Below are 72,089 nucleotides of genomic sequence, written 5' to 3' on the forward strand. Positions count from 1 at the left end.
TGTTTGAATTGATACAACTATTTATACTATCAGAACCCATACATCTTTCAGATGCCATACGTATGTATTAACAGCCATGTTATACGTAAGGACTTCATATCATAATGCTTGCTATATTTTGATTTTTCAAGCCAGTACACTTATATGCCACACCATTCAAGGTTTGCATATCACAACAAATGGAATGATTCTACATCTGTTCTTCAGTGTTAACAGTAGTAAACTTTCACAGTACAGAACCATAAACTTTTATGTCCCATTTTTGTAGTTGGCCAACTACAGAACATTTCACACTGATTTGCAGGCCCAAGGTTACTTTCCTCTATAATACATAGTTCCAGTGTGATACCAATGCATAAAAATCTTAATTTGCTATTCATAATTTTAAAGTGGTTACTGCTGTTGTGATTGACATACTTTTTAGTTTTATTGTATCATCACCACCTCAAGCACAATAATTGCTCAACACTTCAACTTGATAAAGGATCATGAAGTTTGATTGGTGGAATCAGAGTTCTAAAAGCAGAAGTTGTATATACATGCAACTCAGATAGTTTTTTGTTGTGCAATGTAGTATATTTTATCCTGAGAAGACAATTCTAGGCACAGCAAATTTAGAGTTCAAATCATATATAAAACAACACTGGATACATAATTTGAACACATTTATAAGCTGTGGATAAGTTTATAACCTATTAATTGCAGTTCAGCAGGTAGTCCAAACTAATATTCAACATGATTGAAGATAGACAGGATGATTCCTTAATTGAAAGTTGATAAATTAACCCTTACTATACTATTGCAATCTGCAGGGAAATATAAGAGGAAATTTATTAACATTACAATAGTCCATAAATTTCTTAATAATTTTGTTACACCAGGAACACATCAAATCTTCTATTCAAGAATTGTCTACAGGATTCAATGTACTCCTAGTTAAATGTATCACTTGTCGAAAAAGATTTATGAAGTAACTGAATGCGACAGAACAAAAATATTTCTGACACGAGTAGCTGAGTTGTGAGGCTTTTGAAATATCCCATACAATTAGAATAGGCAAATTTGGGTGGGAATGTATGGAACATGAGGATAAGTGGTTGTTTCAATACAAACCATTGGACAGAAACACATGAATGCTCACCTCATTCTTTAATAGTCCTGATCATGACTTTTGTGGGAGTTGACTATAATACACTGTAGACTATTGAGTAAAGTGTATATGGACTACAACACACCATATGTATACTGCTAACACAATATTTATGGGTGTTCACATCCTCTGAACTAAACAAGGATGTTGATGTATGTTTGTTAGTAGTAAACAGTTAGTTAATGTTGCATCAGTCACCACACCATTTTTCCTGCTTTCCATGCAGTTAACTTAGAGACAACCAATAATTATGGCTGTTGTAATCTTTATAGAGGTTAAGGTTACAGTCTTGAGAACTTTATATATTTTTTGTAAATGTCTCTTGGTCTGTCCATCCCAGCTACACACACACATATATATATATATATATCCAGTTGTCTTCACTTCCTATACGTATAATCATTTATAAACTCTATCTAGACATCCACCTAATGTACTGGCATATATACATGCCAGTCTATTATGCTTTTTGTGTCTAGGATTTTTTATTAGCATCTATGTGAGACTCTGTTAATTAAATTTTATTGGCCTACAGGGTTCAATGAAAAGTACAGAGTGAATTAAAAAATAATGCTGCAAAGCACAGTGACAAAAAAGCAGGAATTAATTGAATCTTATCCTTGCAGCTTGTATATAATGATCATGTTTCAATCATCAACACAATCATGATCAGTAGAACCAAGAGTTCATGATATAAAAAGTTGTAATTATTTTGGTCGAATTGTCTCACTTATAAAGGCACGCACGTATGGCATATGTGTTTATCACAACCTATGATGAGTGCTTCATAAAGCCTGCTTCAGTACATGCATTGGTTGGTGAGACTCTAAAGGAGTGTAGATGAACAGACAGGTTTCTTTTCAGCTTTTTAACTGTTATGATTTTAAAGTGTATAATTGTGACCAGATTTTCAAAAATCTGTCTTAATGTCACACATGAAATACATAGAAATTTCTATACTTATGTGTCACCACGTACACTTAAGCACTTATGCACCTGTTAAAATATTTCACAGAATTTCTTGCAATTCAGGGTACTGACTACTAATCTTGTAAAGGTGAGCAGAAGTTTGTAATTCCTTATTTTAATTATAAATATTCTACTCGTAAAATGTGACAAAATCCGGTCAATATAGCTACATACATATTATACAAGTTTAAGGAAAAATTAGAAATTTTATATTTGATTAGGGATCATAGAAAAAAATGTAGGGAAACAAGGGAGGTCGCCTACACCTGCAGATATACTAGTAAACATTTAATCTCTATACCCAAGACCAAGACTGAATTAGGGATTAAATGTTCACTAGTATATCTGCAGGTGTAGGTGACCTTCCTTGTTTCCCTACTTTTTTTATGATCCCTAATCAAACTTAAAATTTCTAGAATTTTTCCTTGAACTTGTTTGTTTACTTTTTTGTGACTGGTGAACCCACACATACTGCATCAAAAGAAAGGATGGCGCCAGAATTAATGTTTTCATCTGAACGTGCGCCCCAGCTATCAAAAACTACTTTGAAAGTGCAGTGGTCATTACGCTTCGCTTTCAGCTATGCTCAGCCCGTTACATAGCGCTACAGACAAAAAACAGTAGAAGTGCCTCTACAATCCAGTCACCACAAAAATACGACGATTCTCGCGCCCTCAACTAGCTATCAATTACTGCCTAAAATTATTCTTTACGCAATACGCGATCGCAGTACGGAATTTCTCAAACGGACATGAAATCCTCAGTAGTATATATTACGTACCCATACGTAGTATATAATATCTATGCGTTTACAAATGCACTGTAGGGAAGCCATGCATCGCACTACCGCGAATTGGCTGTCAGCAAAAAGAAATGGGACACAAATGAGGACAAAGGTGAGTCCATGATGCATGCATTGTACGTACCAAAAGACACGTCTCGGGACGAAGCTACGTTAAACAGTGAAAAATTTGAGCCCATAACCTTAGCCGTTATCAAGTTACGCTTGCCTGCAGGCAGGCAGGCAGGCAGGCAGGCAGGCAGGCAGGCAGGCAGGCAGGCAGGCAGGCAGGCAGGCAGGCAGGCAGGCAGGCAGGTAGGCAGGCAGGCAGGCAGGCAGGCAGGCAGGCAGTAGAAAATTGCATGGAACAAGGAAAACCCAAATCTCCATGATCCCTAATATACAGTACTACCATACTGTGTGATACTTATATACAATTAACTGTGTAGAGCAAGCGATGAACCAACAAAGGTGAGGTACCAAAAACAATCTTTTGTCTTTTTTTCTTTGCACTACTTGTAATTGTTTGTATGCCAATGATGAAGAAGTGATATCTGCCATTAGTTTGAAATTGATGAGCAGCTGTGCAATTTGTAATGGTGTTATATCAGGTACTCTTTGATCAGCTTCAGCTTCAGCTTCAAGGAATTGTTGTATGCTCCATTCACTCTACATGGATACTCTTTACAAGGTGTAATTATGTGACCAGACCTGCGATAACAGGACATGTGCATGGGCACAAACTGCATCCTATCACATGACAGATCATATCTCAGTGCCAGAATGGATTATTTGCATTCTATTAAAAAGCGAATTGCACTTTAATGGCTAATGTAGACTAAAAATTGCATGGCCACACTGAATGCCATAAAAAGTTGAGAATCATGATAATTTTGAAAATGTAGCTATATATAGGTGCCCACATGCCCTATTTTTCAGGCATAGCTGCATCCATGTATGACTACACACACACACCAGCATTTGCAGGTTGATTCTCTGGTTGGATGGAAGAAACTGTTTTAGAAGACTCTGAGCATTTTTCTACATGCCATTTTCATAAGTAGCTTCCAGCTTAGTTAATGCTACAGTATACCAAGCTTCAATTATTAGACTAGTTTAATTGTATTCAACCCCAAAAAAATTGACTTACTCTGGCCAGAGAGAAACTATCATGAATGATGAAAATATGTACAACAAACAACAGTATAAGCATGTGAGTCCTCGGGTAACATGTGACCACAAATAGGACCACGAATGGAACCAATGTGGGCATGGCAAGGAAAAAATACAAATAAACTACAATCTTTACCTAATTAGTGTTCCACTCTTTACCAGACAAATTCTTTTAGAGGAGATATTTTGAGTGGTCAAGCCATCCATGGACTGCAACAGAGGTCATAGTCATGCACACTATACTTTTTATTGATCTGATGTGATATGTAAGTCCCTCTTTCATGAAATACTCAACTTCATGTGCTAAGTATGTCAAGCTAGGGAGTCTGGGGGCATGCTCCCTCAAGAAAAGTTTCAAAAATATATGCTTTGAAATGGCATGTGGAGGCTATTCCATGATATACATGATCAATCGGCTCAATGCAATGCCATGTAGTTGATTCATTGGAACACTTTTGAAAAGTAATTTAAAGACAATTAAATGATTTAGACCAAGCGGAGCAATTGCACAGCACTATAATTTACAGTGAATGCTTAATTAGAGTATATTACGATGACTGCTCTATTGGAGTATCTCAATCTTTTTCAGCATATAGCTGAAAAGTGGTCCAGGGCTGTATCACCATGGGCCCCGGCTTGCTTAGTACTACAGCCATAGATTCTATTATGTGTGGTACAGCAATGCTGCATAGTAATGTTTGAGTAGAAACTTTGGGGTGCCAAAACTCAGGCCTACTCAACATGAATTGTTGAGCATTTTTAGCTGCCTCGGTTGCCTCAATGGTAGCTACGCCACTGGAATATATGTTAGCCTTATTTCTTCAGCAAGTTAGTCTCCCCAGCATTAACAAATGCTGAGTGAACTCTATTCCATGTAATACCTCTGTTCTTACAGAAGGGCGTAAAGAGAGGGGGTTTCTGGAATCAGGAAACCCCTTTGACAGCGAAACAGTTTATAAAATAGCCTGCCTCAGTAAGTGTGCAATTATTAAAACTATCTAACTAGAGAGTACAAATACAATAAATATTATACTACCTTTCAGAATTTAATAGTCTTTCATTGTGAGTCTCACTATCACTCACAGCAGCAATACATGTCAATTGCACTTTAATGAGAGTATTGTTATAATCGATTGTGGGTTTTTAAGTATAGCATGGAAACGACTTCTAACAAGTGACAGGTGACAAGATGGTTTTTTCAAAGGTGCATATATTATAGTAACGTATTACAAGTAGCTAGCTACACAGAAAAATGGAATATTCAACTAGAGTAGGGACCATCGATAAAAAGTACTGAAACAAGCTGGAGTAGTGCACGATATATATTTATATAATAAATCACAGTAAATAGTTTTGAGTTTGGCCGCCTTTTCTTTGTTCATAGCATTGCCATATACAGGAAAGGCGGCCAAACTCAAACTATTTATTGCTATCAGAGAATCTATACACTTTGCTTTCTTGAGAATCAAATTTGAGTGGCATTTATGAAGATGCGCACAGACTTAAAGCATCACATAATTCTCATTAATACTTTAAACAATAATATTGTAATATCTGATTAATATTTACAACTTGCATATCTCACACATGGCCGCACTATGACATCATCACTTTTTGTCACAGTTAACTCTGGATGCGCACTTTTTTTACAGCTATAAGCTGTTTTGGATGGGATAATATTTACAAAAAAAAGTTAACAAACAAGTACACAGAAAAATTTGGAATTTTCAACTAGAGTAGGGACCATAGCACATCGATAAAAGTACTGAAACAAGCTGGAGTAGTGCACGATATTAAATCACAGTAAAACAATGAGAAGTGTTATATCCCTACTGTGCTCAAGATACCATAATAAAAATGCACAGTAGAGATATAACATTTCTTATTGTTTTACTGTGATTTAATATCGTGCACTACTCCAGCTTGTTTCAGTACTTTTTATTGATGTGCTATGGTCCCTACTCTAGTTGAAAATTCCAATTTTTTTTTGTGTACTAATGTCTTGTAATTTTGAAGTCTGATTGACATACTTCAAGTTTTAGTTTTATTGCATCATCACCACCTCAAGCACAATAACTGCTCAACTCTTTAACTTGATAAAGGATCGTGAAGTTTTATTGGTGGAATCAGAGTTCTAAAAGCAGAAGTTGTATACATGTACTGTCACACAATTCAGATATGTAGCTTTTATTGTGGAATGTAGTGTTTTATCAAAATACTTAAGAAGACTATTCTAGGCACAACAAATTTAGAGTTTAAAATATATAAAAACAACACTGGATACATAATGTGAGTACATTTATAAGTTGTGGATAAGTTTACAACCTGTTAATTGCAGTTCAGCAAGTAACTCAAAACTATAATATTGATAATAAAGTAATGAAATTAATATTATTGAAAATAGACAGGACGGTAAATGATTATATAGAAAGGTAAGATAACTGGATATATATGTATATAGCTGAGATGAATGGACCAGAAGATATTTACAAAAAGTTCGCAAGGCTATAAACTCAAGCCTCTATAAAGACTACATATGCACATAATAATTAACAGCCAATCTCTAAGTAAATTGGAAAACAATAATTTGCAGCACAAACAATGTGGTGACTGATGTAACATTAACTAACTGTGTGCTGCTAACAAACATACATCAACATCCTTGTTTAGTTGAAAGGATGTGAACATTCATAATATTGTGTTAGTATAGTATACATAGTGGGTTGTAGTCCATATATACCTTACTCAATGGTCTACAGTGTATATAGTCAACACCTACAAAAGTCATGATCAGTATATATACTATCAAAGAAAGAGATGAGCTTTCATGTAACCCTATCCAATTGTGTGTATTGAAACAACCACTTATTCATGTTAACATCATGTTTGCCACACATTCCTGATTGTATGGGGATATTCCAAAGCCTCACAACTTACTTGTTCTGGCTACTCATATCAGTACCATTTTTGAAAACAGTTCTGCCATTTAAATTGCTTCATAAATCTTTTGGCAGGTAATATGTGTAACTAGGAGCACATTGAATCCTATGGACAATTTTTGACTAGAGGATTTGATGTGTTCCTGGTGTAATGGAAGTTATTAAGGAATTTACAGAAAATTGCAATGTTAGTGAATTCTTCTTTTTATTTCCCAGCAGATTGCAATAGTATACTGGCCTAAAAGTAGATGGACACTGTTTATTTGTGAAGCTATCCACTATAGGGATGTGCAATGTATTGTGGGGAAAGTGTTACATACGTAGATGATAGTGAATTACTAACTTCACCTAAAAAAATAGTGAAAGCTGCTTGAAGTATCCTATAGGCCCACCTGAGCTTGCCCAAAACAACTATACATGTGTACAGTATTCATCACCCTAGCCCATGAATGAACATCCTATCAGCACCACAGGGTGGCTTCTTTAAGAATTCAATCATAAAAGACCTTTCCTATAGAGCCAAACCATGCCTGCCTGTGCTTCAATTGGCTGAAGTGTTGAGAAAAATTCTACTTGCTGTATTTTGTGTATACGTATTAGTTCAACATGAGGTGAACACACTAATAGTTACCTTAATGCATATAGTAAGTAAGTTATCATTGCTGCTGTAATGTACAACACTATCAAAGTGCAAAACAGTAGGATGGTGTGTGACAGTGACAACCATATGATTAGAGTTATGTGCTGTGCTAGCTATCATCCTAACTTTCAGAGTTTTAGTTATCAGCTCAGGGTAAATGACTAAATGTACTATAGTAACTTTCACCCACAATTTACTGTACTGTACAGCTAACTTCGTAATACATTCAATTTTGAACAATTGAAATAGAATTAATATTTATTTATGTAATAGTTATGTAAAACTGCATAATTTAGTAGCTTAAAAGCTCTGTGGTATAGTGCTGCCTGAGTAAAGTGAAGGCATTACTACAGGGTCTGAGAGCCGTCCATCTGTATGCATTCCATTTGAGTTCATGCATTCTTCTCGCCAGTTGCTGCACATATCAAAGCGGTTTTGGCAATAAATTGGCACCAAACAAAGCACTCACCATCTAGGTGATCTACAATCAACTGTTGTGGAGGCTACTACTCTTCCTATTTCAAAAAAAATTATTTTATTATTTCTTTGTATTGGCTTTGTGTGTGCGCATGTTTATTTTTGGTGTTGTATCTGTAGTTGTATTTGTCTTTTGTACTCTTCTTCTTTACTCACAGGGCTCCACTGAGAATCAGTATTTGGTTATTGAGTGGACCCCCTGTTTAAAAATTACAATTACAGGAATAAGCTAGCATTTAAATGAAGCTTCTAATTGCCATCGTTCTTCATTTACAGCACATTTAGTGCAAGGAAAAACTCACTTGAATTCTTTGTAAACCACAAATAAACACTTGTGCTAGTCAATGTATGCATTCCTTTTATAAAATGGATATTAAGTACTTATGTTAGACATTTGGCTTAGACGCACTTCATAAACCCACGGTCCCAAGTTCAAATCCAAGTTAGGATCATTTTCTTTTTCTTCATTTTTTCTTTTTTCAGTCTGGCAACCTTTTAGTGATCTTTTTTTTCTGTTACAGGAAACATTAATTTTCATATCATATGTTCTCTGATTCTAAACCTCATCGGTGCAACATTCTTTCTTAACTCTCAGTACTGAAACACTTTGACATCAAATTATAATGCTTTTGTATAGAAATAAGGATAATAATTATTGTAATGAGTTATTGCTGGAAATACATGAAACTATCAGGGGCGGATCTAGAAATTTTCAGAGGGGTTTCAGGTTCTCTGGAATTGCAACTTCAGCCTAGCTGTAAGTTGAAGACCAAAAAAAAAAAAAAAGAAAAGAAAAAAAAAAAAAAAAAAAAAAAAAAAAAAGAGGTCACTACGTAGTTTTGAATGCTGTGAAGGTGATTTCAAAGGTAAAAGTATCTAATCCAAAACAGCCAAGCTGTAAAAAAAGTGTGCGGCCCTCAGAAAGGCTATGGTGAAAAAAGATGTGAAATCCAAGGTGGCGGCCAAGAAATGGCTGTGATGGTAGGTTAATGGTAAAAATTTTAATAATGACAATTCAGGTAAATTTTGTGAAGCGGCACAAAAATTCACCTGAATTGTCGTTATTAAAATTTTTACCATTAACCTACCATCACAGCCATTTCTTGGCCGCTACCTTGGATTTCACATCTTTTTTCACCATAGCCTTTTTTGAGGGCTGCACACTTTTTTTACAGCTTGGCTGTTTTGGATTAGATTTCATTTCTTTTTGTATTTGTATACCCTAAAGCCAGCCTATGGCCAGCTTTGGGACTTTTTAACCTATGTTTTTTTTCTTTACTACAGGAAGACGAAAAGATGAAGTAGATGTACTTTAAATATTTTATCAGTAAATGTACAAATTATATATATAATACATATGTGATCGGATTTGCGAAAAGGGGTCTTCCACACACATCCAATTTGCCAACTTTGACAATTGATAACTTCAGATTGGAAAGAGCTATTGCCTTGAAATTTGGACAGTGGTGATTTCTTTGCAGCTGAACTCTCTACATGATAGTTTCTTTGTAGCTGAACTCTCTACAAGGTAATTTCTTCTAGCTGATCTCTCTACAGGGAGATTTTTTGTAGCTGAACTATCTACAAGGTAACTTCTTCTAGCTGATCTCTCTACAGGGTGATTTGTTTGTAGCTGAATTCTTTACAGGTGATTTGTTTGCAGCTGAGCTCTTTACAGAATGGTTTCTTTGTAGCTGAACTCTCTACAAAGTAACTTCTTCTAACTGATCTTTCTACAGGGTGATTTGTTTGTAGCTGAACTATCTACAAAGTAACTTCTTCTAGCTGATCTCTCTACAGGGTGATTTGTTTGTAGCTGAACTCTCTACAGGTGATTTGTATGTAGCTGAATTCTGTACAGGTGATTTCTTTGTAGCTGAACTCTCTAAAAGGTAACTTCTTCTAACTGATCTTTCTACAGGGCAATTTGTTTCTGGCAGAATTTTCTACAGGGTGATTTCTTTGCAGCTGAACTCTCTACATGATGGTTTCTTTGTAGCTGAACACTCTACAAGGTAATTTCTTCTAACTGATCTCTATACTGGGTGATTTGTTTGTAGCTGAACTATCTACAAGGTAACTTCTTCTAGCTGATCTCTCTACAGGATGATTTGTTCGTAGCTGAATTCTGTACAGGTGATTTGTTTGCAGCTGAGCTCTTTACAGAATGGTTTCTTTGTAGCTGAACTCTCTACAAGGTAACTTTTCTAGCTGATGTCTCTACAAGGTAGCTAGTTTGTAGCTGAACTCTCTACATGGTGGTTTCTTTGTAACAGAACTTTCTACAAGGTGACTTATTCTAGCTGATCTTTCAATAGGGTGATTTGTTTGTAGCTTCACTCTCTACAAGGTAACTTCTTCTAGCTGATCTCTCTACAGGGAGATTTGTTTGTAACTGAACTTTCTAAATGATGGTTTCTTTGTAGCTGAACTCTCTACAAGTTAACTTCTTCTAGCTGATCTCTCTGCAGGGTGATTTGTTTGTAGCTGAATTCTGTACAGGTGATTTGTTTGCAGCTGAGCTCTTTACAGAATGGTTTCTTTGTAGCTTCACTCTCTACAAGGTAACTTCTTCTAGCTGATCTCTCTACAGGGAGATTTGTTTGTAACTGAACTTTCTAAATGATGGTTTCTTTGTAGCTGAACTCTCTACAAGTTAACTTCTTCTAGCTGATCTCTCTGCAGGGTGATTTGTTTGTAGCTGAATTCTGTACAGGTGATTTGTTTGCAGCTGAGCTCTTTACAGAATGGTTTCTTTGTAGCTGAACTCTCTACAAGGTAACTTCTTCTAACTGATCTTTCTACGGGGCAATTTGTTTCTGGCAGAATTTTCTACAGGGTGATTTCTTTGCAGCTGAACTCTCTACATGGTGTTTTCTTTGTAGCTGAACTCTCTACAAGGTAACTTCTTCTAGCTGATCTCTCTACAGGGTGACTTGTTCGTAGCTGAACGATCTACAAGGTAACTTCTTCTAGCTGATCTCTCTACAGCGAGATTTGTTTGTAGCTGAACTCTCTACAGGTGATTTGTTTGAAGCTGAACTCTCTAAATGATGGTTTCTTTGTAGCTGAACTCTCTACAAGTGAACTTCTTCTAGCTGATCTCTCTACATGGTGATTTGTTTGTAGCTGAATTCTGTATAGGTGATTTGTTTGCAGCTGAGCTCTTTAAATAATGGTTTCTTTGTAGCTGAACTCTCTCAAGGTAACTTCTTCTAGCTGATGTCTTTACAGGGTCACTAGTTTGTAGCTGAATTCTCTACATGGTGGTTTCTTTGTAACTGAACTCTCTACAAAGTAACTTTTTCTAGCTCATCTTTCTACAGGGTGATTTATTTGTAGCTGAATTCTGTACAGGTGGTTTGTTTGCAGCTGAGCTCTTTAAAGAATGGTTTCTTTGTAGCTGAACTCTCTACAAGGTAACTTCTTCTAGCTGATGTCTCTACAATGTCACTAGTTTGTAGTTGAGCTCTCTACATGGTGGTTTTTTTGTAACTGAACTCTCTACAACGTGACCTCTTCTAGCTGATCTTTCTACAGGGTGATTTGTTTGAAGCTGAACTCTCTACAAGGTAACTTCTTCTAGCTGATCTCTCTATAGGTAGATTCGTTTGTAGCTGAACTCTCTACATGATGGTTTCTTTGTAGTTGAACTCTCTCAAGGTAACTTCTTCTAGCTGATGTCTTTACAGGGTCACTAGTTTGTAGCTGAATTCTCTACATGGTGGTTTCTTTGTAACTGAACTCTCTACAAAGTAACTTTTTCTAGCTCATCTTTCTACAGGGTGATTTATTTGTAGCTGAATTCTGTACAGGTGGTTTGTTTGCAGCTGAGCTCTTTAAAGAATGGTTTCTTTGTAGCTGAACTCTCTACAAGGTAACTTCTTCTAGCCGATGTCTCTACAAGGTAACTAGTTTGTAGCTGAGCTCTCTACATGGTGGTTTTTTTGTAACTGAACTCTCTACAAGGTGACCTCTTCTAGCTGATCTTTCTACAGGGTGATTTGTTTGAAGCTGAACTCTCTACAAGGTAACTTCTTCTAGCTGATCTCTCTACAGGGAGATTTGTTTGTAGCTGAACTCTCTATAAGGTGATTTGTTTGTAGTTGATCTCTCTGCAGGTTGATTTGTTTTAGCTGAACTCTCTACAGGCTGATTTGTTTGTAGCCGATCTCTCTACAGGGTAATTTGTTTGTAGCTGAACTCTCTACAAGTTGATTTGTGTGTAGCTGATCTCTCTGCAGGTTGATTTGTTTGTAGCCGATCTCTCTACAGGGCAATTTGTTTGTAGCTGATCTCTCTACAGGGTGATTTTTTTTGTAGCTGACCTCTCTTCAGGGTGATATGTTTCTAGCTGATCTCTCTACAGGGTGATTTTTTGTAGCTGACCTCTCTTCAGGGTGATTTGTTTCTAGCTGATTGCTCTACAGGTTGATTTGTTTGTAGATGAACTCTCTACAGGGTAATTTGCTTGTAGCTGAACTCCTTACTTTGTGTCTAGTTTGTAGCTGATCTCTCTACAGGGTGATTTGTTTGTAGCTGAACTCCTTACATTGTGTGTAGTTTCTAGCTGATCTCTCTACAGGGTGATTTGTTTGTAGCTGATCTCTCTACAAGTTGATTTGTGTGTATATAGATGATCTCTCTGCAGGTTGATTTGTTTGTAGCCGATCTCTCTACAGGTAATCTGTTTGTAGCTGAACTCTCTATAAGGTGATTTGTTTGTAGCTGATCTCTCTGCAGGTTGATTTGTTTTAGCTGAACTCTCTACAGGGTGATTGCTTGTAGCTGAACTCCTTACATTGTGTCTAGTTTCTAGCTGATGTCTCTACAGGGTGATTTTTTGTAGCTGAACTCTCTTCAGGGTGATTTGTTTCTAGCTGATCTCTCTACAGGTAGATTTGTGTTGATTTGTTCATTGCTGATCGCTCTAAAGTTAATTGATTTGTTGCAGTTGAACACCCTGCAAAGTGTTTTGTTTGTAGCTGATCACTCTAAAGGGTAATTTGTTTGTAGCTGAACTCTCTCCACAGTGACTTGTGTGTAGCAGAATTCTGTGTAACTGAATTCTCTAGAGAGTGACTTAATTGTAGCTGAATTCTCTACACAGTGCATGACTTGTTTATAGCTGAACTTTCTTCAGTGTGACTTGTAATGTTCTGAATCTCTATAGTGGTATATTTGCTTAACTCTCCACATGGTGACTGTCTTCTTGCTGAACTGTCTATAAGATTAACTGTTTGCAGCTGAACTCCCTACAGAATAACTTGTGATGTAATAAAATTCTATAATGGAGTAAATAAATTAGCCGAATGCTCTATTAGGGTGACTGTTCTATTAGAGTATCTCGATCTCGCATTTGCTACACGGAGTTGGCTTTCGAATCATAACTCATTGGTTTGTAATCCGATTCTTCTGTACTACTGCAAAGACTTTCTATGAAGATTATTCCAGCTATACACCGATTTTCAGCTCATTGCTCTAAGCGGTTTGCCTAGTAGGCGTGAAAACTAATACTTTTTTATTCATAAAAATCTATCGCGTAATTGTGACACAGGTTGGGTTTTGTGTCATATCTTCGTGGTCTTTATCTCGATTCCTTTCAAACCACCAAAAGGCACTCCTACGAGGGTTATTCCATCTACATAGCAATTTTCAACTCATTCCATGAAGCGGTTTACCCTGTAGGCGTGACAACAAATCGATCTTGTTTTACGCGAATAATCGGTCATAACTCCTGAACCATTCATCGGATTTGTACCAAAGTTGATGCTAGGATTCGCCTTTGGACTCCCTTTCTGTGTGCCAAATTTGAAGGCGATCGGAGTACGCGTTTGCTTGTTATAGCAATTTTTGCAAGTGTGCGAAAAGACGAAGAAGAAGAAAAAAAAACGAAGAAAAAAAACGAAACTTTGGCAGCTCGTATCTCGGAAATGGCTGGAGCGGTTTCCTTCAAATTTGGAATGTAGACTCCGTTGGCTGGCGGGCAACTGTGTAGCAAATTTGGTTCCAATCAGATAAGTGATCACCGAGATGCAAAGGTGTGAAAATGACTTTTTCGTTCTTCCTGTCAATATACTCACGGTGTGGCGCGCCGGCTTCTTGGGCCGCACGACATACTACCGTGTGTCTTGATGAAGTTTTGCCAATAGAAAAAGCCATAATATAATACAGTATGTAAAGCAGCGTTGAAACCGGGTCGGGTCATCCGGGTCAACCGGGTCACATTTTCTCCGGGTCATCCGGGTCTGACCCGGTTTACAAATTATCCGGGTCTGACCCGGATTGGATCACGTGAGAAACGAAATTGATCGTTTAACGACGTGGAACCTATAAACGCTAGTTGCGTAGCTCTTTCGTGAGTCACGCCCACTTATCGCGTTACAAACATACGCTCAGCCACGCCCATTTATTAGTAAGTGCAGTCTGTAGCATGAAACTGTCCGTTTCTGTCTGCAAGCTTACGTGGAGCCACGCCCACTAATCGATTAATGTATGAGCTGTATATAGTCTAGGTCTAGTCTTGCAGCAGGATAAGTGCTTTTGTGAGCCACACCCATTTTAATATATTGGGAAATTGCAATACTAAGTATGTATGAAGCCATGTTCTATACCATATGCGTATTTTGTACCGTACGCGTATGGCATGTACCATACGCGTATGGTACATACCATACGCGTACGGTACGATTTTCCGTACCATACGCGTACGGTATAGACATACGCGTATGGTACGTACCATATGCGTATTATGCTTTTTCTCAGTATCTTCTAGCCTTGCCATCACCTAGCTACAATGGGCTGTCTTTACAAGTATTTCTAGTTGAGCAAACTTAGAACACAACACAATAATCTGCTTACTACTGAGCTGTAACTATAAATTTATTCATCAGCACACACATGCATTTTATCCTAGCTTGCCATGCCCATGCATGCAATACCCACTATAGTCCTATACTAATGTACCTAAATCTTATGTACATGATCTCACTCTGTCTGCAGAAATTTACATAAATGGTACTGTGCATGTATACTACTTTATACATTAGCTATCAGAAGCATGCAGATGGTCTTATATAATATACTCAATTATAAGTGTGTATAACTGACAATTTACAACAGAATTGGGTAAATAAGCAAGGAGAGCAATTACAACATGCATGGTAGGTAGCTAGTAAGTTCTAACTGAATTATACATAATTATACTGCTTGTGCAAAGCTAATAACTGGAAAAATGAACTTTGTAAGTGTCATCAGTTGTGCAACATGGCTCCTCACTGTATTTGCATTTTTATATACTATATGTACACTCTTCTTCTTTTGAGGATCCAATTTCTTGTTTACTTACTTTTCTTGTTTATACATACTGTAAATAGTATATTCATCACACTGGACCTACAGCACAAATTAATGTGGATGCTGTTAACTTTAAAGAGTACATTCAGATAAGAGTAGCTAAACACATTGTCTTAATTCCCATCCACAAGCATGACATGCAGTAAGTAGCGAGTAGCTATATAATGCACTTAACAATAATAAAACAACGCTATATACTTAATATACATTCATTACTGAACTATACATTAGAACTCACAAACTCACCATAAAATCTCTGCCATGTTATGTTTTATCTCAGCAGGCAATTATTATGCACATGCCTCATTCAATAGCAAAGATTCAACGAACAGGACTACAGTTTAAAAAAATTTATTGCACAAGTAATTACTATGCATGCACATCAGTCTTAGAGAATAGTATGTCTAATATTACTATAAGCTACAGCCATGCAGATTTGCAAACTAAAAACATTACTTTCTCTACAGTTATATCTCTTTGCTACCTCCCTCAATGTTATTGTATCAGCATTCTCCAGGTCTTCCTCTGTTTGAGCAATCATTATACATTGTACTTCTCGAGCTCATCTGATTAAAATTGTCTGCTCAACTGTGACACACCTTTAGTGCCACCAGGCATAAATATCCATTTTTAAGTGGAAGCTAGTGTACTAACAAATTAAAGGTAAACAATAGATTATATGTAGCAACAATATAGAATAAAATATTTAATAAAATAATATATATATGCCTGAAAAAATTGGCTCCATTTGCCCTGGATGCAAATTATTTAATATGGTTGCTATGTTGTAACCAATCAGAATGTATATAGTATATGGATAATTATATCAAAATCTTATGTTTATATTTAGCTACAATGCTACCTCTACTGGCTTAGCGTTTATATCACTATGCATTCCAGTTATATTCATTGAAAAATCGTGAATATCAATATACTGGCACAATTCTACAGCCTAAAAGAAATCAATGTCTTTTGCCCTAAATAATGCTTTAGAAGATCAAACTTCAATTTCAGTTTCTGAGTAAGACAAGGAGCATACTGCTCTTGTTTTATGTTGAAGGGATAATTGGGCACCTTTAAACCAAACACATTTTTACAAAGTTCATATATACAAGTATAGAGAAACCCCTATAGAGTTTTGGGTAATATCGCTCTATATAGCTTTCAATTATTGTACTAATCTTTGACTATCTTCAGGAGTATTTGTAAACACATAAATATTATGTGTGGGTATTGTTCTAATAGGGAAGTGTAGGCAGACCATTTATAGGCAAAACAGACTACTGTATATAATATTATTAATCAATAACTGAAAGTACACAATAACAACTAACTCTTACAACTACAGTACACAATATTAATGTTACAGGTATGCATAAATTACATTATATTACATCATGTCACATCATTACATTACATCATTAACTCTATTATAGATATGAAGGAGGATTAGCATTTGTAATAATGGCCTAGTTTTTGAATTTTCATTTTATCAACAATGGATCATGAATCCAATAAGAGGATCCATCCATGATCCATTGCAGCTAGGTGTTATCATGTTTTTCGTAAAGCTTCCAACCCAGATGATTGACCTTTATTAGTTTTGACAATGTAGAATTTCATCAGATCCCACCAGATCAGCAGGACTTAACACAATTCAAGACTGGATCTGCCAACAGTGTGATTGTTTTTATCATATATTGTCCTAAATCAAGATGTCAGTTTCATCACTTATATATAGTCATGCGAGATATCATGTTATTCTTTTATTTTAAGGAATGCTTTATTTTAAATAGGTTTGCATCATGCAGTAAAGTAAATTATATCATAATCGCAGTAAAGCTAAATTGATCTTAGCTCTAGAGAATAGAATAGTTATAATCAGATCAACTTACCCTGCCATTCACTAGAATTGACACATATAAATTCAGCTTTTTTCCTTCCACTGCTATATGGAACAACTTGCAACCAGAGACTTTTGAAGCTTCATCTATCACCGTGTTTAACAACCTTATAAATGAACTGTAAAATTGTAATTAGTTAGCTGTAGCTACATATTTTGATTTGTATATTACATTTATACTCGCTGTACGAGGTCTTGCAATTATATAATAATAATAAAATATATGATTGCTCTATTAGAGTAACTCGATCTTCACTGAACAGAAAGACTAGGTCCTCCCCCCTCCCTCTTCCCCGAACAGAAATGATAGCAGAGTGCCATCAGGAGTAGTCAATAGGTACGGCAGTGCAAAAACCTTCTGCTTGATATTGTACGCATACCAGGTTAGCTATACTCAGATGGTACGATTTTCCGTACCATACGCGTATGGTTGTACCGTACGCGTATACGCATATGGTATGTACCATACGCGTATGGTACAAAATACGCATATGGTATAGAACAGCCACACCCAATTGCTGTCTGTAAACTCACAGTAGCTACGTGGAACCAAACCCACTGACCGATTTTAAATTATAAACTTACCGGCTTAGTTATCACATAACTACTCGTTTACTCAACACGAATCGAACGCTCAAAACGTAGTCTCGCTCGCTCGAGAATACCCGAAAGATAGCTCTTACTTAGTATCGCGCGCCTCGGCTTAATTTAATCCGGGTCAGTGGGTCATCCGGGTCAGCAGTAGTGACCCGGTTTCAACGCTGATGTAAAGCTCTTTGTAATCTTCTATCACCCAGACGAATCATAGGGGCACGCACTATTTCAGAGGGGGTTTCTGGAAACCACAGAAACCCCGCCCCTGACTATATAAATAGTCTTTGTTCCAATATTGAACAAGTATCCTTACCATTCTTGCTAACTGAATATGTATATATATAGGGCAACGAAATCCTGCACATATAGGGCAGCTAATAGATAGTACTGCTGGAGTGTGATATTGCTTTAAAATTAACAAACGTTTAGTTTTTTTCCAGCACTAACTTAGTAGTTACACTGTATGTATATAGGTGTACTGAAATATAGTGCTTCCATGCAAGGAAATAAAGTCCTTCACCTATATGGCAGGGCTATAGACTTTGTTTCAGCATTATACTTATATCCTTACCATTGTCACTAATTGAAGTAGTGTAACTATGGGGTAAGGAAGTCCTGCACACAGGGCAATGAAATCCAGCACATACAGGGCAGGATTAATAAATTAATTAATTGTTGTGGTACTGCAGGAGCGTAGATGTGTTTTCAGTAATTTACACAACTTTGGGTTGGATGTGCTTGCATTGGATATCATATTATATACACTGTGTCCAAATAGCCAGCACAACAAACATTGCTAATTATATTGTGATAAACTGTTGAAATCACTCTCAGATTCAATTTCTAATTTTCTGGGGGAGAGTATACTCCCAGACCCCCTAGGTTGGCATGCTTCACATGCTAGTGTGCTAGGTACGTATGCCTTTCCTATAATATTTTATTGATTGATTTTTTGTTAAATCTCATGGTAGTCAGCAAAAGCCATTCTTTCCTGCCAAAACACACACAACAATAAACGCAGTACAAAACATAACCACTAAACAACCATGTTACACATGCAATAATAGAAAATAACTATACTACACAACCTTATAACTAAAAGTCCTTAACAGAGGATATAAATTCATCATAATTACAAGTAACACATATGGCATCAGTGGTGAGAGAATGAAGAAGTGGCAGATGAATGGGAATAGCTTTTGGTGGAGGAGAGATGACAAGTTTGCAGGTTAGCAAAGCTGTCCTTGCAACGTGTATGATGTGCATGTTGTGGTCCAAATACAGCTGTAAGATTGGTGAATCGAGAACCAAACATGGCCTACTGTTATTATGATAGTAACGCAATAGTCATAGTCAATAGTCAAGGCATAGTCAATCCTAGAAGTTCAACTTCTTAAGAACATCAAATGATAAAGATTTCTGGTAGAGGTCATGTAGTACTACACACACTACTTAACGGAGGACCCTAATTGACTTGCTATACTTATATAGCTAGATCTGACAGTTTTGCAAGTGTTCCACTTTGTCATCTTTTGTGCAACACTTCATTCACTGTGAATGCCTCCAATGAGGCTTTGTCAATTGAGAGATAAAATCAATCAATAAACCAATCAATCCATATTCAGTTTTGGAACTCGGTGTCATTGGAAACAAGGAAATTATAGCTGCAGCATCATGTACAGTGACTTTATTTCTTCCATTCAAATATATTTTTTGATTTATTGTGTTTCTGCAGTTTTTGCTGTTGGCCACTGTGTGTAGAGTTGTACCGATTCCCACTTTTTAGGGAAAACCGATATCCGATATATTTTTACTCTGTTTTACCGATAATTAACCGATACCCAATTGTAGGTCTCCACAAGTTATACTTGCGCATATTGTGCATACTCTACTAAAAGTACAACTAGTAAAGCCAATGCTGTGAAATTGTACACTTACCTCAACTCAAAGTTGCTAGTCAGACAAGTGGGCTAGGGCCTGAACCATCACTGTTTATATTAGTGGTTACCACAAAACATAAAGAAATTATTTAAGTACATACCAGAGCCTTTGACATCAGCCCTCCAGTGGTGCTGCAGCTGCTGAAGCTGAATAAACTAATAATCTGCTGGCCACAGCCCATTACAACTGATTTCTGATTATAGTAAAAACAGCTAATTATCGGCTTCTACCGATTACTGATCCAATTATCGGTACAACTCTAATTGTGTGAGCCTTCTTTTTGTTGTTCTGAACTGCATGGTGATTATAAATGTATGCATGCATTATAGGGGCAGATTTAGGGGGAGGGCTAAGAGGGCTGTAGCCCCCTTCTAATTATTAACCAATACTTGGCCATCATAATGGGTGGTTCTATGTGTAACTTTCCCTTACATTACATCATTATGATATCATTGTAATATAGCAATTAGTATTTAGTGGTAATAGTGATAATATGGGTAGTGGTGGTAATGTAGGTAATATAGGTAATAGTGGTAATATGGGTAATAGTGGTAATGTAAGTAATAGTGGTAATATGGGTAATAGTAAGCTGATCAAGTCTTTCTAAGCTTGATATGAAAGAGCATCTCTTGTACTCCAAATATATGCAGATATTTGGCTTAGTCTTCATTGGCTGTGAATTACAAAGCTCCAAAGTCACCTCTGTCATGCAATCTTAAATTCGGCCACATGTGAAGCTCGTGCTAATCAAATGGTTACCTATATCGAATTCAAAGCTATTTTTATGAACATTGAGAGCATCAGCTACCGTTCAGTAATAAATAGATACATGCACGTTGATCGCACCTTGATTTTTGCCCGAATAGCTACATTGCATTTATGCTTCTTTGGCAGTAGCAGCCTAGCTATAGCACACATATACACAATCCAAATCCACTTAAATGGTATTTTGACTAACCCTGTCTTAAAAATATCAAAAGTTTCTCTCTAAAATGTCTAGGACATTGTCCAGATCGAAACACTCTAATAGAACAGAAACCTATTTTACAATTGGAGCAGTCAGAAAATCTGAGGGCCACGCCCAGTCATAATCACTTCAATAAGACTATTATATGTGAATTTCGTGCTTAAAACCTGATTACATGTAAATGCTAAAATACTTCAAGAAGACTTGAGAAAACTGGTAATATGGGAAGAGACCTGGGGGATGAATTTCAATATAGAGAAATGCATGATATTAACAATCTAATCCAAAACAGCCAAGCTGTAAAAGAAGTGTGCGGCCCTCAAAAAGGTTATGGTGAAAAAGGATGTGAAATCCAAGGTGGCGGCCAAGAAATGGCTGTGATGGTAGGTTAATGGTAAAAGTTTTAATAACAACAATTCAGCTGGATTTTTGTGCCGCTTGGTCTTGGCAAAAAAATTCACCTAAATTGCCGTTATTAAAATTTTTACCATTAACCTACCATCACAGCCATTTCTTGGCCGCCACCTTGGATTTCACATCTTTTTTCACCATAACCTTTTTGAGGGCCGCACACTTTTTTTACAGCTTGGCTGTTTTGGATTACATTTCACTTCTTTATGTATTTGTATACCTCAAAGCCGGCTTTGGGATTTTTTTAACCTGACTTTTTTTCTTTTCCACAGTAAGAAGAAAAGAGGAAGCAGATGTACTTTAATAAATATTTCTGATTTTATCAGTAAATGTACAAATTATATATATATAATACATATATTTATTACAGAACTCTCCATGGTGGTTTCTTTGTAACTGAACACTCTACAAAGTGACTTCCTCTTGCTGCTCTCTCTACAGGGTGCATTGTTTGTAGCTGAACAATCTACAAGTAACTTCTTCTAGCTGATCTCTCTACAGGGTGATTTGTTTGTAGCTGAACTCTGTACAGTTTGATTTGTTTGCAGTTGAACTTTCTACATGGTTGTTTCTTTGTAGCTGAACTCTCTACAAGGTAACTTCTTCTAGTTGATCTCTCTAAAGGATGACTTGTTTCTAGCTGAACCCTCAACAGGATGATCTGTTCATAGCTGAATTCTCTACATGGTAGTTTCTTTGTAGCTAAACTCTTTACAAGGTGACTTCTTCTAGCTGATCTCTCTATAGGGTGATTTGTTTGTAGCTGAACTATCTGCAGGGTGATTTGAACTCTCTACAAGGTGATGTTTTCTAGTTGATCTCTCTACTCAGTCTGGATGACTTGTTTCTAGCTGAACTCTCTACAGTGTGATCTGTTAAGTTTCTACCTGATCTCTCTATAAAGTTATATCTTGTTTGTATAGCTGAACTCTTTTGCAGGGTGGTTTTTTGATTGGTTGCTGAACTCTCTCTCCACGGTGACTTGTTTGTACTACAGAGTGACTTGTTTGTAGCTGAACTCTCTACAGAGTGACTTACTTGTAGCTGAACATTGCATAAAGTAACTTGTTTGTAGCTGATCTAGATGAACTCTCTACTAGGTAGCTTTTTTGTAGCTGAACGCTTTACGCAGTGACTTGTTTGTAGCTGAATTCTCTACAGAGTGACTTGTTGTAGCTGAACTCTCTACAAGGTGACTTGTTTGTAGCTGAATTCTCTACAGGGTGACTTGCTTGTAGCTGAATTGTCTATAAGATTAACTGTATGTAGCTGAACTCCCTACAGAATAACTTGCAATGTAATATAATTCTATAATGGAGTAAGTTATAAACGTAGCTGAATGCTTTATTAGGGTGACTGTTCTATTAGAGTATCTCGATCTCGCATATGCTACACGTAGTTGGCTTTGGAATCATAACTCAGTGGTTTGTAATCCGATTCTTCTGACTTGTTTCTAGCTGATCTCTCTACAGGATGACTTGTTTCTAGCTGATCTCTCTACAGGATGACTTGTTTCTAGCTGATCTCTCTACAGGATGACTTGTTTCTAGCTGATCTCTCTACACGGTGACTTGATTCTAGCTGAACTCTCTATAGGGTTTTCTGTTTGCAATTGAACTCTCTACAGGATGGTTTCTTTGTAACTAATCTCTCTACAGGGTGACTTGTTTCTAGCTAATCTCTCTACAGGGTGACTTGTTTCTAGCTGATCTCTGGATGACTTGTTTCTAGCTGATCTCTCTACACGGTGACTTGTTTCTAGCTGAACTCTCTGTAGAGTTATCTGTTTGTAATTGAACTCTCTACAGGATGGTTTCTTTGTAGCTGCTCTCTCTACAGGGTGACTTGTTTCTAGCTGATCTCTCTACAGGGTGAACTTGTTTCTGGCTGAACTCTCTACAGATGATTTGTTTGCAGCTGAACTCTCTACATGGTGGTTTCTTTGTAGCTGAACTCTCTACAAGGTGATTTCTTCTAGCTGATCTCTCTACAGGGTGATCTGTGGCTGAACTTTCTACAGGGTGATTTGTTTGCAACTGAACTCTTTATATGATGGTTTCTTTGTATGTACAAGGTAACTTCTTCTAGCTGATCTCTCTATAGGGTGACTTGTTTGTAGCTGAACTATCTGCAGGGTGATTTGTTTGTAGTTGAACTCTCTACAAGGTGATCCTTCTAGCTGATCTCTCTACAGGATGACTTTTTCTAGCTGAATTCTCTACAGGGTGATCAGTTCATAGCTGCACTCTCTACAGGGTGATATGTTTGCAGCTGAACTCTCTACATGGTGGTTTCTTTGTAACTAAACTCTCTATAAGGTGATGTCTTGTAGCTGATCTCTCTACTGAATGACTAATTGTTTCTAGCTGATCTCAATATAGAGTTAAAACTTTCTCTATAGAGTTATAACATGTTTGTATAGCTGAACTCTTTACAGAGTGGTTTTTTGATTGGTTGCTGAACTCTCCAGCTACACGGTGACTTGTTTGTACTACAGAATGACTTGTTTGTAGCTGAACTCTCTACAGAGTGACTTACTTGTAGCTGAACATTGCTTAAAGTGACTTGTTTGTAGCAGATCTAGATGAACTCTCTACTGGGTAGCTTTTTTTGTAGCTGAACCCTTTACGCAGTGATTTGTTTGTAGCTGAATTCTCTACAGAGTGACTTGTTGTAGCTGAACTCTACAAGGTGACTTGTTTATCGCTGAATTCTCTTCAGTGTGACTTATAATGTTCTGAATCTCTACAGCAACATATTTGTAGCTGAATTCTCTACAGGGTGACTTGCTTGTAGTTGAATTGTCTATACGATTAACTGTATGTAGCTGAAGTCCGTACAGAATAACTTGCAATGTAATATAATTCTATAATGGAGTAAGTTATAAACGTAGCTGAATGCTTTATTAGGGTGACTGTTCTATTAGAGTATCTCGATCTCGCATATGCTACACGTAGTTGGCTTTGGAATCATAACTCAGTGGTTTGTAATCCGATTCTTCTGTACTACTGCAAGGACTTTCTATGATAATTATTCCAGCCACACACCGATTTTCAGCTCACTACTCTAAGCGGTTTTCCTGGTAGGCGTGAAAACTATTAGTTTTTTATTCATAAAAATCGATCGCGTAATTATGACACAGGTTGGGTTTTGTGTTATATCTCGATGGCCTTTAGCTGGATTCCTTTCAAACCACAAAAAGGCACTCCTACGATAGTTACTCCATCTACATAGCAATTTTCAGCTCATTCCTTCAAGCGGTTTACTCTGTGGGCGTGACAGACCTTCGACCTTATTTTACGCAAATAATCGGTCATAACTCCGTGAATGTTCATCGGATTCCTACCAAACTTGGTACTGAGATTCGCCTTAATGAGCCCTTTAAGTGAGCCAAATTTCAGCCCGATTGGAGCACGCATTCGTGTTTTATTTCGGATTTTGCAAAGTGTGCGAAAACGGAAGAAGAAGAAGTAGAAGAAGAAGAAAAAAACGAAGAAAAAAAACCCAAACTTTGGCCGCTCGTATCTCGGAAATGGCTGGAGCGATTTTCTTCAAATTTGGAATGTGGACTCCCCTACCTAGCCGGCACCTCTGTAGCAACTTTGGTTTCAATCGGATAAGGAATCACGAAGCTACAAAGGTGTGAAAATCGCGTTTACTTTCTTCCTGTAAATATACTCACGGTGTGGCGCGCCGGCTTCTTGGGCCGCACGACACACTACCGTGTGTCTTGATCACATTAAAACATAATCCTTACATTACGGAATACACCCTCCATGGCAAAAAACTGAATCCTGTTGTAAACGCTAAATACTTGGGTATCAATTTTGATAGCAAGCTTACATTCAACCATTATGTGGACACTGTTTGCCAAAAAGCTAATAACACTTTAGCATTCTTATGAAGAAATCTGAAACACTGTCACCAAAGAGTTAAGCTAGATGCCTACAAGATATTTGTTCTACCAATTTTAAGCTATGCTGCGACAGTTTGGTCCCCACACACGCAATACTACATCAATAAACTAGAAGCTATTCAGAAGCGTGCTGCTCGTTTTATTGTGTCAGATTACCGCAGATTAAGTAGTATATCACATATCCTAAATTCACTAAAGTTAAAATCCATAGTGTACCACCATACAAGGCTTCGTCTCTTGATGTTCTACAAGATTGTCAATCACCTAGTAGAGCTTCCTACCCCCAGTTATATTGTACATTCTACAAGATGTTTACGAGGAAACCAGGATAAATTCATCAAACCATCTGCTACTGTTGATGCATACAAATTTAGTTTTTACCCAAGATCAATTACCCTATGGAATCAACTACCAATCAATGATATTTTTTCCCTAAATGATTTTGATAGTATTCTTCAATCAACACTGACACATTCAATGAAAAACAGTAATTAATAATCTAAAGACATTGTTTTTATACTCAAATTTGTGTGAGTTTTACAATCATATATATATATATAAATTGGCTGATTGTTATATTAGAGTAATTGACTGCTCTATTAGAGTATTTTGATCTGGTTAACGTCCTGGACATTTTGAAGAGAAACTTTTGACATTTTTTAAGACAGGAGATAGTCAAAACCCCATTTAAGTGGATTTGGATTGTTTGTATGTGTGCTGAGTGCAGTAGCTAGGCTGCTACTGTCAGAGAAGCCTAAATGCAATGTAGCTATTGGTTCAAAAATCAAGGTGCGGTCATTGTGCATGTATCTATTTACTATTTAACGGTAGCTGATGCTCTCAATGTTCATAAAAATAGCTTTGAATTCGATATAGGTAACTATTTGATTTGCACGAGCTTCACATGTGGCCGAATTTAAGATTGCACGACAGAGGTGACTTTGGAGCTTTGTAATTCACAGCCAATAAGGACTAAGCCAAATATCTGCATATATCTTGAGAGTATAAGAGATGATCTTTCATATCAATCATAGAAAGACTTGATCAGCTTCAAGCATTACGAGCAGTGCCACTCAACCGATAATACATATTTTTGTCCGAGAATTGAGAACATTTGGACAGGTCACTTTTGCAGCTCCTGCAGCCAGACGAAGAAAGCTGCAGGTCTGAAATTTTGTGTGCAAGAGTTTATGGCCTAGACCTCTCCAAAGGCATAGCAAGAGCAGAAATTTTCTTTACACGTTTAAAGAAAAATCGCGTCCGAACCTATGGTGGTCGAACATTGGTGGCTTGCTCTAGTAGAGTGCTTCATCCTAACGTGGTGCAGGTGCTGGGTATTCACTATCCTACTCCTGAGGCTAAACCTTGGGCTAAACTACCATGGCTTGTAATGGAAATGATGGAGTGCAGTTTGGCAGGCTTCCTAAAGAACTGGGAGTGCAAAAAAGATAAGGTATACCACTTCATATCAAGTTATCCATCCTGGTTGATATTTCTCAAGGACTGGAGTTCCTTCATGGTCAGGATATTATCCACCGAGACCTCTCTTCCAATAATATTCTTCTGACAAAGCACTTAGTGGCTAAAATTGGTGATCTTGGTCAGTGTAGCTAAATTTTTGGAACACAGTAAAACAAAAACGCAAACACAGGTTCCTGGCACACTCCACTTTATGCCTCCTGAAGCACTTGCTAATAAGCCACATTATGGAAAACTGGTAGATGTGTTCTCACTGGGTTGTGTTGCCTGTCTTGTGATGTCCCATCAGTGGCCTGAGCCAAAACATCTGTTACCAGAGGATAGCATGACTGCTCTTACAGAGGTACAAAGACGAGAGGACTACCTTCTGTCATGTGCCAAATCATTGAAGCAGTTGGTGGAGTCATGTCTTCATAATAAACCAGAACAGCGACCTGAAATATCAGTTGTATCTAAGAGATTAAAGGAATTGAAGGATTCTGTAGATGAGCAAACATCCTTGGCTGCAACCAACATAGTCCAAATTCTTGATGCAGTCCAACAAGAGAAGCTAAGAAACCAAACGTTACATAACAACTTTGATGGTGCTAATGTAAACTTTGTGGAATGCATAGCAGAGCTGAAGGCAGAGGTAAAGGAAACAGAGAAGAAGATGGAAAAATTGCTTGAGATTAATCAAACTAACGATATGATTTATTATATGCAATTGGGAAGGACAGTATGTGTTGGTTGTTTTCCACTTTTATAGATATTGTATAAATTATTACAGTAATACTGAATTATAAAGGTTTGGGCTTTCCCACCCAGAAATATTACCTAAAAATCAACCTCATTTTTTCTTCATGACAGTGTGGCAGTAGTTAGCTACTGACGTCTTCAGCCAAGCATAGCTCAACACTACAGGCTTGATTTCTTCACTGTTTGATGCTCATTAGGCTTGAGACATGCCTTTTTGCCCATCGCAGCAGCTACAACACATACATCATGTATTTAACTTTGTTCTCCTCTGTGTCCTATTCACAACTGCAATTTACAGATGGCATGGTTTATAACAGGAATTGTCCAGTGACTGGATTGATTGCAGAGGCATTTCTCTTACGGTTTTTCATTTGTAATGCTGCGTAGCAGGCTGAACATAGTTGAAACATAATGGTCATTTCACTTTTTGGAGGTGCATTTAGATGCAAATCAGTTATTGTTTATGATATGTCTGGAATCATTCTACCAATATGTCTGCTGGTATAGACAACCTTCCTTGTTACATTGCTTTTTATTTCTATATATGATTCCATAATTTTCCTCATACTTTTAGCTATGCAGCTATGCATTCGAACTCTATAATGCAGATGTCTTCTTGTGGTGCTAAGATAGTTTTTAGCGCTTGTATTAAAAACTGGCGATGACCAGCTTAGTACACAGGTTATTATGGTGGATATTACAGTGGAACCGAGCCCCTTGGGACCAGGGGTGGTCCATAAGTCTGAAAAGTCCATATCTCTGAAACTGTGTATAAATAACCTTAAAATAGCACAAAAATCATTTTTAAAAATTTCAGTATTATTAACTACCCTAATAGAACAGTCACTACTCTAATAGAGCAGTCATTTCCGTAGTTCGGTTAACCAAGAATCCAGATAATTGGGTCTTGAGGTTCCACTGTACTGTTCTTTATCACACACAATAATGTAGCCATAATACAGTGTAGTATACGGTGTGGCTATATAGTAGCTATATAATTATGCTATCATGCTATTATTCAGGAAACAACCCCATCCACACAAGTTAATCATCATACATACAGTTCATTGCTAGAGGAAGCTTTACAACTGTCTTCACACTCTCCTCAAGGTGTTTATGAAGTTTTGTGGCAGAACTGTAAACACTATTTGCATACGTCTCCACCATCTACTGACCTGAATTCACCACTGAGATTTGGACTAAATTTTGATGGCTTTGTTGTTCACAACTATTACAAGGGGCAGTATGAAAACTTGGAAAAGGTGGCATCTGTTGAGGATGTGAATAGTTGGCAGAAGGGCATTCAATACCTTCAAAAACACTGTATTTGTTTGTTGGTAGCTCCAAATTCTCGCCAGCTCCACTGGGTTGAAGTATGTGTGTATCATTTGTGTGTACGTGTGTGTTGTGTGTGTGTCCACGCATAAATGCTTACACAAATGTATATAGCTGAAATTTATATACCATGGTATCTTTTTGTAAATGTACAGAAGTCTTAGCAAAGCCAAGCATTTCTGCTAGCTTGACATTTGGTTGTAGCATGTAACTATATTATAGATGGGGAAGTTAGCCAGTACTGCCAATAATTGTGAAACTTGATGCTAGCAAGTTCAGCTTCATTATTACACAAGCAATCTGTTCTGGTACTATAGTTATATCTATATGAGTGACCATCCACAAAGGGCAGAGTCAGCTAGGGATTTAGATATGTGTCAATATCAATGTGATGTTGTCATACAGTACGATAATAGGGACCACAAAGGTTTGGGCATGGCCCATGAAAAACATAACCCAAAAACCACCCTCACTTCTCCCTGACAATGATGAAGCAGTATTGGTTAGGTAAAACTAAGCTCAAACAAGCCTTCAGATTGACCTGAAACGCTTTCAACAAGTTGCTATGAAATTAAAAGTTTATTAAACATTATCAGGCTGTCCATGCATCAGTAAACCACTGATTCTTGCCAAGCCAGGGCTTGATTTTTCACTATTTGATGTCGCTATAGCTGGACACGTGCCTTTTGGCATATTGTAGTGCGTACAATAATTCTTCCGGTGTCCTCCTTTGTGTCCCATTCATCTTTGCTGACAGTGAAGGTGTTGATTTGGCGGTAGTATGATGGCTTTTCATAACGGAAATCGTCTGTATTTTTCATAGTAGTTACTTTAATTGCAGAGGTGCTTTTTGAACAGTTCTTGATTTGTAATGCTGTATACATAGCTGACAATGAAGTGTAATGGATACTTAACTTTTCAGACAGTAATTGATAGCTGGGGTTCACAACACCATTTCTTTCTTTTGATGTGATATGCGCATAGGTTCACCAGTCATAATAATTTTACCACAAAATTTAACAAACAAGTACACAAAAGAATTTGGAATTTTCAACTGGAGTAGGGACCATAGTACATCAATATAAAAAGTACCGAAACAAGCTGGAGTGGTCCATGATATTAAATCACAGTAAACCAGTATAGAAGAAGTTATATCCCTACTGTACATTTCCATTATGGTATCTTGAGTACATGCAGTAGGGATATAAAACTTCTTATTGTTTTACTGTGATTTAATCTCCAGCCCGTTTCAGTACTTTTCATCAATGTGCTATGGTCCTCACTCTAGTTGAAAATTCCAAATTTTTGTGTACTTATAAAATATGTAAAATGGGATTATTTTTTATAGAGTTCCTTGTGTGAATATAGTTACTGTGTGGGGATCTTACCAGCTGCCAAAAATAATGATATTCATACTACTATGATGAAATGACTGCTACATTGCTACACAGCTATGCCCGAATGATGTTGTTGGCTTTGCCTGCTTTGCAAGGCTATACAAATGTAAAATTTGTTATGGCAATGCACCCAGGAACATGTAGTTTGAACTGTAGGTTGTCTGCCTTTATCCATTTAAAACCTTAACTAGTGGTCACCTTGCCACTTTCCTCCGGTCCTATAATGCAACTACTTTAAAATCTCTGTAATATAGGGAGGGAGTAACTGAGGTTTCAGAGCCCCCTCCTCCCTCCCCCTGAAGAAGCAATTAGGGTCACACTGAAAACCCAGTTATATATAAATTAATAATCTGAAAAATGCACAGGTATTTCGATTGTCACATTTATGACTTGATCTGGGTAAACCATTCTTATCATCCATGACAGTAAGTTCGGCACAATCACAAAGCTTTATGAATGCACAATCATGTATGTACAGTTCAATTCACGTGCTAAGATTGCAAGCATTCTGATAACTGTCCATGGTGTTATTCATGTAAAATAGATCAAACTTCTGCCATGGCTACTGGGTAAACCACTTATAGAAATTTGGTGTGTACATAGGCTAGCCATTGTAGCAGTGCTTTTGATGGTTAGAAAAAACAAAGTAACAGCTACAGCATTACAAGGCAAAATCCAAGAATTACTCAAAAATGTGCATTGTATTAGAGTATTACAATAATATTTCCAAAAAGTTAAATAAACATTAAAATTATAACTTATGACTTAAATAACATCATCATGTCAGTAGATAAGAAGAAATGTGGGTAAAAACAAACCCCAAAGCCGCACATAGAATACATAAAGAAACGAAATCTACACAAAAACAGCTGAGCTGTGAAAAAAGGTGTGGCCATAGCCTGAGTGAAATGAAACGTGGAAGCCAAAAAATGTTAGTACTATAATGCACACAGCCATTATTAAAATTTATTAGCATTAACATCATTACAGCCATTTCTTGACCACCATCTTTGATTTCACAACTTTATTTACCCAGGCTATTGAAGGCTGCACTCTTTTTCACAGCTTTGCTGTTTTAGTGTGGATAATAAATAGAAAATCCAACTATACTTAAGAATACAATTTCAGCTCACTGTACTAATAAACTAGTTCGAATATTGTCAATGTATAGTGCATAATTTCTGTTAAATGTGTTAATGTGTCTAATTATATTGTATACAGCTCTCAACTGGCTGCTTCCAATGGCTTGATAATGATTTTAGGGGTGCTGAGAAGATAATGGAAATAATTGGATACAAGGTTGTTAAGGATAGCGGAAAACCACACTACAAGGCTCTCATTATGGAATTCAAAGCGGATGCCTCAGAATTATCTGTTAGGAAGAAAATCGCTAAAGTTTTAGTGGATTTGGTGCTCTTTGATTTTGAGCTGGACACACTGATGAAGTGTGTTAAACATTGCTATAAGAAACATCATGCTAAATGTTCCTTGTTGGATGCTTTAGAAGCTAGAAAGATTGCAAGAGGGGGTGTTGATGAGGCACTTGATTACCTTAAAGTAAACCATCGTCTCCACTCAGCGCTAGTAGCACACAGACAGTGGCAGTGTTTTAATTGCAAGACAGTCACTAAACGTTCTGGAGACAATCAATTTCAATGTAAAACCTGTGGGAAAGTGAATGAGCTTACTAGCAGTGATTGTTTTTGTGAGTTCTGTCAAATATTAGTCTTCATTGCTCGTCACAGGGAAGCCACAGTAACCAATTGTCCAAGATGCAAAGCAGTATTGAAGAATTTCCATTAACGTTGTGACTGGAACTGTATATTTTGCTTTTCTTTGATGTGTGTTTATAACATATACGCTATATGAATGTTGCAAGGGGAAAGATTACAATAATTATATTGTTTGGTGTGTGTAGCAGTGCAGTCGTTTTGTAGCAGCTCAGTGTCATTGCAACACACCTTGGTGACTATAGGTATCATGTGCTCTGTTGTGGTGCTCTGCTGTGATATCAGTATCTCATCCTCGCTCACCTTCACATTCAAGACTGAATGTTAGTTATAGTTAAGGTGGATGAAGGCATTCACAAAGGAGATGTGAACATTTACCCATAAAAAGCACATTTCAGCGCGGGGCCCACTTCGCTGAATGATGAACAAAAACCTGGCACCACGCATGCGCAAAGTTAAATTATTCATGTCATGGATGGAGTCATCAACAGACCGTCATCTCAAGTAGTACTGTTACGAGACGTTACCAGTGGTGGTAAAGTGATTGGCAGGGGATCGTATGGCCGGGTAATTGAAGTGTACGTACACGGAACGTTGTGTGCTGCCAAAGAAGTTCACTCCATTTTAGTGGAGGGCGTTACCCCGGCCGAATGTGAAGCCACGTCACGATCGTTTCTAACAGAGTGTTCCAACGCTAGTCGATTACACCATCCTAACGTGGTACAGGTGTTGGGTATTTACTATCCTACTCCTGAGGCTAAACTACCATGGCTTGTGATGGAAATGATGGAAAACAGTTTGACAGCCTTTTTGGAAAAATATGAAAGAGGGAAGTTACCACTTCACATCAAGTTATCCATCCTGGTTGATATTTCTCAAGGAATGGAGTTCCTTCATGGTCAAGATATTATTCACAGGGACCTCTCCTCCAACAACGTTCTTCTGACAAAACACTGTGTGGCTAAAATTGGTGATTTCGGAGTAGCAAAGTGCATTCAACACAACAAAATGAAGACACAAACTCAAGTACCTGGTATGTTACACTTCATGCCACCAGAAGTTCTCTCAGTCAGGCCACGTTATGGTAAACCAGTAGATGTGTTCTCACTAGGTTGTATAGCCTGTCATGTCATGTCCCATCAGTGGCCTGAGCCAAAAGATCTGTTACCAGAGGATAGCATGACTGCTCGTACGGAGGTACAAAGACGAGAAGACTACCTTCTGTCATGTGCTGAGCCATTGAAACAACTGGTAAAATCATGTCTTCATAACAAGCCAGACCTACGGCCTGATATTTTATTGGTGTGTTCAGAGCTAAAGCGCCTCAAGGCTTCACTTCCATTTGCCATGGATGATTGTAATAATCAACTTATGAACCTTAGTCCAGAAAAACAAAAATTGAGCAAAGATGGTCAAAACTCAGATGAAGCTGATGCTGTTGTGCAGGGTTTAAAGGAACAAATACAAAAGTCATTGAAGAGTCTTTCCTTGAATAAGCTTTCTCAGGAAATAGTATGTTACAGTAATATTGTGATGTGTATATTATATTTGAGAGATAGTATGAGCATTGAATATACGGTATGATTAATTCTTAATTAGAAATTTTCATAGTGATGATTAACTTTTGTTTCAGAATTTCAATCACAAGTATATTCATGTATGTAATACGTTGTATTCTATTACAAGTTGATGTGTTACTCCTAAAAGCAGTGTTCAGTTAAAATAGTCCACTATCCCAATCACTATACGTAAATACAGTAAAATATTGTATTTTATAATTTATAAATTATTTAGTAATTCATTAATTACCACATTGTTTTGTTGCTAAGGAAGTATTACTCAAACAAACCACAAGCGATGCTCAGAACTATCTATCAACAGTTTTAGAGCTTGTCTACCATGCGTCTTATTGTGAGAGTTCTCTCCAAAGTGCCTTCAGCCTGCTCTTCACTTTCGTACTCCTACGAGATGGACATGAAGGGATATGCCATTTCTGATAGCCAATCAGGCCTGCACTGTCATTTGTTGGTTGCTTACTAAATACCCATGTACCCCATTAGAAAAGCAGCTCGTAACATGCTTAGCTACCTGTTTCATCCGTATTTATTCACTTCAGAGAAAAGCTTAACTGTTTGAAAGTGTTTATACATCCTTCATTTCTCACACTTGCTTACATACATATAAGTGCAGACAGACTCACATGCAGACGCATAAATTTCTCTGGACAATTTCAGATTACCAGGAGTGCGCCTATAGCTGGTGTGTCTGTTTAAAATTAAACATGGTGGTGAAGTCACATTAGTATTGAGGGCTATTTATAAACACAATGTATCTACCTTATAAATCAATCTACGGTGACTGGTGTTTCTGCAGTGCTGCTAATGGATGAATTTCATAATAACAAAAGTTGCCCCTAGCAACCTGAATTTTACAATATTTGTAGGGGTAAATATCTATAGTAACATCTCCAAATTTTAAAAGGATAGCATATATAGGTCATGAGATATGACATTTTTAAATTTGTTGTTTTTCCATACATTATCTATGAGAGGGAGTAACAGTTGCCCTTTCTGGGCAATCACATAAATAACGCATAGGAAAACAACTAATTCAATTAATGTCATTCTTCAATTTAACATTATTTGTAGGTGTGGATCTCACAATTAACCTCTCCAAATTTTAAAACAATATAATATATAAATCATGAGATATGACATTTTGAAAGTTATGGTTTTTCCATACATTATCCATGTGATTGTCCACTGTTACCCCCTCCCATTGATAATGTATGGGAAAACTGCAAACTTTAAAATGTCATCTCATGACCTATATATGCTATCCTTGTAAAAGTTGGAGACATTACTTTTGACATTCACACCTACAAAATAAGGTAAAATTCAGGTTGCTAGGGGCAACGGTTTACAATTCCTTATGAAATTCATCTAATTGCAACTGAAGCACACCATAATAAATAAATAAAGTAGTGAAGCATTATATTAACTCATCAGCAAAGTCTCAAGAGTGGCCAACTTTTGAGATGAAAGTTACAGAAGTATTCAGCAAACATGCATGTTATTTTCAGTGGGTTGGGAGGGGGCAATAATTGGAAGTACACTCTCAGGAAAATTATGAAATTTAAAAGCTCTGAGATAGAACTTTATATAATAGGGGTTATTGCTTCTACTATAGCTCAATGTTGGTAACTTTGAATCCAGTCACCATATATATAGCCGGAAATTTTTTAGGGGCAAAACTTTTGCAAATTGTGTGGCTAAATGTGACCGGATCTGCGAAAACAGGACATAATTGCATATTTTTCAAATTCCTGTTTATTAAATATTTATAATCTACTTACCCAAGTGTACCCACTGGCAAAGTTTCAGCTTCATATACCAATAACTTTTGGAGTTATAGCTCTACAAAGTAGCAACAACAGAGTACAGCAAGTATAGGGAAAATAAATTACAGGCAATTACAAAAATGCTTGTAACTACCAACGGATTGAGGTATGGAGCTAAAACGTTCACCATCGTGTTTGCCATGTACAGGGGAATCAATTATTGGGTACGTTTTTCCTTTACTCACCCTTCTTCATTGCATACAAAGGCAAAATTCGTGAAGAAAAATTGATGGCATATGATCGCTTGACATGATGTAAACAAGCGCTGATAACTTACGTATCTGTGGGTCTACTGCAATGACATAAAGATTTTCCAACTCCTATTGAGCAGGCGTATAAGATGATACTCAGGTTTTTATTGTTAGTCCCTTACTTCACTAAGAAAGAGACGTTCAAACAATTTATGGAATTTTTCAATAATACGCAAGTATTTCACCCAATGTATTCAATGCTTTATAATGTAAATTTAGGCTTGTGCAATTATGTCCCTTTTTCGCAGATCTGGTCACAAATACTATTTTTGTGTCTTCTGTCTAATTCACAAAAGTCTAGAAAAATTTTTTTTACTAAGGTAATACCTACTTGTGTAAGCCACATGATCAAGACTCACGGTAGTGAGTCGCGAGGCCAAGAAGCACAAAGCACACGCCCACAAAATAATAAACACGCGACCACTACTGTGAGTCATTTACATGAGGGATCGATTATGCAATCTTTTGAAATCCGCATGGCGAAATCTCAGCCTTACTAAAAGATTCCACCTCGAAACCAGGGGCATGTAACCTTTGTATAATGAGTAACTACCACACAAAAAGTCAGGCGAATTGTTGGAGTAATTTGTTCCATCGCCCACCCTTTTACCATGCGTTAATTAAATTATTTATTCAAATGTGCATCGTTCTTTTTTTCATTTTCTTCGTCATCGCATCCCATTGATGCGACTTTCTTTCAACCATGAAGTCGTATTGTAAAAAGGCTGTGGCTATCAGGGGCTTTTTACACAATGTATCTGTACATTTAATTTCGCTAAAAGTTGTTTGGTAGTTTATGAGATCGCTTTTGTGCTCTTTGAAGATTCAAACTTGCCGCCATGACGTTGAGGTGTAAGGTGCCCGCCTCAATTCCCAAACCTAAACAGTGTGGAAGTGGGCAAAGTCATTAGCCATAGCGAGCTGGCTGATTTGATAGACACTGTACTGTCAACTCTTCGTTTAATCAGTGTGAGCAGTCACTGATTTGTTTTAATTTTGCCACGTGACAGTATGCCCGCTAACTCATCAGCGTGACTCCGGCCCATACAGGGCCGTACATAACTGTAGCCAGTTGTTTCATACCCGCTGTAGTGATACAGTTGAAGTAATTTACTGCTACATTACCCGTGTACGTCTTTAATCCCGCCCCATGCAGCCCTTCAGTGCCTGTGAAACTTCAGTGTTGACTTAAAACTGAAGCCAGCATCAGCGCATCACCTTTCCGAGTCACATGCAGTACTTCGTAGACCCTCATGCAACCACCCACAATTATAGAAACTCTTTAATGATAGCATGATAGCTATATTGTAATAGTAAACATTTACATTACGATGATCCCATAAAATTTTAAAAAATGACTACAATAGCACAAGAAGCCATGCAGATACACTAGTGTTTGGCTATTAAGTACCACCAAGAGTTCATAATATTATAGTAGTGGGGTCTTGGTACCACATATTATGTGTCCATTGACCATAAACTCGCCCGCCAACAGTCACAACATCAGTATCCACCCTGCATATACAGAAAGGGATACAGTATGGTAAGGCACAGCTAACTAAAAACATGTAATCATAGTCAGACTAACATGTCAACAAACACTTATTTCCACTATTATGATTATTGTTAAAGTGAGCACATCCAACATAGTCATTCCCAAGATGTATTCAGCATACTGCAGCAGTTAATGACCAATTTAGGAGTATATTACTTGACTTCTTTTGTGGTTCTCACCTACATTGTTGACATAACAATTTTTGTTGCTAGGAGACATATGAACTAGGAGGGACTAATGGTTATAGCATAATGGTAAACAAGTTACAACAGCAAAGGAATTTTAATAAACTAGCAGTGATCGGATAGTTGATAGATAAAAGTAGAAAACAATTTGTAGTTTCTCCAGTCCTGATTGTTTGAGGATAAGCACATTAGCTGCTATAAGCATGAAAAAAGCAAGACAGACTAAATTTCAACACAAGGTTTATGATGCAAACTCATTATGCATCTACCAATGTGTTACCCTACCACCCCCCCCTGGATGTAAGTGGGGCTTTACAAGGCGAATTGACATGAAACTGCTGCTTCACTATGGGGCATTTGACAATCATTCATTAAGCAACCAAGTATTTTTTCTATGCTATGTCAATTCCCCCACGTTGCAACTGGAGCCAATGGTAGGGATTTGACACAATAGGTTTTCCCAACCATGGGGCATTTAACATTCGGTTGTGCCCACTATAGCCCCATATATATCCAAAGGGGGGGGGGGGGGGGGGGGGGGGTAGTATGGCAATGCATTGATACGTGCATTATATATAATATGGTGTATCTATAGGGGTAAGTAGATTAAGCCCGTACCTTGCGGGCCTGAGAATGTTCTTCTCCTGTTTTGAAAACTAATCTTTTATTGCCTGCCCCTAACTAGAGTTTGCCTGACACCTTCACCATCACAAAAAGGTATCTAAAATGGTTAATTTAGCTTTGGCCATTGGCAAACTACAACACACAACAATTATATCAGAGTATACATAACTCTATATATCTGCCCAGTTACTATATAGTAGGCTCCATCAGATCTGCTCATATTATTATCACATCAATCAATTGATACAATGTCATAGTAATTACAGTATACTGTATGTACGCATTGAGCTGAGCCCTCAATAATATTAACTCATTTGTAGTATTGACTTACCCGCTAATCATTCAAATGCCTGAAACATTATTTATAGCCAAAGTTTTCACCATACATTATAGGAAGCCATAAAGTATATAGCCTATTAAACTTTCCTGAACTGTTGGTGGAAGCACTTGTCTGCTCTTGACATCTTTGTTGTCATCACCAACCATCTAGGTTGGGAGAAAAAATCCTCTTTCATTTTTAGCTGTCATTTTTAGCTGTTTTCTCAGGGTTCAGCTCAACTTGTTCGCGATCTGACCCACACAGCTAGAACAAGCCAGCTACGAGGCTCTGGCCTACACAAGCATAGTATATAATCCCAGGAAGCCACTTTGGCATAGGAGATTCCTGTCTAAAATTACGACGGTAGTTATATAGTCGTTTACAATGACTTAGCTATACACGAACTTACCCAGCAATTCGCTGGGAAAATAGTGTGATGCATTCAGTGCCGTCAGGCGGCATGTCCATTCCAAGGCATACATTCAGCAACAACTCACAGCTGATTCGGCTCCACTTTGTCATGCACAGATTTCGACTAGACTAATTATATCACCAACCCACTACTTCAGCAAGAACAGTAGTCTCGACATTGCCGGTTCTTATTTACGTGAAACATCACGCGAGATATCACGTGAGTCCTTGCGTGAATTTGAACATTATTTTCACAGTTTGAATGAATTTTCTCTTAGCAAGTCACTTTTAGTAGCGCTTCTAAACACTGAACTTGAAAGCTTTTCTACTAATTTAGCTAGCTAATCTGTTGCTGAAGCTGTTATTATGCATGCATGCATGCAGTGTCTCCTATGTAGCTAATATAATGCCTAACTGTATGTTCTCTATTCAACAAAAAGTAGTGATATCCTGTGCCAAAAACAGCCCAGCTGTAAAAAAAGGTGAGGCCAAGAATGCACAAGTACATGTTCATGTAGTAACTACAACCAAAAGACATGATATCAAAATCTGGCCAAGAAAGCATTTACAGTATAGGCACTTTTGTGCATTTATTTTCTATATGCTTCACATTATCACATCCAGCTAGTTGTACATGTGTGCTTGCAATACTGAGACGATAAAAGATATTACACTGCATTGTTACCAAAATTAATTTAACTAAAAATTTACAATTAGTTTCTACTTGGCCATCTTTTTGCACTGTATATTAAAATAAAAAGATGGCCAAGTAGAAACCAATTGTAAATTTTTAGTTAAATTAATTTTGGTAACAATGCAGTGTAATATCTTTTATCGTCTCAGTAGTATTGTTTATATTGCAAGCACACATGTACAACTAACTGGATGTGATAATGTGAAGCATATAGAAAATAAATGCACATACTGTAAATGCTTTCTTGGCCAGATTTTGATATCATGTCTTTTGGTTGTAGTTACTACATGAACATGTACTTGTGCATTCTTGGCCTCGCCTTTTTTTACAGCTGGGCTGTTTTTGGCACAGGATTATATTTTCATGAAGCTATCATTACTTGTGAAATTTGCAAAGTTTCGTCCCTTGAAAATTTCTGCATGGCCATACACTATATTAAGCATGTCTGTGATATAAAAATGGCCTCAAAACAGTGTTACCATACTCTATCATTGGGCATATGATAGCTTAGTAAAGATAAGAGAAGGCTAGTCTAGAAAATGTCTTACGGATAATTGTTAGGTCCTTGTCTACAGTTGCTCTAAGACCCTTGATTTTACAAGTGGTTTCCAAGTCCACGTCTTCTAAATGTGAAGTTACAATCTGGCCTTCTTATGCAAGTGCAATACATTGCACTTAGAAATACTGCCAAGTGTTAGTCCAAGGAACCAGCTTATCAAGATCTTCCTGTAAAGACAGAACATTATTGTCATTACATACTGCTGTATACCATAGGTGGACCTAGGAGACACTGTCAGACGGGGCCGAGGGGGGAACTCTAGTACACAAGCTATATTTGTTTTGCTTAACTTTGTTTGGTATAGCTGGATGAATGAAGGACATACACTTAACACTCTAATTTGAGAAAAAATTTAAAATTATATCTCCTAGATTTGAATTTGGAAGTATTTTTAGCTGACAAAGTGTATGCTTTGCAAAGCATATCGAAATTAATTAGCCTATTTGAGAAAATGATGGTAAAGTGTACTAAATCAAAATAAGGTATCTAGTATTGCTATAATTTTCAAAAATGATGGCATTAGAATTGCGACTGTTCTATTAGAGTAGCGAATGCTCTATTAGAGTATCTCAATCTTGGCACAAAAATTCAAACTTAGCTGTTTGCCTCACTTTCTGTCTTCACAGTGTACAGTTTATAACTGTAAAATGCATTTGTAACTGTTGTCTTCTGTTTTTCCATTGGCTTTCTGTACTTCTGAATACAGTGTGAATGTAATCAATGTATGATTCCAGTTTCTGGTGTCAATATAGTCCTGTAGGTCCAAGGGGGCAAGAGAAGGGCCAGGGGGTGCAAAATCCCCCTTCCAGATTTGCCTATGCTGTATACAACTAAAGTCATCAGCACATAGTAAACATGCATGGGTTATGGAAAATAGATGGCAGGTGACAAACATATCTACAAGTATGCAGAAAAGTTTGGAATTTTCAACTAGAGTAGGGACCATGACACATCGATAAAAAGTACTGAAACAAGCTGGAGTAGTGCACGATATTAAACCACAGTAAAACAATAAGAAGTGTTATATCCCTACTGTGCCTTTCCATTATGGTATCTTGAGCACAGTAGGGATATAACACTTCTACTGTTTTACTGTAATTTAATATCGTGTACTACTACAGCTTGTTTCAGTACTTTTTATCGATGTGTTATGGTCCCTACTCTAGTTGAGAATTGCAAATTTTTCTGTGTAGTTTGTTAACTTTTTTGTAAATAATTATTGTGACTGGTGAACCCATGCATACCGCATCTGAAATGGCACCGCGCACCCCAATTACTGTCTGAAAAGTGAAGTATCCATTACGCTTCATTGTCAGCTATGTTCAACCTGTTACGCAGCATTTTGAATCAAGAACTTTTCGAAAAACACCTCTGCAATCCATGTATCCTGAAAGCAAAGGAATGGTGCCATGCACCCCAGTTATATCAATGATCGTCTGAAAAGTGAAGTATCCATTACGCTTCATTGTTGGCTATGTTCAACCCATTTCAAAGCAGTACGAATCAAGAACTTTTTGAAAAGCACCTCTGCTATCAAAATAGCCACTATGACAAATACAGATGATTTCCGTTACAAAGGGAAGCCATCACGTGCTATTGCCAAATCGACACTTTTCGCTGTCAGCAAAGATGAATGGGACACAAAGGAGGACACTGGTAAGTCCATGAAGAATGCATTACCGAAAGGCACCTGTCGGGCCGAAGCGATGTCGAACAATGAAAAAATCAAGCCCGTAGCCTTAGCCGTTATCGAGTTACACTTGTCTGTCAGTCAGTAGAAAATTCCATTAAATAAATTATTTTTAAATTCCGTAGCAACTTGTTGAAGGCGTTTCGGGTCAATCTGAAAGCTTGTTTGGGCTTAGTTTCACCTAACCAATACTTCCTCATCGTTGTCAGGGGAAATTGAGGCAGTTTGTTTGGGTGATATCATTTCATGGGCCACGCCTACTCCTTTGTGATCCCCACTATAAGTAGTGTTGCACCGATAATCGGATCAGCTATCGGTTAAACCATATATCGGCTTAAATTATACTTATCGGTATCGGATCAAAAGACACAACACTAGCCGATACGATATAAGTACACGTGATTTATGCAAGCGCCGCAACCGCTTAATTGTCTATTGTTAATGCCCGAAAATGGCGGAAAGCACGAGTTCGAGCGCAAGCAACCCTAGCAATGCAGTAAACCCTAGCCGTGATTTGGGAAGAAAAACATCAGTCATTTGGGAATTCTTTACTGTTGATGAGGACAGCAAGTTTGCTATTTGTGATGAGTGTGAAGCAAAAGTTCCCAGAGGTGGCTTTACGACGAAGTCTTATACTACTACTAACCTTGTACACCATTTAGTAAAAAGACACCCGGAAATCCACTCAAAATACCTGGAAAGGAAAACGGAAATGGAGCCAAAGCAGCCAATGGAAACAAGAAAACGGGAACTACAATGACAACTTTCTTTAAACGAAGTGCAAGACTGAAGTAAGGGCTGGGATATCAACGACCAGAGGGCACAACGAGTACATCGAAAAATAGGTGAGATGGTAGCGATTGACTACCAGCCAATTTCAATGGTAGAAGATGTGGGATTCAGGCAAGTCTTGAAGTTGCTAGAACCACTCTACCAGTGCCCCTGTAGGAAATATTTTACTGAAACGATTATTCCAAAAATATACTCTGGAATGAAAGAGGAAGTTGTGAGGTTGATCAACAGTTGTGATGATGAAAGTTACTTGAGCTTTACAATGGATGCGTGGAGTTCAAGTGTGAATGATACAGCATTGCTTAGCCTTACAGCCCATTGGATTGATAGCCAGTTCAAGCGAGTTTCTGTTGTTTTGAGTGCCCAAAGCCTTACTGAAGCCCACACTGGAGAATGCATCGCTGCTCAGGTACTCAGCATGCTGGAAAAATGGGAAATAGCATTGCAGAGGGTGCATTTAGTGATCACTGACAATGCCAGTAATATGGCTAAGGCCATGCGTGATGCTTCTCTACCACATTTTGGGTGTTTTGCCCATTCTCTTCAGTTAGCAATCAATGATGGCTTACTATCTCAGAAAATAGTGAAAGATATCATTGCAATATGCAAAAGTATAGTTGGGCATTTTCACCGCTTCTCACAATTTGGAAAGAATTCAAGAAAGCTTCAATATTCCACAACATAAATTGAAGTAGGATGTCCAAACAAGATGGAATTCCACATTTTACATGTTGACATCAGTCCAAGAGCAAAAGATGGCATTAGCAGCATATGCTGCTGAAAATAGCAGTGTTCAACAGCTTTCATCTCACCAGTTGGATGTCATGAAAAGAGTTATTGAAATTTTATCTCCTGTGGAAGAGATCACTAGGTCCATATCTGCAGACCTTGCAGCTATTTCCATCGTCATACCATACATACATATACTTACCAGAGCACTTGAAAAAATCATTGATGATAGTGGCATTCTCACTATGAAAAGAGAACTGCTTTATTTGCTTAAACTACATTTTAACAGAATTGAAGAAAACAAGCAGTTATCTCTTGCTACTTTCCTTGACCCTAGGTTTAAGGACAAATTCTTTTCAAGTAATATTGTTAAAGCAACAATTAAAGAAATTTTATTGGAAGAAATGTCCAAGCTTGACACTGGTTTGCAAGGTAACACTGAAATGGAGAGACCAACAAGGCCTAAGAGAGTTTGCCCACTAAAAAGTAACATTCTGTTAGATGTATTTTCTGAAATTGTTGCTATAGCAGTGAAGACCTGCCCACATCTATTAGTGAAGTGGATAGGTACTTAAGTGTGCCTTTAATAGATTTCAAAACAGGTGACCCTTTTATGTGGTGGTCACAGCATTGTCAAGAATTTCCAAAACTAGCCCGGCAATTCCTGTCTGCACCTGCCACTTCAGTGCTGTTTGAGCGACTATTCTCTGCTGCAGGAGACCTACATGATGAAAAACGAAACAGGATTATACCAGAATTATCAGAGGAGCTATTGTTCATACAAAACAACTTTGTTCTAGTTGGTACTACTTACAAGCAACTTACCATGTAGTTTACATTGTGTAAAGAACTATCAGTGATTCAGTCTAATACCTTTCTACCACAATAACAACACATATTGTTTGTGAGTTTGTAGTGTTTATGAAAAGTTATTAAAGTGTTCTTTTATTATTTATGTGTCATATCGGATCGGCTAGTGATATCGGCATCAATGCATTCTTATAAATCGGTTATCGGAATATCGGCTAAAATTCCATATCGGTGCAACACTACTATACAGTATTATCATACTGTATGATAACTTAAAAACTCAAGGATTGAATTACACAAGCTCTTGAAATTTGGCTCATCTTTAGTACTGCTTGACCCGCTAAAAATGTTTCAAGGCAAAATTTCATTCAAATATCTGACACAATATTTATGACCAATCAAAACTTTCACTGTACTTTTTAAAGGGAAGCCATGTAAGTATGCAGTCTGTTACGCCCTTTTCTGACCTTGTATTAGAGCTAAGCCACACATGTATGTTCTTGAAACCGTTACTGTTACCACTAATCATACATTGTTGGTTGAAACATTATTTCTCTTGAGAAAAATTCCACTTTTCTTTTTCTCCAGGTTCAGTTCAACTGGTACATACTATAAAATGTTAATCTATAGGTGGAAGGAACAGAAATGTTTATGAAAACGACTGATAACCGTAGTGCAATTATTTTAAAATGAAGTAGGGTTCTGGCAATAAAAGGTATAGGGAAATGAGATATGAACGATGGTAGCTATGTCCTACATTAGCATGTTATACTCTGGTTAATCTCAAAAGTGGCTAGGTACGTAGCTGCCACCATTCATATCTCTTGTTTCACTACTTTATCACTAGAACCCTATACTTCATTTGTAAATCAATAATCACCAGTTTATTAACTTTTTTTGTTATAGTATAGCCATGGTATACACATGTCCTTCATTAGAGTAGCTTGATCTTGCTATACTGAGCTATGCAATAGATTAAGGGACGTGGTTCAATGCCATATCTTGTTTTCTACTTTAAATCTGCAGCTAGAAAATTAAGTTGAATTGTCATCCAGCTCTACTATTGAGTGGCAGCATGTTCTGATCATTTAAGAGCATGGCACATATAATCGTTTTATAAGTGCAGCTACACACATCTACTTCCTCTTACAGTATAGCTTAGACATTTGAGTAATATTGTGGTATCTAATACTAAATACACTCATCTAAGGAAGTGTCAATACAGAAAATTAATGCCTTGGTACAGCCGTACATACAATTTTCTTGTATGCAGAAAAGATAAAGTGCAGAGAGCAGACACTTTTATCAGAACTGGAAAAGGCATATTCCACCCGTGAGTTTGTTATTGTGGTGGCCTGCACTGCTTTGTTTGGCCTCTAGCCTTATGACTGTGGTCAAGCTGGCTGACTGGCAGGCTGGGCAAGCAGGAAGGGCAGATCAAAAATTGGGTTTCAGCAAATTTAAAAAAAAATTCTATATCCAGCCATCTGTTTTTTTTTAAATGCACTAAGACTATTATGTAAAGCTGATTTTCATTGCTTATGGTATTTCTTTGATGGTTTTAAGGGCATCAATTTGGCGGTTGTTGCTAATTTTAGGGGGCAGACCTATTAAACAGTATAGTACATACGTATATCTGTTCATAGCAAAGCTAGCTACCATGTTTACACATTTTTGAATTTGATTACTTCTCTGTAAAGTACAGCAATAAAGGAATAAACTTTGCAACCTTTATTTGTGCTATACAATAGGAACAACCAATTGTTCTTTCAAGTTGTGTGCTTTGTTTTTCTCTAGAACTGTCATCCACAACCAATAATGCCGGTAATCCCTATATCTAACAGTACTACTTCGAATAAAGAAAAGAATAGGAAAGGAAATGCTAACACTGCAGAATCTTTTCTGTAAGCACCTGCATGTCTATCAACTACCTTTTAGATAGTACTTTCTATTGTATAGGTACTTACAGCAACTTGGCTGGGATCCTGTTAATGGAACTTTTGATGTGAGTTCTAGTTCTCTTGGCTTGTATTTACTATAACATGCACGTGCTGTTAACAGAGTAGCAATATTGATGTTAAATGGAAGAAGTTGTTTGAAGCTGTTGGCATCACTGAAAATAATCTAATGGATATAGATGTAGCTAAACTTATATGTGAATATGTGGTCAGACATGGGGGAATTGAAAATGTTATTAGACAGCCGGAGCATGGGTTGTCATCATCACCACTACAACCTGCTAACATTGATAGACTGCCATTATCAAGTAAAAGTGAAGGATCTCCCATGACCCCATCAGTATTGTTGCATAACAATGAGGAACAACCACCACCACCACATGAGGGCTGGCGAGATAACCCACCATCACAATATGGTGGCCAGGAGCTTCCCCCACCACCAGGTTGGGGCCATCCCCCACCAGGTTGGGATCATCCCCCACCACCACCACCACATGGGGGTTGGGAACATCCTCCACATGGAGATTGGATACATCCTCCACCACTACCACCACATAGAGGTTGGAGGCATCACCCTCCACCACCACATCATGGTTGGCGACATCCTCCACCACATCACAGGGGACATCCCCCACCACATCACAGGCGACATCCTCCACCACCACATTGGGGTTGGGGACCACCACACCACCATCACTGTGGACAGCGACGACCACATCCACCATTTCATCACAGAAGTGGAAGACCACCTCCCCCACGTTAACAACTAACTACTATTAGCTAGCAACTAACAAAAGTAAAAACTGTTACAAACTTTATGTTATCGATATGTGTAGTACTGCGGAAAAAGATTTTGCTGCAATGAGTTCATACACATTTTCTTTGGTAGGCACTAGTCTAGGCAAGTTATTATAACATTTAGTATTGTATTTATTGTTCATACTACCCTGTACGCATGTTAAAGAATTCGTGTCATGTGGTGTCAAGTCAATGTATGTGTACTGATATATGGAGAGTGCCAGGTGACATGTTATTGCTAATACCTTGGAATTGAAAAAAACATTGATAACATGTCAAAGTAGGGATTTTTCCACAGAGCCATGTCATACATATCTCTTTGTTTTGCTACCTTTTTATTGCTTGGATCCCTTTAAAAATTGTCTACCTATAATTATTGTGTCACAACATAACATTTTTATCTTGTATGACATTTTTCCACTGAGCAATGTTGTAATGGATTATGCTATCATTCATATTATCATTTCACAACTTTTCATTAATTCACATATATGTACTGGTTGTTTAGCTTTTTGTTATAATAGCACATGTGCATATTAGAATATGGTACACGCTGTTGTATTAGGGTGACTTCTTTATGAGAGTATCTAGAGTGAGCCTTTGTCCTAAACAATACTTCTTCAAAGTGTGTGGTTGCCATACACTATAATTTTCAGTGTTTTATTCATTATTAGTACACCCAGACCAATAAGTGTGATTGTAGGTAGCCAAGCATGCTTGATCACAATAAGATAAGTGCAGTTAGATCATTAAGGGGCATGCTTGCCAGGCCTCCATTATTATTATTAACACAGTTATCAAGTAGGGCTGAAACAAATACTTGTGAATACTCATTAAGGATTTTGGTACTAAGATAGTAAATGTGGTGCTGAGTTTGATTGGTATAATTTCTTGTCAGGAACACTAACATTGGCACTTTAATACAGTGTGTATATATCATTGTTTTGAAAAAGCTGTCAACTGCTTAAAGTCAGTATAGGACCATCTGAGGGTGAGGTGGCTCCAGCTCATTGATTGAAATTTGATCTTGGTATTTGTCTAGCACTTTTAACATCTTTAGTGCTAGGGGTGGTGGTAAGGGGTACTGGTAACCATTAAAGTCAGTGTAAACATGTCAAATGGGTATGACTACAAGTAGCTAGTATTTGTGAGTACCCAATCATTAACTCTAGAGAGTACTTGAATACTATTTAAGATCTTATAGAGTGCTGGTACTATTGAGTATCTAATACCCCATACAGTAGTGCTGTATAAGCACTTCAAATAACTTTGTGGTGTCTAAACATACTTCTCAAGGAAAGTTTGATACAAAAACTTTAGTTTCATTCCATGAAGAGGATGAGCAGCATATAATAAAAATTAAAAGTCACTTGGAACCCCCCAAAAAGGCAGACCTGAGATAGGTATTGTGGCTGTTCAATGTATCATTTATCCTTTGCTAATGTGGTTATTGGACAGGCAAATTAAACTTTATTGCTCCAGTACTGATACAGTTTACTGTGGGATTTCCATGCCCAATTATCACAATACTATCAAGATTCTTTACAATCACTTTAGAGTTCAACACAACAGTGGGTTCAGTGATTTTGATCATGTAATATTGTTTGTAAGACTACAGATTGCAATATTACATAAATGAGTGGAAAAGATGATCTCCAATTATACAGCAACTGATCGTGATCATGCATAGCCACTCTATTCCTAAGCTAGAAACAATTTTTAGGGTGAATTTCATCAGTAGTTTCCTCAGCATTCATGAAGACCACAGAAAACAGAAAAATAACTTGACTGCAATCCTTACCAGCAATGAGTCATACCTAACAATGGAATACCACCAACCGTACATACAGTGGTTTTTATAAATTTAGTAATGTCTGTAACTTACTAGTAGTGTTGTTTTAGTTAAGTACTTTTAGTAAGACAAAATTATGTTTTAGTTACTAAAACTATAACTAAGAGTAAATCCATATATTATAACTAAAAAACAACAGAATAACTAAATCTATATAAAGCTAAAAAGACTTGAGAAAGATAACTAAAACTAGAACTAGAACCAAAAGATTTTCTTATGTACAACTAAAACTACATATAACTAGATTTTCATGTTCTAAACTAAAACGACACAGACAATATAACCATAACTAAATCAATAACTAAAATGAATTAAGAAAGATTATTATAACTTATAATTAAACTAAGTTAACATTATTGATGAAATTGGCCATGACTAAAGTCCTTACTTAAAACCAGTGGCGGAAGAAGTAGTTGATATGAGGGGGGGTTGACTGGAGCGTAGAGTTTCTGGCAGCAGGGGGTCTGGCCTGTGCCCCCCAGAAGCTGTGGCCATTTTAGCTTTCACAATGTCTGAAAGTTCACTAAAATTAATGTATAGCAATTTTATAGGTACAATTTAACATTTTAACTAAAATGCCAACTTTTAGTCAAAACTATTTATTTTAACAGGCTACTTGCCAGTTAAACTGTTTTGGCAAAGCTTTTAGCTGTTGACTACAGGGCTAATGAACATTATAGCATTTATAAGCAGTACAAAACAGCCCACAGCCACCTGGAAACTCTTGCTACAGTACCAACTCGTAAAGTAAGAGGTACCTGGTTCGATTCCCACTGTAAGCAACTTTTTTCGGTGTTTTTTTAAAGCTACTTTTAGATATGAAGGCCTTGACATGGTTTTCAGCTCCACTCCAAGAAGAATAATTTCGGCGCGATGTCATTCTAAAGGGGGACCTCAGCCTCCCCATCCACCTCCGCCACCTATGCAACCTAGCCTAAGAAATTTGAGTCTTAATGAGTACAATTAAGGAACACTACACAATACAAACATTATCTGTCATTGTGCTATAAACACTGTCCATTTGGAAGCCAGATTCTGCTTCCACCTAAAAGGATTTGAACAACTCCCTGTCCACTACAAACTTCTTGCCAATCCTGTTCACCCACATTAGCACAATCATGAATACATCATGGTACAAATCCTATGAGCAGCAATCCTACCCAACTAGGTAGCCCTGTACGTTTGTCTGTATCTTGTCAAATACAACATCTCTTCAAGAGATCATTTTGTGACCACCTCTTTAAATATACCACTTCATTAGAGAGGACACCTTTTAATTGGTAGGTCCCAAACACAGCTAAGCATACATCACAACAACATCCTCATTTAGTGATGGTGTCTAGTAGATCCCAAGCATAGTTAAGGTGTAGGTCCCAAATATAGGTTAATTAGGTGTACTTCATGACCTCATTAATAAAACTATTGAAAAAACTTCACTATTGACGTAAAAAAGTTGGTATTTTAAGTAGCCTTGGTAATGAGGATTCATTGCACTCTATTAATTTTTATACATGATGTAGCTACATACTTGTCATCATAACTTAATATACTTTTAGCTGCATGTGATGGTATTTCTTTAATTATTTATGATAGTATATATATACTATATATACTGCATGATCACAAAGAATTGGGCTTTTCTGATCAAAAATATTAGGGATAAAAGTCCATTAATATATATATATATATATATATATATATATATATATATGCAGGCATAGGCAACCTATCTTTCACTACTTTTACTTGTGTCACCACTGTTACTACTTTTTCTCTTGATCCCAAATCAACATGCAGATATGTTGATGGTGTACAATATTTTACATGGCAATGTCAGCTTACAGTCTGAAATGTTTTTTCACCAACAATTGTCTAGCGTAACAAGAGGCACAGTCTCAAATTGTTCAAGCCACATGTACAAAGATCTGTTCGAAGTAATTTCTTCTCTATAAGATCAATAAATGCTTGGAATAGTCTACCTAATGAAGTAGTGTCAACTAACTCTGTAAATAGTATTAAGATTTTATTTGATAATTATTATATCTAATGTTCATTTTGTTTTTGGCTTATGCCTTGTTTTTTTCCTGTAATCATATCATATCATATCATAAAATTCCTCTACCTGTTTATTAAGGCTTTACAGCACAAGTGATGAAGGTCTGTAAGATACTTGGTCCTGCAGCATGTTTAAAGCTGTTATATATAATAATAAATAAGTGTGTTTGAAAAGTTGGAGAGAGGAGAAAAAATTCATGACTAAACCTCAAACCTGCAGCCATCCAATTTACACTCAAGCACTTCCAGGAGTGTGCCAGGCAGAGTCAGGATGTTTTCTCTGTGTGTTATTTGTATCCATAGGAACTCTAGAGAGTGGCTTATTATCTCAAAGTACCCAAATATTGAAATACAAATCACCTCATCTAGGCTTCAACAACACAAAATACATATCATTTGCTACTGGAAACACTTGATATACCACCCATCATAAATTGAATCAAACCAGGTCCTCAGACAACACCACTAAAAATTTCAATTTTAACAAACTGCCTAGAATTTTAAATCACCTCTCTGTCATTGATTTGGATCTTAATGTTCTTATCATCAAACAAAATCTACGTACTTATCTTTGGAATCACTTTCTACTCAGAAATCAAATGTACTTACTCCTTATTGTGTCCCTGTGTTAATTGCAGCAAGCACCTGAGAGATTCAAACTTTGACTTTCTTTAACACACTGTAGCTATGATCAATCACTTGTAATTCTCACTTGTACTTAGTAGGGTATAGCTAATTAAGTAATTACTTAATAAGTGTAACTTCTGGCCACTGGTACAGGATACCAGTGGACCATCAGTGCTGCTCCAGCAGCACTGTAAAGTTTTTAAATAAAATACAATAAATAAATTGATATTACTTTATTAATTAAGGCTTTACAGCACAAATACTAAAAGTATGTTATGGGCAGTTCATAATCAGGACACCACAACATGGTACGTAGTTTAGGCAGAATATTATTATCATTGAGGACAGTCATGATCATATGGTTTCTATTGCATCAACATTTAATAACATGCTTGAATTTGCTGATGAGTGTGATAAAACAATTGAACCTTATAGGCACGTACATCAAAATTATCAACTTATTTTTGAGAACACACTTGTAGGAAGCAGTGAGGTTGCAGACATCAACAGTATACACCCTAAGCTAAGCCCAAAGAATTATAGGTCTGGACATGATGCCAATCCTTAGCAGGTATTGCTTATGACTACACATTGTACATGATTTTAACCTCAGGTTGTGGTTCCTGAGTAAAGCAAAGGTGCCCACCCTATAGAGCTTAAAGGTTATTAAGTTATGCAGACCTCAGGTGTCACCTTATATGTATAACATTTTTAGACTTCAACTCAAATATTGTAACTTTGCAGCTGAAATTAACAATGAAGCAAGTCACAGTGTACATGTAATACAACTGTGTAGAAGCACTTGTTTGCTCCACCCGTAAACAGTTGCTAAGGTAGACACCAACTGCATTGTTTTGTATGTATATGGCCACAGAGTGTGCCAGGACTATGCGTTCATACTTAAAATTTTAAAATTTTAAAAAGGCTATTATAGTTAATAACATAACTCTAATTAGAGTTGATGGAGTGGAACAATGGGCATTGAATACAGTGTGATCTGGGAGGTGTGGCTACTGGCAGTTGTTGTACATACTAGAAGTATTAGTTGTGTTAATAATAAAATTACTAGAATTGTGTTGCACTGAATTTTTGATGAAATCACTCTAGTGGCTATACCAGTATAAATAAATTACACGTATACTAGAACTAGTACTAGAACTAAAGGCAGTTTTAGTGCAGCCCTCTCTTTTTAGTGCTAGAAACTATTCCATTACAGATCATTTCAAAAATTAGAACTATAATAGTAAAGTGTTGTTTTAAAATTTTAGGATCAGAACTAGCTTGTATTTATAGTGTTGTATTAGAACTAAACTAAACTTTTAGCAGTAGCCTGAGTACTAACATCCAGTATTATCTACATACCAGGAAACCTAGTAGATGACAATTTACATCAATTACGTAGACTAATATACACTATGAGTTCATTTTAAAAAGATGTGAATTCATTTTTATTACATGTTGTAAGTTTTCTGACTGTATTAGTATAGATCATTATTTTGTTGTGTCAGTAATACTTTTCTTCTGGTAGAGAGGTGACAAGGGGAAACATACTCATTGACTATTAAAAAATAAAGAGATCTTCTTATCTAGGAACAATCATTTTGGTAGCACCTATAGGTATACAATAGCACACAAGAATTTATCTTTGATTGTATTTACTTAAAGTGGTATAGGATGATGATACTAATGGACTCAATACAAGTGACTGTATTAAGTAAAGCAATTGAATAAATACAACAAATTTAAAGTATATTCTTCGCACCAGTATTACAACTGACACTCGATTTAACTAAAACATTTTCAGTCATGAATGACTCATGATACTAGAACTGATACAAACTATAGTGTTGTTTCTAACAACAAATACTTGGTATACGTAGAACTAATACCAACTAAATAGTTGAATATATAATATTTCTGGGCGTCTGGATTCAGTGGAATGGAATGGTGGACTGGAATGGAATGGTGGAATGGAACGGTAATTGGATAATTTCATCCAGTGCTCACCTTTTTATGGGACCACCTTCTAACAAAGACTACCTTTTATAAAGACCGTTTTACTTTAAAGTTTAAATTGCTGCTATCGAGTGCATCCCATAGGATGGTCTTTAACATGCCCAGAAAAGTCAGAGTGGTATATGATTGGTAATACAACAATACCACATGCAAAAAAGCTTGGCTGTACAAAAATGATATGTCCATGAAACTAAAAGTAACTGATAACTAAATGAGCTAATATCTGGAAATGAATGTTACAATATTGACAAACAACTATAATTTATAAAAATTTGGTCATTTATCATTGACTCGTGTGCAGTCTTGCTGCATTCCTAATTAATTCCCTGAAACTCTAATTCACCTTTTTTCTCCTCTACAATGACTATTGGAAATTGTACAAATTTGCTAGCCAATTAATATAAACTTACAGTGAATTAATCAGGAATCAATGATAAATGATCAATGTTATATACGTAGATTATTGTAATATAAATTATGGTTAGTTGCCAGTATTAACATTCATTACCTGGTCTCACCAGATATTAGCTCCTAGTTTTAGTTGCCAGTTACTTTTAGTCTTGTGGACACATCTTTTTTGTACAGCCAAGCTGTTTTTGTATTGGTATATTATTGTATTATAAATCAGACATCACTCTGGCTTTTCTAGGCATAACATGTGGGTGCACAATTCATTGATAAGACTATCCTATAGAGATACACTCTAAGCAACAATTTAGACATTAAAATAAAATGGTCTTTATAAAGAGGTAGTCTTTGTTAGAAGGTATCTTTATAAAGAGGTGACCACTAAGTGAAATTACCTAATACTGTTCCATTCCAGTCCACCATTCCAGTCCACTGAATCCAGATGCCCAATATTTATGTCAACTGAAGTAAAACTAGAACTGTACTAAAATAATGTACTATCGATCTGTACTATAGAAAAATGCTAATTTATACACACAAAACTGATCCATACTTGTTTTAGTAGCACTTTAGCTGTTTTATTAAAGGAAGGTTTTTTTGGGTGATACACTTTAATTATGTAGCTGGATACCAAGAAAGAGATTCAATGCACTGCAGTACTAGCTATACATGTAGGGTAAGACATGATGACCCAATATGTACATGTACTGTTTGATTCAATAGAGCAGCTGCAATGTTGAAGGGCATCAATCAACTTTTATTACAATGAAACAAAGGACTTGTGCATGGTTTTAATGCAATCATGCATATGGATTCTCTATAGTTTCTGGTATTATAAAAGCTGCAAAATAAATTCAAGTATTACATATCTTCAAGTTTAAATTTACTGTTGCTGTGATAGTCATTGCTGTTATGCAGACAGCCAGGATTGTCAGTATTTTTCTGCTTTGTGTAGTCTTCATAAAGGCTGAAGAAACTATAAACAAAACCTACTCTCAAGAAATTGCCTCAGGTTCAGGGACAGAGTATGATCAGGTAGGGACAGAGTATGATCAGGTAGCATCTTGCTGTGTAATTGGAGAGGTCCCTTTTCGCTCAATTGATAGTGCAATCCGTAATCTTACAAATAATATCACAATCAAAATTACAGAATCTGATGTTGTGTTACATACTAAAGTGATTGTAGAAAATCTTGACAATATTGCAATAATTGGACATGGAAATTCCACTGTGAACTGTATTGGTATTGGAGCAATAAACTTCATCTCCTGCAACAATGTTACTATTACAGGTGTTGACTGGGAGAGGTGTGGGTCTAGCAATGAGCCATCATATCCAGGAATCAGCTTTTACAAATCATCCAACATTATCATTCAAAGTTGCTCCTTTAATTCCTCAACAGGACAAGCTGTAGTATTCTCAGAAGTTTCAGGAAATATACACATCACCAATTCTGTGTTCACACATAATAAACAACATGGAGGTCATGGTGCAGCAGTGCAGTATTCACCTATGATTGCAGGTTATACCCAAACAAAGTTGGTGATTGACAGCTGTAATTTCTCTTACAATGGAGCCTCCAAAAGTGTCATCTTTATTGGCGATTCAGGAAATAGAGAGCTGCAGTATTCATGCTTGCAAAATTCACGGTTTATTGGCAATGAAGCAGTACCTGTTTATTTGTCACATCATAAACTACACATTAAAGGTGATGTGTTTTTCAAGCAAAATACTGTGATTGCTGGTGGTGGAATTTTAAGCAGTAGCTCAATTATTGAATTCAAGGACAAATCTAATGTCATCTTTTGCAATAATCTAGCAAACAAATATGGCAGAGCTATCTCTCTTAATGATTCCAGAATATATTTTGGAGAAACTTCACTTATAAGGTTTGCAAACAATGTGGCCACTTCACACAGTGGTGCACTGTCATCTTCAAATAATTCTTTTGTATTATTTGGTGGAAGTACAATGGTGACACTTCAAAGCAACATGGCTGGTACAAGTGGTGGAGCTCTGTATTGTAAAAATTCCAATGTTTTATTTGCTGAAAACTCGACTGTGACGTTCAATAATAACAGTGCTACATTTGGAGGAGCAATACACTCTACAGATTTTTCAGAAGTATCATTTGATGAAAATACTTCAGCAACATTCACAGGTAATGACACTAGTGACAGTGAAGGGGCTGTTGAGTCTAATAAGAACAGTACCATCACATTTGATAAAACCTCAAAAGTGACGTTTAGTGACAATAAAGCTAAATATGGAGGAGCCATGTACTCCAGACATTATTCAAAAATATTGTTTGGTGGAAACACATCAATAATGTTTGGTAACAATGTAGCAAGATATGGAGGAGCACTGTACTCTAGAGGTCATTCAAAAATTTCATGTGATGGAAATGCAACAGTGATATACAACGGTAATAGTGCTAGTGAGAACGGAGGAGCTGTTTATTCATATGTGAACTGTAACATGATATTTGATAGGAACTCAAAGGTGAAATTTAGTGAGAATGAAGCTAAACATGGAGGAGCAGTGTACTGTAGAACTCATTCAAAAATACTGTTCCATGGAAACACATCAGTGATATATAAAGAAAATGATGGTAGCAAGAGTGGAGGAGCTGTTTACTTGTATGGTGATTGCAACATCACTTTTGATGGAAACTCAATGGTGATCTTCACTAACAACACTGCTGCATTTGGTGGAGCAATGTACTCTGGAAGTTATTCAGAAATGACATTTTATGGAAACACAACAGTGGCATATAATGGTAACAATGCCAGTGAAAATGGAGGAGCTGTTAATTCTTATAAGAATGGCAATGTCACACTTGACGGAAACTCTAAAGTGACATTTGGTAGCAATAAAGCTAAATATGGCGGAGCAGTGTTCTCCAGACTATATTCAAAAGTAAGGTTTAGCAGAATTTCAAAAGTGACATTTAGTGACAATGGTGCTAAGCATGGAGCTGCTGTGTACTCTTACAGTCATTGTCAATTATCATTTCATGGAAACACATCAGTAATGTACAATAGAAATTATGCAAGTGAAAATGGAGGAGCTGTTAGTTCCTTTGTGAACTGCAACATCACATTTAATGGAAACTCCAAAGTGACATTTAGTGACAACAGAGCTAATAATGGAGGGGCAGTATACTCCAGAGATTATTCACAAATATCATTTAATGAAAACACAAGCGTTACGTATAAAATAAATGAAGCTATTGTACGTGGAGGTGTTGTTTATTCCCATGAGAAGTGTAGCGTTTTGTTTCATGATAACTCAACAGTGACATTCATTAATAATAGTGCAACAAATGGATCAGCTCTGTACTCAGAAACCTACTCTGATGTATCATTTGATGGAACCTCAAAAGTGACATTTCATGAGAATAAAGCTGTGTTTGGTGGAGCGATGTTCTGTGGCAGTTATTCAGAAGTGTCTTTTGATGGAAACACTGTTGAAGATGATAGAGCCAGTGCACATGGAGGAGCTCATCACACCCGTAATGTGACATCTGCTGGATATTCATCGGTGAAATTTGTTAACAATGAAGCAAAAACAGGTGGTGCTATGTATTGCAAAGAGTATTCGCTTCTTTTATTTGAAGACAATGCTAAAGTGGAGTTTATAAGTAATATAGCTGAAGACGGTGGAGCTGTAAGTCTTCAACAATCCAGCATAAACTTTGCAACAGGCTCATCTGCAACATTTGACCATAATTCAGCTAGAAGAAGTGGTGGAGCAATACACCTTGTTGATAATTTTATCATGATGTTTGAAAGCAAATCTTGTGTTATATTTAATCAGAACACTGCTACTCTTCATGGTGGAGCCATTTATGGTGAAGTGAAACAAACTAACAAGAGCAAAATTTCATCCAATACCACAAGTATTGAGTTTAGCAGCAATACTGCTCTTGTGGGTGATGATGTGTTTGTGCACATACAAGCATCATGTGATGAAATGTGTCTAAACAACAGCATAGTGGGTTTGAATGTGACCCACAATAATCCTCCCCATCATCTAGCTCTGTATAACCCAGCTATCTGTATCAATACTACTAATACAACAAATAATTGCAATACTTACTTTGTTGATAATATAATGCTTGGTCAAAATATTAAAATAAATGCCTGTGTAATAAGCTTTCATGACCAACCTGCTGGTGGAGTGGACTTTGTGGTAAGTGGTGGAGCTCAACATCACAAACTTGATGGGACACAATTTGTGCCAATAGCTTGTAATCTATTTGAAGGGATCGGTGTAACAGGCAAAGAGATTTCTGACGGTACCAATTTCTCAATGATGATTAGATCATATACAAATAGTGATTTAGAAATTTCTGTCCAGCTGATAGCAGAACTATCAACATGTCACCCTGGTTACCACTATGATAATACTACTCAAAAGTGTGTATGCTATGATGACAGTGATATCGTGTCTTGTTCTGGTAGTACATCAACTATCAAAAGAGGTTACTGGTTTGGTGTAGTTGATGGTAAATCAACAGTGACAGTTTGTCCTAACAATTATTGCAACTTTACTTGTTGTGAAACAACTAATGGATTTTATCAGCTCTCACCTGTGAGAATGAATCAGTGTAGTTCACACCGATCTGGTACTGCTTGTGGTAGTTGTGAGGAAGGATATACTCTCTCATTTGATTCTGTAGAATGTGTCAGCATTGAAAAATGTACAACTGGACAGACAGTACTGGTTATCGTGTTGTCAGTGATATACTGGATAGTTCTGGTTATAGCAGTACTTATTATGACATACTATCATGCTGAGATTGGTTACTTGTATGTTATTACATACTATTACAGTATGCTGGAAATTTTACTGGGTCAACATTTGTATGCATCACAAACTCTGTATACTGCTGTTAGCATTATGTCTAGCATTGCTAAAGTGTCTCCACAATTTCTAGGACGGTTCTGCTTGGTAAAATATTTGACTGGAATTGACCAGGAGCTCATTCATTATGTACATCCACTAGCTGTTACCATCATTGTAGGAATAATCTGCCTGTTAACAAGAATGTCTTACAAGTTGTCAGCTTTTCTAAGTAGAGGAATTATCCGTGTAATATGTTTCCTTTTGCTATTATCGTACACTTCTGTGACCACAACTTCATTACTGCTGTTGAGATCACTGACGTTTGATAACATAGATAAGATTTACACTTATCTGTCACCTGAAATAGAGTATTTTCATGGCCATCATCTACCATATTTTATTGTAGCAGTGTTATGTACACTAGTGATTGTGATTGGTCTACCACTTCTACTTCTACTTGAACCATTTCTTAATTGCAAGATCAACTTCACTAGGTTCAAACCATTGCTTGATCAATTTCAAGGATGTTACAGAGACAAGTATCGGAGCTTTGCAGCTTACTACATGATTTGTCGGATTGTGATAGTTTCAATAATGATAATTAATTCATCCAATGACAACATTTCACAAGTTTTATTACTCACAGCAAACATACTAGTGGCCTTGATACATATAATAGTCAAACCATACAAGGCTAAAATTCTTAATAGCTTTGATGGAGTTATTTTACAAATAATGGTGTTCGTGTCAGTAATATCGCTGTATGATAGTTTTGGTTCAGGAGTGTTGTCGGCAATTACCATTCTTTTTGTGATGTTACCATTAATAGCATTTGCTACAATGGAACTGATCATATATAAAGAGATTATTAAGAAAATTATTACATACTGCAAACCCAAACCAAATACAGCTAAAGACAACAATATAGTTCCACTAAGTGATATTGGTATCATTATAGATGATGCTATGAGAAGAAATGCCACCATAGTTGACATGTAAGTACACTAGCTTTATGACGATTATATGCATGCATGTGCATGCGTGCATGCGTGCAGCATGCATGTGTGTGTACGTGTGTATGCGTGTGTGTGTGCATATCAACTTCCACGCATATTATAATAATGTTTAATGATTTTTTAACTAAGTGGAAATCCTGCTACCAATGCAGGTATATACTGTATCCTTTAATTATACATAGTAACCCGGCTAGCATCTGCCTTCCTTTTACAATCGATGAACATGGTAATATCAACTTTCCACCAATCATACTGGCCCCTAGGCATAATGAATCGGTGTGAAATTTTTAAATTATTGCACGGATCTTGATAAAAATCCATGAAATTAAAATTAATTGTAAATGAGTAACAGATGTCATTTCCAGAATTACGTACCATGCCAAAGGTTATAGGTTTTAAAAAATTAACTCTTTTCAACAGTAGTTTAATTAAGTTAATTGTTTTGTAATCCCTACTATATTTGCTAGACACAGCATTTTAGAGCGTTGTTAATTTTGAGCATACAAATGTAACCACAAATTAAATAGCTACATTACATGCATTTCATAATAGTGTTCTCTGTATGTTATATAATATTGCATTTATCTATATTTAGCCAAAGCTGTGATGATGATGATGATAATGCCACTCACTACCGTGATTCTTTTGTGGAAGTGATGAATGAAATTGAAGACTAATTTTCTACAGTAACTATTATTAACTATTTGTGATGTATCCATATTGTACATTTTACATAGCAAGCATCCTTATTACACCTTGTATAGCACAAAAATTCTTTTTTCAGATATAATTAATATGTTACTTAAACTTATAACGTAGCCATATACATATGTAGCAGAAACTCATATTATGTATTTATATGTTCATGGCTAGTAATTTGGCCGGCTTTTCAATAGTCATGTAGAAGAAGAAAAGTCACTAAATTTCTAGCCAATTAGAGTTTAAAGTAATCACTAGGAATGCATCAGGACTGCACTAGTCAATGATAAGAACCAATGTTAACGATCTTTGTAAATTGTTGTGAATTAGTTGTAATGACATTCATTCTTGACCACACCAGATATCAGCTCTTTTAATTCCTGTTACTTTTACTTTCTTTGATGTGCCCCTTTTACAGTCATAGTTCTGGAGGGGTTTCATTCATTTATGTTAAACCTATATGATCATTATGACAATTAATTACAGTAGCAAAATTTACTTAATTTCGATAATATGCGTACATTATTCTTTTATGACCTTTTAGCTGTATATGAGAGAAAATTGGAGAGGAAGCAAAGGAAGTAGTACAGAGATGCTTAATCAAAGTTTAAGGTTGGTAGCCATTGGTTGGTAGTCTTTGGAATTTGGGAATGGGTTAACTTAATTTTTTTTGAGCCAAGCAGAAACTGTTCACAACTATTTAGTGTAGCTACATTCCATTCTTAACAGCTATTAATGTGCTGTATTATTAATTAGAAAGGTGAGTACATACGGGTTTAATAGATATTGTTTGTATGAGGAGTAACTGCTATATTTAATAGAGTATAGTTTATAATGTTATCTAATTATTTTATGGTAGCTATACCTTTTTTTCGTTGTAAAATAATTTTCGTATGCCGAACTTGTACAAATTTTCTTACACGAAAATTTTGCATAAGATCAAACTACTCTAGTAGAGCAGTCATTCACGTAAATCATACGAAAATATTTTTACACGAAAATTTTTATCACGAAATTTTTTTGCACGAAAATAAAACGAATTACGGTAGCAGTTGCAGTGCGCATGAAGATTTGAAGTGTTTAAACTTGGATGTTAAACTTTACAGTAAGAACCAATTTGGCTAGCCATAATATAATTAGACTTTTACTTGGTAGTTGGTTGCTGAACCACTACAACACCGAGTATAACGCCAATATCCCGATTCTGGACTAGTATCTACTTGTCTCGGCTTGTGATAGGGTAGGGAAGCGGACGACGAACTCAAGTGACACGTGCTCACACTATTCTGATTCTAATTGAACAACACTACACACAGCTCCAATTACAGCACACCAATAATTACCTAATTACAAGCGCTAATTCTAAACACAATACTATATAAGCTAGTCAGTCCTCGACATCCTCCGGGGCCGGCGAAAGTAGCAACCTTGTCCACTTGTCTATGTTCTGCCGTGCTTTAGCAGCAGAGTTCCTTGTAGGTCATACCGGTATGTCTCCAGGAAGCTGACTAACACTGCTGGTGGCTGTATCTGGTAGTATCCTGTACATGATCCCTGTTGATGGAGGATACTTCCAAAGGGTAAAGTTTTGCAATTGGTCTATTAGTCTTTCCTCCACTATATCTGATGTTTGCTGCTCTAGTATAGCCATCTTTTCCCTGTAATAGTTGTTCGACTACTGCCATCTTCCACTTGGCTCTAGGGATATCGTCATGTACAAGGACAATGTCTCCAACTTTGACTGACTGTTCATTGTGTCCAGAACTTGTATGGTGTTCTCGAAGAGATGTCAAATATTCTTGTTTCCAATGCTGTTGAAAGTGTTGGAGTACTTGTGCATGCCGAGCAACTCGTGTTCTTAGGTCTGTGCCAGTGGATGTACTACCATAGTCCGGATCATCAATTTCACTGCCATCTGTTGATGGATAAGGTAAAGTAACAATTCGGCGTCCATACAAGAGATGTGCTGGGGTGAGTGGTTCTGGATCACTAATATCAGAAGATATGTACGTGATAGGATGGTCATTAAGAACAGCTTCAATTTCAGTAGTCATAGTCTGTAAACCAGTAAGAGAAATAAATGTCCTTCCAAGCACCTTCTTTAGTGTCATCTTAGTCAGGCCTATGAGGCGCTCCCAGAACCCCCCATACCAGGGGGCTCTCTTTGGTATAAACCGCCATGTTGTCCCTCTGTTCTTCAATGTGTCTTGAAGCGTTGGCGAACTAATCAACTGTTCTATTCAGTTGCTGATGACAGGTAAGTAGACGCATTGTCAGAGATCATTGTTTCTGGGAGAGACCTACGGCTGACGAATCTGCGGAAGGCTTGCAAGAAGCTGTCTTCTGTCAAGTCACTGACTACCTTGAGATGGATCGCTCTAGTGCTGGCACAAGTAAACAGGCAGATATAAGCCTTCTCTTCTCCACTTCTACTCCGCACATAAAGGGCACCCGTAAAGTCTACACCCCAGTGACAGTAAAAGGTGGGGCAAGCTTTGTTCGCGACTCAGGTAACGGGGGAGGATCTGGTATCAAGTAGGGGTTTCCACACGTCTTCCTGCATGGTACACAGGCTTTGAGAATACTCCTGACACATCTGCGTGCTGATATAATCCAGAACTTCTGCCTCAGTGCGGTTACAGTGTGATTCACTCCACCATGTACTTTAAAGTTGGTTGGCAAGGGGGCGTGGTCATTCTTCCATGGAAATTTGGCGACATAAGAGCCATTTTCATCTTGAACAATTGATTTGAGGTAGTTATCTGTGAACTGGTTGCATGACAGAGGTTGAGCTGGAAGTGTTCCAGCAGACTCAATACTCCAAAACTACTCTATTGTTTGCTGACTTTGCTCTATACTAGGACTAACACTGACATGGAAGGTGCTGACAATCTCTGTTCTATGATTTGAGAGGTGTAGTGGGCTGGATAAAAGATATCCTAGCTTTGATTGAATGGCAGTGGGACCATCTCCCTGTATAGTGTGATCACCAACAAGTTTCCAGTAATGGTCAACACCAATCAGCAAGGATATTTCAAAGTGTTTGTCGCCTGTTATAGGGTGTGCCAAGGTCAAACTGTGTAAATAAGGAAGACTGGTTAGTTTAGCATGTGAGACAGTTTGAAGTAGTGCTGCAATTCTTGGCACTACTAAGACTGATAGAGGTATTAACTCGCCTGTCTTTGCAACAATGTTGATCAAAGCCACACATAAATTTTGTGGAGTCATGGTATCAGAGCCGAATGGTGCCAAAGTGATACTCTCTTGTCGCAATGGTGTTAAATTTAGAGTATTGGCCAGCTGTTGTGAAATAAACGAGCGTTGAGCTCCCTCGTCAAATAAAATATTGGCAACAGCACGAACCTTGTCGGACACCACTTCTGTTACTGCTGTTTTCAACAGACAAATTGAGTCACCTTGGTTAAACAGTACTGATGATTGTGGGTTGGAAGCTAGTGTTGTGGTGACAGGGGTAGTTGCATTGGAAGCTGGTGGTGTGCTAACTGGGGGAGCAGTTTGCTTGGCTTCTATTTCATTGGGTCTGGTGTGTTGGATTGGTGGGTTACTGGATTGGTGGGTTACTGGATGGTTGCCCATTAATGGTTGTCTATTGGAGTATGCCTTACAGACACTTGTATGGTGTTTATGAGAACACTGTTTACAACGGTTGCGAGATGTACACAAAACCCGATACAGTTGTGGTATATAAGCCTATAACTGATATTATATCACTCTAGGCACACTCACCTGATAGGTGAAAGAACTATAGAGCACTCACCTTGTTCCTTTCACCTAGTTGTCCTCTGTGTTGTTCTGTGGTCTGCTCAATGGCTGACACGTGGTAGGTAGAAATACGCATCCACACATTGCTCAAGTGATTATTTCATTGATAGTTCATCGCTTAGTAACTGTCAAATAGTCAAAATTTAGCAACTACACTGAGCCTAGCCAAACTTGGCTAGGCTCAGTGTTTAATTATGCTCAGCCAAACTTGGCTGGGCATAATTGAACACTCTGTGTCGCTCAATATAACAAGTCAAACGTATCGTATCTTTTAATTGGTTGGGCATCAAAGCCATGAGCCAACCGCATTCCCATGATATTGCCCAGGCAATACCAAGATATTGCCCAGGCATTACCAAGATATTGACCAGGCAATATCAAGATATTTTTCGAGCAATATGCGAGTTAAACTCTGAGTGGCACGTTTGAATGCCCACACTTAAGTGGTATATAATATAACACATTAGTATATATGGGCATTCAAAGACACCTCCTGGGGTTTAACTTGTGGGCAATATCATTGGAATGTGGTTTGTTCATAGCTTTGATGCCCAATCAGATCAAAGATACAATACACTTTGACTTGTTATTAAGTGGCACAAAACATTTAATTGTTGGCTTTGGTTTACAAGTTAGGCTAGATAATTTTAAAATAATTCTTTGGGCAATGCATGAATGCATATTTCTGTCTGCCATATGAGTAGACCACTGAACAACACAGACGGGACAAATAAATTTCAAATAGGTGAGTAACTTATAGTCCTACGAATGTACTTAATAAGGCTGTACTGATACTGGTATTATATCGGTATCTGTACCGATATTACAAGTATTTGGTATCGGTCAATTGCAAGTCAACAATACAGATATTTCACTTGAGTTATTTGCACTATTAAAAGTAGTATAAGTACCATGAAAAGGGCGTTATTGGACAAGCGTCTTAGTTGTTAAATGGTTAAGTTCTTAGCCTAGTAGTCCTTACCTAGCATGAGTCGACCGGCATGGGTTCAAATCCCAGGTTGGTGAACATTGTTTCTTTTTCCGAGGGTTTTTTTAATCATTTTTTAAGTTATTTGGTGGTTGATTTCTGTTTTGTTCTGTGATTTGTACTGAAAAAACAGACAAGTTTGGATAAAAACCTTTTGTGAACAGTCATAAGTACCAACAAATAAAAGGATTGTGTTGTTGAAAAGCATATGAATTGTAGTAATTTAACACAGCCATAGTAATCATCCTACATACTCCTTATGCTGTAATGCATATTGGTTTGACTTTGAAGTATCGGCTGTGTATATGGTATTGGAAATAGACAGATATCGATATCGGATGTAAAATATGGTATCGGTACAGCCCTAGTACTTAAACATAATGTATTAACTTACTTACTGTCCCAATAGCAAAAAGTTAATATGCTTATAAATGTATTACAAAATGCTAAAACTAAAAAACTAGCTCCCACAATCGCAATGTTTCTGGCATTGTGCATAATAATGTTCTGAGGGGTATAAAGATACTCAGATACTGATGTATAAAAGAAACAAGAAACAGGGTGAGTGCTCTGTAGTTCTTTCACCTGTCAGGTGAGTATGCCTCACTTATACCATGAGAGTGTCTGATTTTGCTTATATATACCCTTAGCCCTTGGGCCTGCGTCCCTCAGGCTTTTGAGTGTATATATATTAACAAATCCCTTGCAGTCGTGGTATAGCTATTAACAGGATTCATATAATGTGGGTACACCACAACTTAACAACTGTGTATTTACAGACATATGCATAACAATGTACTAAGTGATGTAGGACATTATTATGATATATATATAAAACAAATTTTATGATACATTCAATAATATTAGCCACGTCAGGCTACTGATATTGCATGATCTAAGGATTAACATGATTTCCTAAATTTTGTAGATTCAAACCGTTACAACTAAATGTGTTAACCTGACTGTCAGTGTAAGAAACTAAACCATCACCACTGTATGTATTAATGCTGTACACCACCTGGAACATTAATCAGATGATAATTAGAATCTCGCAATAAAAGCTAAGAGATTTTACAATGTACCATGCATGATATAAATAGGTAAATGAACTGTTGCTATGGCTATGCTACCAGTTTAATATAGATTTAACTGAATAATAATATGTAGTATGATGAATTCTTGTGTGTAATGTGGTGTAATACATGATGTGATTTTATGCACTAAATTGTGTAATTTGGATGAGTGACACTCAATAGTCAAAATTAGAATTCAGATTAGAAAATCAGTCTTCAATTTCATTCATCACTTCTAAAAAGGACTCACGATAGTGAGTAAAATCATTAACATCATCATTATCATCATTGTTATCGTTGTTAGAGTTTTGGTTAAATCTGTAGATCAATACGTACAACATGGTATAAGCTATCATGGAATACATGTGAATAGCTGGCATTAGTTATTTAATATGTAATAAGATTTATGTATAAAAGTAACACCACTCAAAAAAGTTCAAAGGAGGTAATTACACAAACCCAAAAGTTCAGAATTAAGAATATAAGAAAACGGTACACACGCATAGTTTTGCAATCATTTATATAATTTTGCAATCATTTAAATTTGATCTGTCTGTCCACCTATACACACACAATAACAAACAACACTCACATATCAACTATGGTAGCATTCTTCCTCACATTGTCATCAATATACCAGTATCACTCACAGGTACTTCAATGGTTGTATTAGGTTTAGGTTTGCAGTGTGTGACAATTTTCTTAATAATCTCTTTATATATGATCAGTTCCATTGTAGCAAATGCTATTAATGGTAACATCACAAAAAGAATGGTAAATGTTGATAATACTTCTGAAATAAAACTGTCAAACAATGATATGACTGATATGAACAACATTATTTGTAAAACAACTCCATCAACAATATTAAGAATTATACTCTCATATGGTTTTATTATTATATGTATCAAGGCTACTAGTGTGTTTGCTGTGAGTAACAAAACTTGTGAAGTATTGGAATTAATTGTGAGTAGTAAAATTAACACCAGTCGATAAATCATGTAGTAAGCAGCAAAACTTCTGTACTTGTCTTGTAACATCCTTGAAACTGATCAAGCAATGGTTTGAACCTAGCGAAGTTGATCTTGCGATTAAGAAATGGTTCAAGGAGAAGTAGAAGTGGTAGACCAATCACAATCACTAGTGTAAATAACACTGCTACAATAAAGAATGGTAGATGACGACCATGAAAATACTCTATGTCAGGTGACAGGTAAGTGTAAACCTTATCCAGATTATTAAATGTTAGTGATCTTAACAGCAATAATGAAGTTGTGGTCACAGAAGTGTACGATAATAGCAGCAGGGGCGTAGCCAGAACCCGGGCCACCCGGGCCCAGGCCCGGGCATCAATAATTCAAGATACTCTAATAGAGCAGTCAGATCGAGATATATCAGTCTCAGTATTCAGAGAAGCAGTGTAGCAAGCTACGTATGTAGTTATAAATAAGGAGGTGTAGTTGGTGGAGGGGAGGTCAAGGGCGTAACCAGGAAGGGAGGGGGGTTCTGATGAACCCCTTTTCAGAAGCAGATATTTTAAATCTAAAAATCACATCAAGTCTTAGCTACAGCCCTGGAGCTCTCCGGTAGCTACTTGCACACTAGCGCTCCTCTGTACTACTCTTGAGGGTTGCATTGCATTAATGCTGAACTATTGTAAATCATCAAGATCTGTTGCATCACATGATCAGTAGCGCATGTGATGCATGGTGGAAATGGCGAAAGTGTTGAGTGGTTGAGGCAGACATATTACATATTACATATTACAAGGCAGCAGCTGCGATAAACTTGAATGGTCGTGTTATACATGTGTCAGGTGAGCACAAACTGTGAATAGTTGATGTATATTTATCTGATGAATGGTTTGTTTATTTGTCACATGTTGTGGGCACGTGATGTCTCGAATACATTGGCTAAGTCTAAAGTTACTGACCATCAACAGGAGGACCGACCAAGAATAATGTGTACCCGGAAGGAAGTATTGCCAACTAAACGACTCGGAGTGTGGAGGGTTCCCATGTGCTAGAAAATTTTAAGTTGGCTGTCATGGTCTGGAAGTGAAGATTAAGTTAGTATTAGCTACAATAGGTTTATAGTTTCTATAAGCTGCATAAACAGCAGTGTGTAGGTTTTAGCTAGTTAGATGCACAAACAGCACCTTTTAATGTTACTGCCTAAGGGCACATTTTGTGTATGCATGGTTTTCGTTCGGACGTGGTCTGGGGGAAGCACCCAGGCCTTCCCCTACAAACATTCCACTTTACTTTTTGGTCTTCAGCTAGGCCCTGGCATCACCAAAAGTCTGGCTACGTCCCTGAATAGCGGAAGGAAACATTACACGGATAATTCCTCTAAGAAATGCTGACAACTTGTAAGACATTCTTGCTGACAAGCAGATTATTCCTACAAAGATGATAACAGCTAGTGGATGTACATAATGTAGAAACTCTTGGTCAATTCCAGTCATAGATTTTACTAGACAAAGCTGTCCTAGAAATTGTGGAGTCACTTGCAATGCTGGACATAATGCTACTGAACAGCAGTGTACAGACTGAGAAAAATGTTGACCCAGTAAAATTTCCAACACTAGTAGTACGTAATAACATACAAGTAATCAATCTCAGCATGATAGTATGTCATAATAAACACTGCTATAGCCAGAACTATCCAGTATCAAGACACACGGTAGTGTGTCGTGCGGCCCAAGAAATCGGCGCGCCACACCGTGAGTATAGTAATGTTCTATACCATGTGCGTATTTTGTACCATACGCGTATGGTACATACCATACGCGTACGGTACAACCATACGCGTATGGTACAGCAATTCGTACCATATGAGCAGCGGCGGAGGAAGTAGTTGATATGAGGGGGGCTCCACTGAGCTGACCCAGACTTATTTCTAAGTTTGGTAAGGTGAGATAAAAAAAAAAGGTCACAATCAACTGACAAGAGCTTTCCACCTCACCAGCTACCATTTCTAGCTGATAAACTACATAAAAATCCTTACATAGCTCGCTACACACTGACTACTTTATTAGAGTGACTGCTCTATTAGAGTATCTCGATCTTTATCACGGTTTTCAGCCCCACTCCAAGAAAGATAATTTCGGTGTGATATCATTCTGAGGGGGGGCTTTAGCCTCCCCCTTTCCGCCGCCTATGCATATGAGTATACCTAACCTGCATGGTAGCTATGCGTATAATATCAAGCAGAAGGTTTTTGCACTGCCATACCTATTGACTATGCTGGATGGCGCTCTGCCTTCATTTCCTTTCAGGGAGGGGGAAGGGGCTAGTCTCCGAGACTGGCTTAGCGGTTTCTATTCATTGAAGATCGAGATACTCTATAATAGAGCAGTCATATTTTGATCTGATCATACTTATTCTATTCTCTAAAGCTAAGATGTATTTTGCTTTACTGTGGTTAAGATATAACCGAGGGGTCTGACACGTATGGAATCTAGCATTAAGCAGGATTCAAATCCTTAAATCTTGGATAAAATCTCTAAGGCTGAACGAATCTTTAAATCCTTAAATTTCTTGAAATTCCATAAATTTTTGTATTCTATTCCACAATTCTCCGTTTATTCTTTGTACAAGATCGAGATACTCTAATAGAGCAGTCAACTGCAGCAGTTGAAACTATTCTAATAGAATATTCATAATGTTAAACAAATATTGAAGAAAAAGCCAAAATATAATTCAGAATTCTTCAAATTTAGTAGATCTTGCACTGCTATTCTGTAATTAAATACTTTGCACAATTCTAGTGGTTTATTTTAATGTATTCCAAAATATTTGAAATATATTAAATCCTGGTCAAAATCCCAAATCCCTGCTAAAATTTTGCAAATATTGAATCTAAGGTCTTCATGTCGGACCCCTCGGATATAACTTAATTGATTTTCTTTACTGCATGATGCATACCTATATAGCTATATTATGCAATTTAAAATGAAAGAATATTGATGGCATGATATAAGTGATAAAACTGCATGACATCTTATTTTGTTAGGACAATATATAGCTACAACATAACTGCAAGGGTCTAGACTCAAGGGTAGCATGCACTGATACCATGCACTTCTGCCAAATCATAGAATAAGCACTGATAGCTACTGCTGAATGAATGAATTGGACCAGACATTTGCTTGAGACCATCTGCAGCATTCTACTATACAGTCATCAAATGACTAGATCATGATGTATTTGTAAACATTATGCAAAGATAAATGGTATATAGCTATTTAAATTAATGCTTTACAGAATTGTGCACAAAGTTTAATTGCAATAGCTATTGAATAATACTTTCAGAACTGTGGGCCTACCGGTGTCACCAGTGTCTAGCACTGGTAGCTGGACCTCGAGCTGGACATATAAAATTACTAGTAGGTAAAATTTTAAGGGGTATATAGGAAGAATCCTATAGTTAAATAATGAAATAGTTCAGTCATATAAAACAGGAATCATGGAGCATTAATTTGCAGCAGGGACTACTAAGTACAAAATTTATTGCTGGCAAATTTATTAACGGAACATTCCAAATAATAATTTTTCAATATAAATTTAATTTATGAGATAGATCAATTATTGGTGTATACTGTTCCACAGTCTCGGTAGCTATATGATAAAAACAATAATTCTGGCAGATCCAATCTTGAATTGTGTTAAGTCCTGCTGATCTAGTGGGATCTGATAAGAATTCTATACATAGTGAAAATTAATAAAGATGAAATAATCAACTGGGTTGGAAACTTCATGAAAAAATGATATCACCTATGTGCAGTAAGCCATAAAAGTATAAATCAAAGGAAGAGGATTAAATATCATAAGTCTTGATTTCTAGTCATTGGTGTAATCTATAACGAATGTATCTCATTGTCTGCTTAACAAATGTATTTCATTTCATCAAAGTATCTGGCAGTTTCAATACAATAGTGCCACCATACACCCATGGATTCCCATCTTGAATTTTTATAATAAATGACTTTATTTCTCCACAGTGGAAAATGCTATTGCTTTTAAACTACACAAGCTGGTATAATGCATGTTCTTTAGAATAGTTGAGTTAAAATTATCTAGCTGTTGCATAGCAACCACAAACACTGAAAATTTATGGTAAATTTTAATTTTGTTTCTTCTTCCACACAGTACATTGTGGCTGCAATTGCTACACATATATTGCTTCCTATTGGATTCATGACCCATTGTTTAATTGATACAATGAAAATTCAAAAATCAGGCCATTATTACATAATGCTACTCCTCCTTTATACCTGTAATAGAGTTAATGATGTAATGTAATGATGCAACATGATGTAATATAACTGTGATGTAATTTATGGATGCCTGTAATATAAATATTGTGTAAGAGTTAGTTAGTTGTTATTGTGTGCTTTCAGTTATTGATTAATAATATTACATACAGTGGTCTATGCTGCCTTTTCTGTAAGGCTCTGTAGAACTGTTTCCAGCATACTGATATTCATGATTATTTCAATGAATATCATTGAATTCATGGTTTAAGGGATATAAACACTAAGCCAGTAGACGTAGCGTTGTAGCTCAACATAAACATATTATAGATATTGATATAATTCAGTATCCACAATTCCATATAAATACACATTAGAAATATTGCATTCTGATTGGTTAAAACATAGCGACCATATTAATTTGCATCAAAATCGAACCAATTTTTTAGCTACTCTTATCTGAATGTACTCTTTAAAGTTAACAAAATCCACATTAATTTGTGCTGCAGGTCCATTGTGATGAATGTGAGTGGTGGTACTATTTACAGTATGTAAAAAAGAAAAGTATGTAAACAAGAAATTGGATCCTCAAAAGAAGAAGAGTGTATATAGCAGCCGGATAAATATGCAAAGACAGTAAGGGGCCATGTTACACAACTGATGACACTTCTGAAGTTCATTTTTTAAGTTGTTAGCTTTGCACAAGCAGTATAATTATGTACAATTCATACTGTAGCTACCATGCACGTTGTAATTGCTCTCTACCCAATTGCGTCACGTAAATTGTCAGTTA

At 36.9% G+C, this 72,089-nt stretch overlaps 3 protein-coding genes across 3 annotated transcripts; 2 read left to right on the forward strand and 1 right to left on the reverse strand.

Moving 5' to 3' along the window:
* The first annotated feature begins 32,364 nt into the window (after positions 1 to 32,364).
* LOC136265227 (serine/threonine-protein kinase TNNI3K-like) lies at positions 32,365 to 46,859 on the forward strand. Its single transcript, XM_066060084.1, has 4 exons — positions 32,365 to 33,408; positions 45,713 to 45,819; positions 45,875 to 45,920; positions 45,977 to 46,859. Exons 1-4 carry the CDS (start codon positions 32,368 to 32,370, stop codon positions 46,634 to 46,636), a joined length of 1,854 nt encoding a protein of 617 aa, XP_065916156.1. The 5' UTR covers positions 32,365 to 32,367; the 3' UTR covers positions 46,637 to 46,859.
* A 7,682-nt stretch (positions 46,860 to 54,541) lies between these two features.
* On the forward strand, positions 54,542 to 60,173 carry LOC136263835 (uncharacterized). The gene is made up of 2 exons (XM_066058461.1): positions 54,542 to 59,475; positions 60,092 to 60,173. Exons 1-2 carry the CDS (start codon positions 54,542 to 54,544, stop codon positions 60,171 to 60,173), a joined length of 5,016 nt encoding a protein of 1,671 aa, XP_065914533.1.
* Positions 60,174 to 61,703: 1,530 nt separating this feature from the next.
* LOC136263837 (uncharacterized) lies at positions 61,704 to 62,306 on the reverse strand. The gene has a single exon (XM_066058462.1). It carries the CDS (start codon positions 62,304 to 62,306, stop codon positions 61,704 to 61,706), a length of 603 nt encoding a protein of 200 aa, XP_065914534.1.
* Between the last annotated feature and the right edge of the window lie 9,783 nt (positions 62,307 to 72,089).

Source organism: Dysidea avara, chromosome 8 (assembly GCF_963678975.1).
Source record: "Dysidea avara chromosome 8, odDysAvar1.4, whole genome shotgun sequence".
In the NCBI taxonomy this organism is placed as follows: domain Eukaryota; kingdom Metazoa; phylum Porifera; class Demospongiae; order Dictyoceratida; family Dysideidae; genus Dysidea; species Dysidea avara.

What these genes read in the sequence shown, in the direction of transcription:
- LOC136263835 (XM_066058461.1), top strand. Translation starts at nt 54,542, where the DNA reads ATGCAGACAGCCAGGATTGTCAGTATTTTTCTGCTTTGTGTAGTCTTC. An exon ending in AATGCCACCATAGTTGACAT is followed by an intron (nt 59,476 to 60,091) that starts GTAAGTACACTA and finishes ATCTATATTTAG; the next exon opens with CCAAAGCTGTGATGATGATG.
- LOC136265227 (XM_066060084.1), top strand. Translation starts at nt 32,368, where the DNA reads ATGGATGGAGTCATCAACAGACCGTCATCTCAAGTAGTACTGTTACGA. An exon ending in ATAAGCTTTCTCAGGAAATA is followed by an intron (nt 33,409 to 45,712) that starts GTATGTTACAGT and finishes GTTTTTCTCTAG; the next exon opens with AACTGTCATCCACAACCAAT. An exon ending in AACACTGCAGAATCTTTTCT is followed by an intron (nt 45,820 to 45,874) that starts GTAAGCACCTGC and finishes TCTATTGTATAG; the next exon opens with GTACTTACAGCAACTTGGCT.
- LOC136263837 (XM_066058462.1), bottom strand. Translation starts at nt 62,306, where the DNA reads ATGACACTAAAGAAGGTGCTTGGAAGGACATTTATTTCTCTTACTGGT.